Below are 72,089 nucleotides of genomic sequence, written 5' to 3' on the forward strand. Positions count from 1 at the left end.
CTGATGTATATGTTTCTTGAACTTCCATTACAGGGTGTGACGCTCTTGCATGTGCAGTATGTATTCTCATCTTTTATTTGTTATGTTATTGACCTGGCTACTGGTTTCCCCTTGATATTGCTTTCTTCTTCAGTTTGAGGCTTTGGCTTTTGGAAGCACTGCAATGTGTGGAAGAAGCACGTTCTGGTTTTGGGTTATCTCCGCTGTTCCATTTTATGGTGCAACATGGGAGCAGTAAGTTTCTTAATCTGGTAGTCATAACAACGCTGTTTTGATTTGCTTGCAATTGTATTGTTAAATAATACATGCATCAGTAGTAGCCACTGCGAACGAGCTAATTCAGTGGTTAAGTCAGTACTCATTCTCACGGTCATCTAAATTTGGAATTCGTTGTTATCCATGCACGTTCACAATGCACAACCATTTGATTGCTCCACTTAGCGACTGTCAAATTTAACAAATTCATGGTGCCAGGTTATCTGGTCATTTCTGCTGTGAAGGAAATAACAATCCCATATTCCCGCATTGTCTCGGTAACATACACCAGAGTGGTTAAAGTAGTATCCTACCATTAAATAAATAATTGAATGGGCCCAGAAAACAGTATTATTAGTGAATTCTCACTGTTTAAGTTATATGTATTCATAGCAACCTATTGGAGGTCATGTTAATTTACTGATAGTGCTGCCACTGGTCCAGCTATTTCACGAACACCCTTATCCTTCCAGTGGTAAATGGACCAACAGAAGGTCTCATGCTGATCTATGTGGCCCACTGTTTTACATTTCTTGTGGGTACGTGCTCTAATCACCATAAATTTCTATTTTTCTATTATGTCTTGCTTTGTTTCAGATCCGATATGAATTGCTTCAATGTTCGATGTGGCAAAATAAAAATGTATGTAATAAGCAAGTGCTTCTGAATTAAAATGCAATAGACTGGTTAGATATGTTACGGTTGCTAATGACACCCATCATTACTTTCCTTCAAATGATTAAAAAAATACCATTAATTGGAAAAATAGTTTTCTTATCGAATATCAAAGGCCTGAATATAATAGCTGAGCACTTGATAATACGTTTTCTGACAGTGGTCTACTTCCTTTTGTTTTGCCTATGCTAATGGCTAGTATTTCTCTATGTTGTATTCAACTAGAGCTCCAGGAAGATGATAGTGTAATTGGTTTTACAGTTAAGGCGACACATTTTTTACATTGTTATTGCTACTCCAAAGCCTTCGACTTATTTTTACATTGTTTTTGCTACTCCAAAGCCTAACTGATACTATATCTCCGTAACAAGTGAGCTTAAATGAAAAATGGGCTTTAATACGCCCCTTATGAACTTCAAGAGATGTTTAGCTCGCTGTTCGTTTTCAAACTACAAAACTACTTCTACCCATTGCAACTGAGTTTTGCTTTGCAGAAACTTTCAACCAACATCACACCTCTTAGCTGCGCAAAGCATATTGATAGGCTTCTGCAAGCTTTGTAACTCCCACTTCCTCAGGCCATATTTGTTTGACACTCAATAAATAATTATCTCCCTTCTTGGCCGATGTATATTGACAGGTTATTGACTACTTACAATTTTATGCTCAAACATTGCCGCCTTAATCATTTAATTTATGAAGTTTCTCTTAGAACACCATTGAGTACTTTGGTGGTGTAATTACTCTCTCAGACTTTCGGTTTTCCTTCTTATCATGCTCGTCAACTTCCTTCTATTGTTGAAGTGAGTTTAAGATAAAAAACCATGTTCCATATCTACTACAAAAACTTAGATGCTTTTTTCTGTGTAAAGAAACCTTCAGTCTCTCCAGTCTGTGACAACTCTTGAATGGTATTCCTTATCAGCAATATTGTGTAGCTATAATGCCATATGCTGACTAGTCTTTCTTACCAAGCTTACAGTATGTCAAATTTGTTATAAAGATTAGGCAATAAGCGTGTCAAAGGGGAATCAGATTTGGAAAATGACAGGTTGTCAGTTACAGTTAAGTTATCAAATGAGAAAGATAAGGAAGAACTGACCACATAGAAGTGTATCCATAAAATGTGAACATTAACTATTCAGTTCCTCGGGCTCATAACCAATTTACCTGTCACAGTATTCTGATTTTGCTTTCTATAATTCTTGTGCTATCCCAGGCTTGCCACTTACCAACATCGTGCTCCAAAAGCATTCTTGATGCTCCTGGGTCACAGTCTAGTTTTAAAACTTTGTTACCATGTAACATTTCGTGGCTTATTTTATTTTTCAGGTGCTGAATGGTGGGCTCAACAATTTGGGATGTCTATACCTTTTCTGAGTTGGATACCTTTTATTTATGGTAAGGCTGTTCTCTATATAGCTTACGGCCTGTTAACAACTGATTCCCCACTGGATATGGAACAACAAAGTTTTGATATCATGCCATGCATATCATGTAGTTGCGTGGTGTATTTGGCTTTGCTTAAACTGTGTGTGCCGTTGTGCTTACTAAAATGAAATACTTAATACTGATGCCTTGTGTCGAGCTATTGTAATTACCTTTTGGATGAAAGGATTGTTAACTTCTCTAATTATATCTAATCCTTTATAGCGTCTACATTTATGGATTTGGTAATTAAAATTTGCTTTGGACTCCTATTACCTGTTTATGCCAGAAATCCCGACATACCGAGTTGTCTTGTTCTTGATGATTGCTTTTGCTGTTATACCAACTATTACATTCAAGTAAGTGGCCTTCTGTAGTGTTAACCTATGCAAATTTTTTCTATTTTCTTTTTGGTTCTTTGTTTTCTTTCTTGGGTGTGTTTGGCTATTTGCATCTGAAGCACTTTCTTATGCTACTCTGCAGTGTTTACAATGTCTATAAAGTCGTTCAAGCGAGAAAAGGGAGCATGTTTCTGGCATTAGCGATGGTAATTTATTTCTTGCTTAATATATGTCTATTAGTTTACCTGTTGCTAAATTGTTGCATCTATTTCTTTCCAGCTTTATCCATTCGTTGTACTTCTTGGAGGAGTTCTGATCTGGTATGATATACAATTTCTCTCCTGTTCTGCTTGTTTATTTTTGTAAATCACTTTACTACACCTGATTTTCTGTGCAGGGATTATTTGTCTCCATCTGACATCATGACGAATTATCCACACTTGGTTATAATAGGAACTGGACTTGCATTTGGATTCCTTGTGGTGAGATACTTGGTAGCTATGTCATTAATCAGTGGTAGTTTTTTGCATCATTTTTTAACTTTAATGGTAATTATGGTACTCTACCCATTATATGAGATCCTCAAAGTTTTCTATTTTTGACATTGCCATACTAGATGTTCTGAAAGGAAGGCTAGAAAAGGAACTGTTATGATTGACATTCTTCTGCTTCCTATGTCCATCCATGTCGCCTGTCTGTTATCCTATCTAAGAAGTCTAGTACAAGCGAGCTGAGCTCCTAAACAAATTAAAGAAGAGCTGATGCGAAAAGTTCTTTTCTATACATTGAACCATGTATCAAGGTGTCCATGAATGATGAGTAGAATAGGGACTCTGTTGTTGTACAATTGACAAACTACCCTTAGATTTACAAACATCAGTTGATTTAGTTGGGAGCAGGCTTGAAATCCAGATAATATTTTATTCTAAAGTAGACATTAATTATTTCCTACATTAATTTGATTATTGTTCTTAACTTCCCTAGCTTAGTTGCTTTTGCTCTTTTTTTTTCCTTGGACTAACGAGTTCTTTGGGATGAATTAACATAATTATACCAATTAGTTTCCTTTCCTTTTCTATCAAGATTTTTTAGGCCCTTCTTATTGGTAGATAAATACAGAGGATTTTAGTGGTTCTAGCTCTCTTGATTTGTTAAATCTTAATAGGAAATGTCTGCTTTTGCAGGGCAGGATGATTCTGGCTCACTTGTGTGATGAACCTAAGGGCTTAAAAACTGGAATGTGCATGGTATGTCGTAATATCCTCTCAAATAGTTCTGAAAGTGGATTCTGTGTTCTTCCTGTCTATATATCATCCAGAGTTTTTATAAGATGATTATGATCAAGTATTGTGGGAACCACACTGGGGAGATTGTTACATGATATACTACTACCAAGCACCAATAACATGTATGTCACGGGATGCCATTGCTAAAAGAATATCAAAATTCTAAAAAATGAAGATCCAGTTAGAGCTAAAGTTTTGCCCAACAATTAATTTTCACTTCCGTCCAACTGGTTCTTTTTTATCTTCATAGTTCTTCATCTAGATTCTAGAAAACTTGTAGTGGGACTACTCCATTTCTTTCCAGAGGGTCATGAAGTCAACACCTGGCTAGCACAAAAAGTATGCAACACCATGATTTCTCCCACCCCGAAAGGATCTGTTGAAGTTGTAACTTGAAAACAGAGAGGGAACAAAGTCCTTTCAGTCCTATATTTGCACTGGCAATATCTCCTCGATTTGTTACTATAATCAAGGTTATGTTTGGTGCTCGGAAATAGAATATGATAACTAGATATCACATTTCAAATGATGTTTGGTACACTGGAATGCATCGGGAATCACATCCCCAGTGGAATAGGATTCCCTCAAGGAGGGGACGTCCCAAACCCAAGAGGTGGGTGGGTTTCCGATTTCCTTCCCTTTTGAATTGTAAACCAAATAATCCACTGACAAAACGATCTCTAGCAATCCTATTTCTGACCAAACTAAGCAATTAGTAAGGTATTATGATTACTGTCGACTAGTGGGGCTCACATTACTGGATTGTTATTCTAGGTAATCACATTCCTTTGCTGCACGCTAAACATGTCCTAGAAGGAGAGATGCCTTTTAATGAACTTGAATGTTGGAAGCAATTTGGTTTTCCAAAATCTTACAATTGTTATAACTTCGAAGGAGAATAAGAAAATTAGACTCGTGATCAGTTGTCATTGAAGTAACAGACTAACAGGATCCTGATTTTCTGTTTTTCTTGTGAACAGTCACTACTGTATCTCCCTTTTGGTATTGCAAATGCGCTCACTGCCAGGCTCAATGATGGGTATGTTGACTATGTTCGTATTGATTCATTAATGACTATCAACTATATACAGAAAATCAATGCTGCTTATCTTTTTTTTCCCCTTTCAATTTGATTTACTGCATTATGATTTTTGTTACCAATTATTCTGCAGTGTTCCTTTAGTTGATGAGAGTTTGGTACTCCTTGGCTACTGTTTCTTCACAGGTAGAAATGAATTCCCCGGTTAATTACAGTTGTGATCTACATTTTTCTCTATGTCCCATCTTTTCTAGAATATAGGTGTAGTTGCATATCCTGCTAGTACTCAATACAGTGGTAGAAAATTTCGAAAGACAAACTGATATCTGTTGTTCACTTTTGTAATACCTCTTTCTAAACCTTTTTCATCTTGATTTGTTTGTTGTCTAGTATCGTTGTACCTTCACTTCGCGACATCAGTCATCCATGAAATCACTACTGCACTGGGAATCTACTGCTTCAGGTGAAATTTTGTTTATTTAATCCTCACAAAATAGGGGAAAAACGTCTAAAATCTAGTTTCCTAGTAACCCTTTTTCAAGATTGCCTCAACAAAAGCATACATCTTTTTTATTTCTCTAATCCCTTATGAATTATTAGCTTTGAATGAGATTGGTCAAAACCTATATATGTACCCACTGTGTCGACCTCCCTTGGTGTCTTACCCTCATGATAAAACTACAGTAGCTAAATCGGGCTGTCATAGGTTTTTTCTTACCAAGATGCCTTGTATGGTGATTAGTAATTTCTCGTCAAGACCGTTCTCTTGGTTTTCAAGTTGTACGAGGATGAGGGTCTTGAATGATATAAACTGCTTTGTTTTCAACTTTATTTTCATACAAATTGCAGGATAACAAGGAAAGAAGCTTGAAGACAGTGATAGGTGTTGGGTGGCACAATTCGGCTATGTTTCTCCCAGATAGATGTATTTATTATGTCTTTGATCAAATCAGCCAAAATCTTCTGTCCTTGTTGTGTCTCTATCTCTATGGAGATTTTGGATTGCCCTTAATTCATACATATTTACTGATTTGGGTTAACAACCTGACTAGTTGCTGGGTTAAGTTATTGTCATCCAAAATTGTCCAACGTTCTAGTGCACTAAATTAGTCGTCGTGTTGTAATCAATTGTTTTTCCTTTCTTTTAACAATCTAATGTAGTGTAGTTTGTTTTCTTTTTCCGTCCAGTTGTATGTAGTTCATCTGACCCTGTTAGAGAATGAAATAGTGATTGCAAGATAGAACAATGTTTAGTCCAGGTTTTAGATTCGCACTTGGAAGGATTCATCAATCTAGGTTCCCTCATTTCCCGTATGGAGAAATTTATACTCCATGGGTTGAGGTCCCGGTGCATCAATCATAGTAGTTTGAGTCCGGAAGTAGCCTCCACTCGACTGCCGTAGCCCCCAACGCTAAGGTAATGAGGAGCCACCATCGGTACTAGTCCAGGAGGTCAATACTAACGAGAGTCCCACAGCTCGCTAGTTCGTTAGGTATAACGTGTTTCGGTCAGCTTTAAAGGCCAAACCAACCCAGTCACTTCGCATGAGCCCTGTGGAGTCAAGGTACGAAGAACTTGACCGGAAGAGGTTCACTAGTTTTCCAAGAGTTGAGGAAGGCCTCGTTCCAGCAAGTGAATGGTGCTTGCTGCCTAGTACATCATGTTCCATCTCTGTATTCTGGAAGTCTACATTTTTTTCTCTCCTAATTTCTCGTCGCAGGTACCTCCACAATCATCGTCTTCTTTTCTTTCTCCTCTTTCAACGACGAGGGTTACTTTAGCCAAGAAAACCTATCTGGTTTAGGACAAAAGCTTTATTACATGTAGAGAGAAATGGTGGCGGTGTGAAGAGAAGAGGAAAAAGTTCGTTATTTTTCATTTTTAATGGAAGGACACTGACAATAGCAATCTGCCAACAATTGGTCTGTGACCAACTTGAAGAGAAGAGGGTTTTGGATGGAATCAACAACTTTTCTTTCCACCCAAGTTGTGGATGCTCGGGAGAATAGTTTGGACGTCCGAAAGACCACAAAAAAATGCATTCTGAAGCCTGAATTGTCTGCTCAAATAGAGACCCAATTCAGACTTCGAGACAGATTTCAAATTTTACTTAGAAAAAGACAAACACTGCCTACGCCTATTCACCGAAAGAAAGAAGATTAGCCCAAGAAAGACGTTAGACCTAATATTTCTAGTTTTCTACATCATTAAGTGAAAACAATTTTCCTTCCCAATGGCTCCACAAGTTCATTAAACTGCTTCAACGAAGAAAAAAAACTATTAGAGATAATCTAAGAGAGAAAAACTTATTACTTGCAAGTTGCATGAGAAAGAAAATAACAAGCTTACTTGGTAGGAAAAAGGCCAAGTGATGACTTAAGTTTTGGAAATTAAACTAAATAATTAAAAAACAACCTTTTCTAGAATTCTATGGAATTTAGTAAATTTGGTGAGGATAATGTGAATGAATTTGTGTATTCAAAATGCACCCAAAAATGTAGAAACTAGGATGTTAAGTTTTGTGATGGTTAGTCATAAATCTTTCTTTTCTACTTAAAAGTTATAATTTCTTCTTCCCAAATAAGAAAGTTCAATGCAGCCAGCACAACTGTCTTTGCAACTCACAAGAAATGCAACTACCTTCCCAACCAACTGTTAAGTTGGAGCATAATTTTTGGATTAAATCCCAACTAACTAACCTTTAAAAGCCCAAATGAGGTCAAACGGATCTGGCATTCGAAGGAAGCTATGAACGAGGATATAGAGTTGTTTCTGTAGTTTGTTTGCTCTTTTGTTTTTTCTTCTTTCTTTCAACAAAAAAAAAAAAACCTTTAAAAGCCAAAAGAAAACTTTGTTTCAGAAAATAGTTACATTTTCTTTCCAAAAATCAAAGATAATGGCAATAAAAAAGATGGAGATGCAGGGGATCGAACCCTGTACCTCTCGCATGCAAAGCGAGCGCTCTACCATTTGAGCTACATCCCCATTTGTGGTTAGTCTCGTATGTTACCTATAATAAACAATCTGTAAGAAAAAAGGGATTAGATTTATAATGTAGAAGTTTCACTCTGTTCATTTTTTGGGTTTTGGAAGGAAACCCTATCTATAGTAAGTGACTTATTTATTAATGTAGATTGCAATCTGTAATTACTTTAGAAACCAAGGAAATTCCAGATGTATTTTCTCTTTGTCTAAAACATTGCAGAATACTTGTTGCTTTCTTGGAGCGAAATTAAACAACTTTGAGTCACAACCTAAAATGCCAGAAAATGTCAAGAAAGATGAAAAGAAACAAAACGAAGAAAAAGAGAGAGAGAGGATGAAAGAAAAAAAGAGAGAAGAGGGGTGGAACATGCGCCCAACCCTAATCGTGCACGTTCTCTCTCTGACTCTCTTGATTGCTGAAAGAGTTCTTAAGGTGTTTTGGTTCTTGAGTATTCCCTCTATTACTTAAAAGCAAGCACAATGTGTAGAGATTGGGTACCCAATCCAAAATTAATATGTTATCACCTGTGTGATGATAGAAATCAGAAAAAGATAAGATTTCATTAATCGATTGAATTTCATAATGGTTCTATCAAAGAGAATGAGCTTATATAAGCATTTACATATTCGGTTATAGAGATAGATGGAATAACAGATTCTGTTAATCCCAACAACCACTAACTACCAAGTTTGTTATTCTTCTAAAGGCACCTCCATTACTTATACCTTTTCTCACTTACACCTTAGTTACACCTTCTTCTTCACTTATGTTGACACTTAGATTACACTCATACTTGTGTTCATTGTCATGCCCCCTCAAGATGATGGGGCGATCAGAACCATTAGCTTGCCTCTAAGATTGAGAAACAAGTCCTTAGCAAGACCTTTTGTAAACAAATCAGCAGGCTGTTCTAATGATGGAATATACCTGATTTCAAGTCGACCAGAAGCCACCAAGTCCCTAACAAAATGATAATCTACTTCAATATGTTTTGTCCTAGCATGACAAATAAGATTTGCAGCAATATTCTTTGCTCCTAGATTATCACAGTATAAAACCATTGGAAGAGACACCTTTTGATGGAGCTCCACAAGAAGAAATGATATCCAGAGTAATTCAGCAGAGGTGATGGAGAGAGCTTTGTATTCAGCTTCTGTGGAGGACTTTGCAACAGTTGGTTGCTTCTTAGAGCACCAAGACACTAATGATTGATCAGGCACAATACAAAAACCACTTGTTGATCTCCTTGAATCAGGGCACCCAGCCCAATCAGAATCTGAATAACCTCTTAGATTAGTAATGTCTCCTGGTGTGATAGTAATCCCACAGTCAATTGTCCCTTTGACATATCTTAAAATCTTCTTCATGAGCTGAATATGAGATGTTCTTGGTGCTTGCATAAACTGAGCTGCATAATTCACAGCATAAGCCAAGTCAGGTCTGGTCATGGTGAGATATTGAAGACCCCCAACTATACTTCTATAGAAGGTTGGATCAGAAATGAGATCACCATCAGACTTGGACAATCTATTTCCACCAGGAACTGGAGTACAACTAGGCTTGGAGTCCAGCAAGGCAGCTTTTTCAAGTAATCTTAGAGCATATTCTTTTGGGTGAGGAAAAGAGCAGAAGAGTTAGCTCGAGATACTTCAATCCCCAAGAAAAAATGGAGAGGACCCAAGTCCTTCATAGCAAACTCTTTACTTAGAGTAAGCACAAGAGAATGCATAATAGCACTATTACTCCCAGTTAGAATGATATCATCAACATATAGGAGTAAGACCATCATAGCAGAATCTGTGAGTTGGACAAACATTGAATGGTCATGAGCACTTCTCTTAAAACCCAAAGTGAGAAGAAAAGAGCCAAACCTCTGAAACCAAGCTCTTGGAGCCTGTTTCAAACCATAAAGACTTTTATGAAGATGACACACATATGAGGGATATTCCAAATCAACAAATCGTTGAGGCTGAGTCATAAAAAACTTCTCTTGGAGTACTCCATGCAAGAAAGCATTGGATACATCCAACTGCTGGATATTCCACCCATTTGAAATAGCTACATTAAGAACTGTTCTTATAGTAGCAGCTTTCACTACTGGACTAAATGTCTCAGAGTAGTCCAAACCATCTTTTTGGTGATAACCCTTTGCCACAAGTCTGGCTTTATACCTCTCCACAGAGCCATCAGACTTATATTTTACTTTAAAAACCCACTTACAACCTAAGAGATTCATAGATGGATCAGGTGGAACTAGTGACCAAGTTTCATTCTTTTTCAAAGCTTGAAATTCTTCCTTCATAGCATTAACCCATTTAGGATTAGAAGAAGCTTCTTTGAAAGTTGAAGGTTCTTTATGTTTGAGTAACAAGGTCAGATAGGTCTGAGATAAAGGGTGAGTAATGGTAAAATGAGAAACATAATCTGGAATGCATTTAGGTTTGGATATGCCATTCCTTAGTCGAGTTACCATTCTATGACTTGGCTCAGGATCAGTAGCTTCATTCATTGATGTGCTAGCTTGAGGAGAGTGTTCAGGTATAGAAAAATTATCAAGCATTGGAGTTATAGGGGTAATAGGTGTAATAGGTAGGTGCAATGTGATAGGTGAGGATTCAGAATTAGAATCAGATTGAGCTATTTCAATAAAGGGAAAAGTGGTCTCCTCAAAAATAACATTCCTAGATATATGAATTTTATGAGATTCCAAGTCAAAACACTTATAACCCTTATGAGAAGAGCTATATCCAATGAATACACACTTAGAGGATTTAGGACTTAGCTTATCTTGTCTAATAGCACCTCAGTGAGGATAACATAAGCATCCAAAAGTCTTTAATAGAGAGTAATCAGGTGTTTTGTGAAATAATACCTCATAAGGGGACTTGCTATGAAGAATTCTAGTTGGAAGCCTATTAATGGTGAACACAGCAGCTGAAAAAGCTTCAAACCATAAATTCTTTGGAGAATGAGATTGAAAAAGGATAGAATTCCCCATCTCAGTGATCTATCTATTTCTCCTCTCAGCCCTTCCATTTTGCTGAGGAGTATAGGGACAGGAACTTCTAAATAAGATTCCACATTGATCCAAGTACTGTTTGAACTCCCCTTTGGACAACTCCAATGCACCATCACTTTGAAAATACTTTATAGAAGTATTGAATAAGTTCTTATGTGAGGTTTTGAATAATTTGAAGTACTTGAGACTATCAGACTTGTATTTCAGAGGATATATCCACAAAAACCTACTGAAATCATCTAAAAATAGTATGAAGTACTTATCTCCATTAAGAGTCACATGAGGAGAAGGACCCCAAATGTCACAATGTATCAAATACAAAGGAGATTCAGTATAGCTATCAGATATAGGAAATGGTAGCAATTTACTTTTAGCAATAGAACATGGATGGCATAAACTCTTAGATGGCTTATCTAGCACAGAGATCAGTTTATTTCTTGAGAGAAGATGAATAATAGCATCTGATGTGTGACCTAGTCTAGTATGCCAAATAGAGTATGGTGCAGCTAGAGACACAGCATAGCCTTGATGATTATGATCTTTTTGTATACCAAAAACAATAGGATATAAGTGATTCCTAACTGATCCCTCATTGAGAATGTCTTCAGACCATAAGTCTTTTATTTGATAACCCCAAGGTGTAAAAGTCATAGAACATTGGTTGTCATATGTAAATTTTGAGATAGAAAGTAAGTTCCTTTTGAGTTTAGGAACATATAGCACATTGAACAAGTCAAAATTATAGGATGGAGTATGAAGTTGAGCATTACCTGTAGCAGCAATAGGAATTGAAAGACCATTTCCAATCATGACAGAATCAGATCCCTTATGCTCTTGTTGTTCAATAATGGTAGTAGGATCATTTGTCATATGGCTGGTGGCTCCAGTATCAGCCAACCAGACTCTCTCAGTGATGGTATTATGAACTTCATTTGTTGTATTTTCATGTGAAGGGACTATGACTACCATATTTGCCTCTTCACAATTGAATTCATCTGAATTATAGTCAAAATTTGACTCATACAATTCCTCATCTGTTGGAGAGTAAGCTCCCATTTTCTCATTTTTACTTTCATCTATACCTTCATAAAGATGGATACCAGCAAAATTTCCTTTGATAGGTATAAATTGTTGTGGAAACCTCTTTTGAGGTTGATTTTGATCATTTTTACTTTGTGGATTCTTTATAGAATCATCAGGAGCATATATATAGCGACATTTGGAAGCAAAATGTCCCCATCTTTTGCATATGCCACAAGGAACAGTACTAAAATCAAAATCAGAAGCTGATTCTCCTAGATTTTGATTAGAAGAAGAAGAAGGTCCTCTATAAGAATTAGAAGGTGACTTTCCTTGATCTACTTGATAGGAATTCCTATAATTTTGATGTGATTGAGAAGATCTATTTGGATTAAAAGACGTAAACAGCTCTAGATGGAAGATTTTTTACAAAATAAGCAGAACTTTCATCCTCTTGAGTTTGAGTTTTCATCCATTGTTCATGATGGATTAGACGAGTTCTAAGTTCAGAGAAAGTTATAGGTGTTTCTCTATTATGAATAGCTATAACAAAAGATCGATAATCTTTTCCAAGACCTTTGAGAACAATTCGACTAAGTTCCTTATCAGATAATCTGTCATTAACAGCAATTAAAGAGTCAGATAATACCTTGATCTTTCGAAGATACTCAGTTGTAGAAGAATCGCCTTTCTTAATGGTTTGAATTTGCTCACGAAGTGAGGCAATCTTTGCCTCATACTCTTCAACATAATTTTGCTCAAGATAGCTCCAAATCTCTCTAGAAGTTTGAAGTCCAAGAACATCCGAAGAGATAGAGTGAGTGAATGTTGCTTTCATACAGGATTTGACAAAATTGTCTGTTTTCCTCCATTGAAGATAAAGAGGATTAGGAATTTCATGATTATTCTCTATAATTGACTTGACTGGAGGAACAATTGAGCCATCAACGAAACCAAAAAGATCAGTACTGATTAGAATTGCTTCGAATTGATCCTTCCATATTAGAAAATTCGATCCATCAAGCTTCTCCGAGACAAAACTTGCTATGTTAGCTATGGAGGTATTTGGTGAAGAAAGATTTGGTGATGAAACTGAATGTGATGATTGTGAAGCCATTAGAGATTAATGAGAATGAACTTCGATTTCTAGTGAGAGAAAGTGATTCGAAGAAGAAGAAGCAGAGAAAAAAAAATCATAGGCTCTTATACCATGATAGAAATCAGAGAAAGATAAGATTTCATTAATCGATTGAATTTCATAATGGTTTTATCAAAGAGAATGAGCTTATATAAGCATATACATATTCCGTTATAGAGAGAGAATGGAATAACAAATTCTGTTAATCCCAACAACCACTAACTACCAAGTTTGTTATTCTTCTAAAGGCACCTCCATTACTTATACCTTTTCTCACTTACACCTTAGTTACACCTTCTTCTTCACTTATGTTGACACTTAGATTACACTCATACTTGTGTTCATTGTCATGTGATGTACATCTGTGGGATTTTGATATCAACTTTCAACTACGAAAATATATTGAACAAGCCTTCTGCGTATTGCAAGCTCGTTTTGCTATTATCCGAAGACCGGCACATTTTAGGGATTTAAAAGCACTAGGTAATATATGTATTTTAATGCATAATATGATAATGGAAAAAAAATACTTAATTTCACAAAGATCACTTCCAAAGAGTGGTAGGACACACAAATTTAGTTTCCAAATCTAGGTGGAATTTATTTTCTAATCTGCGTACCAGATACTAATTTCTAATCTAGGTATGGAGTAGGACCAGTAGGTTTAGGTTTGTGACCTCTTCTATCATTTTTCTTTCTTTACCCCCTTCTATTTTGTTGTAATATCTATGTAAAGTACGTGTTTACTTCTGCTACGATACATCGACTATATATATATTTTTGTTGTAACCTCTCATTAATATAAATATGGAGGTAAATAGCTTGCCTCACATACAACCTAATTTTAGTACTTGTTTACTTCTGCTACGATATGTCGACTATATATGTTTCCAATTTAAACCCATCACAATTAAACCATCAGACTTCATAACATTCTTAACCAAAACAACACTAGAGAAAGAAGACACACAAGACAAACAGAATTCATACAAACACAAATGAAGGATACCCAATATCTTGAGTTGGTGTGTAGAAAAACACAATCTAACTAAAGAAATAAGGCCATCTCTTCTTAACTTGTCCATGACAAAACAAAGACCATAACATAAAAGTTTGATTATTAAAAGTGATTTGCTTCGAAAAGATGAGGAGAAAGGATTTAGTTCTTCATGAGCTTGTTCTCTGATTTATATTAGTCATTGAGCTCATCATAACACGAGTTTCTGCGTGCCTTCAATCAGGATAAGTCCGTCGCCTCTGCCACATAACAACAAAGAAAACCCAATATCATTGTTATCGTTCGCGTGTTATATATATATTTATACATATATGTTAGTAGTTTAAGATGATACCTTCACCATGATAAGATGCATGAAGCTTAGGTGCCATATCTGATATGGTCTGGCCGCTTTGCCCCGTCCCTACACTACCCTTTGTATCATTAATCCAGACACTTTCGAACACCTCTTCACTTCCATTATTTTCATGCTCAATGCAATGCACTATCTTTTCCTCCAATTTTAAGTTGTCCAGCTTCAAACAACTTTGGTTAATTAGAGAATCAATTTTGTTTCTTTTCATATCTATATCTGATGACATTTCTTCCCCACAAGACCTTTTCTTAGACTTCATTTGTTTTCCTTTATTCCCCAACCATTTCAATGTTACCTTCTTTTCGTCCGCCAAATCTTGAGTCTGAAAACAATCAATGTGGGACTACTTAATGCTTCGTTTAGTTCGTTCTTTTGTATGTAAATGAGTAGTTATTGATTTTAGTTTATATACCTTCTCTATGAGATCCAAAGAACGAAGAATACTCTCGATGTCAAGTAAGCGCTCAACCTTCTTAGTATCATTACCTACAAAGATTGATAAAATCAACATTGGATGAATTTTAATTGTAGGTTTTCTGTTACTTTCAATCTTTAATCAATATTCTATAAGAGAGATAAGCTGATAAGATGTTTACGTTCGTCCTCGTCAAGCAATATATTCTTCGCCTGCTCAAGCGAGAACGTCATTTCAGCTATCTGAAAGAGAAATAAGGAAGCTTTAGAAAGAGTAAAATTAAAGAGAAACATGAAGAAGTAAAAGTTTGAAACTATATTAGCAAGATAGATTAACAAAGTTTCAAGTAGCTTACATCGAAGAAGATTAGAAGTCTGACAAAATCCTTTGTAAGATCATCAATAGAACTTCTTCCTCTCATGCCTAATGAAGATATATATAAGAAAGAAATAAGGTTAAAGCAAAGTACGACTGGACGAACAATTACTATACACAATCTTTCTCCAATTCGTTGGCTTTATGGATTTCGAATGACTTCAAAGATGGAAAGGTTTGATTACATATTAGGCTTGACTGGGCATATATATCGACGTGTTCCCGTCGTATGTTAATGAATTATATATACTTTTCCTAGAGATTTCCTATTAAATGGTCATGGTGTTGAATTTCGACAAAAATGAAGTGGATGATGTGCTAAATAACCTAACAATTAAGCCTACTAGTTAAACAAATCACTACTTAAGAATGTTTTACCAAGATCTAGGTTTCTTGTTGAACATATGCTCAAAACTGAGCGGTCCGGATGATCAAGACTTGTCTAATTCCGGTTACACCCAACTCATCTCAAAGTTGATCTAGGGATTAATTAGCAAGCTAGTATAGTGGGTTAATTACTGCATGAAATATCAGTTAATGGATTGCTTTTCTCTCTGCAAAATTTTTATATATTGGAAAAATTTAAGAAAAATAAGGAAGAGAAAGATACCATCTTGAGAGAATTGTGGTTGATTTTTCTCTCTATCACCTTCTACTACCTGAAAAGATTAAGTGATTATTTAGCTTATATATATAAAAAAAAACAGCTTTAAACCCTATATTATAGTCATCTAATCAAATATCCAAGTTTCAACAAAATAAAAATAAAAATAAATCAAATATCCAAGCCCTAAATATAATTTAAACTTTGTTTAAAAACTCCACATCCAAGATTTACAATGCTTGCCCTGGTAGCCAAAAGTACTTGGTCTCTCCTCCCATATGGAAGGCACCAAGTTTAGAATCCAGTATCCCTTCAACTAAAATTTAGTGTTGAAGAGTTCGCTAAACCTTTGTTTTTCGTTAACAGTAAGATCTAAACTCTAGTCTCCAAACCTTATTATACTTACTCTTAAATTAGCAAAGTGATGTACTTCGAGGAGGCCAAAGGTAGGCCCTCCCATGACTGCTTCCTAATTGAACAAATGTCAAAAACAAGTTAGGGTAAAAATTTCTTTTTCCAAATTCTAAACATCATCTTTCTATCACATACACATATGAGTGGTAGATTACCTTTTGATTGTCTAAGGTATGTTGCATTCCTTTATAACCATTCCAACAATAAAGATCTATATCTTTCCAAGAAACCACCTTTAGAACTCAAAAAAGTATTAGAAATTTTGATCTATAATAGAAAGCAAACAAAAATGAAAACTAGATAGTTCCTTCTTTTTGGGAGAAAGCTTACTCCAATGCCTTCTAAGATATTAAGAATATCCTTGGTCCTCTGTGTATGAATATATTTGATTCCTAACATCTCAGAAGAATTTATAAAGAACAATCAATAATGAGAAATCATGCATTGAAATTGAACTCACATAAAGCAAGAATAAAAAACAAGAATTTTTTTTAGAAACAATAAGATTCTAACTCTGGTCTCTTCAATAAAGAGACGCATGCTTTCACCTAAGATAGTGTTTGTTTTTATCATTGTCTGGATCGTCTACTCAATTGACCCAAAATCGACCTAAAGTAGTCATTTGGACAAGACAAACATCACAAGTTGGGCAAAAACAATCATTCTGAAATCTTATTCAAGTTAGTTCAGTTGACCTCGAGTCAAATTTCAAATTTGACTTAGAAAAAAACAAACATTACCAGCTTAGTTTCACTAAAAGAAATAAGATTAGAAAATGATAGAAGATGCTACAAAAGTAGACCTATCCCCGACCTAAATAGGAATCAACTTGTAGCCTCTTCAAAATGAAGACAGTTGATTTTGTATAGGTCTAGAATAGGATTTAACTTGTAGCCTCTTCTAGCATTACTCATAAGATAAGCCCAAGAAAGATGATAAATATTACCTAATGTTTCTGTTAAATCATCTACTGAAAAGAATTTGCCTTCACAACCATCCCACAAGTTCATCAACCTGCTTCAACAAAAAAGACAATTAGAGATAATCTAAGAGAGTGGAACTTGCTAGAAACAGAAATTAACAAGCTTACTTGATAACAAAAAGCCCAAGTGCTGACTTGAGTTTTCTACCATAAACTGAATAATTATCCATATTTTCTCTTTCTGATTTCTCAATTCTTACTCTTTTGTTCATGAAGGAGAAGAAGAAGAACTGAAACAAGGATCATTTAAATAAAGGTTTTTTTAGGAGTTTATGGAATGAATAAATATGGAAAATTTTGTGAGGAAAATGTGAATGTTTTTTCTTGATATACAACTAATTACCATTATTTATCATTAATTAATTACTTTGTTTGTACAAAACATATAAATGGTGTCTGGTAAACAAGCTGAGACAGTTAAGGCTTTCAATTGTTAAGTCATAAATTTTTTTTCCATTATTAATCAATAATTGTTTTTTCTAATTTTAACAAATAAAAATATTTTTACCTACCTGCTCAAAATTTGAATGTTATTTTGTAAAAATTGATGATGGCGTAACATGTGAATTCTTCATATCCAACTAATTGCCATTGAATAGTTACCTTGTTTGTAAAATGAATATGGAAATGATGTCAATTGTCATATTTTAAGTTGCGATCGGGAACATGTATCTCACACGAGTAAGTCGTACTAACAAAAAAAGGTCAATTTCACGTAGTTAGTTGTGTGCATTTGCCCAAAATTAAATATTTTAGTTAAAAGTGGAAACTGTTTTGCTTATTTACTTTTCTATGTTGAAAGAGAGACTTAAAGTTTGATCAATGATCAAGAAGAATTGTGTTTTATAACAAAATGAACACTAATATCCCAAAACTAAAAATCAATGGAGATGCAGGGGATCGAACCCTGTACCTCTCGCATGCAAAGCGAGCGCTCTACCATTTGAGCTACATCCCCATCTTGTCAATTAACTTCTATATTCATATATTACTTGGCTGTGAAAACGGTCTGGAAATTCGCGACTCGAAAATGACCGCCCAGACTGCGAAAGTTCATGGGTAGAATAAGCCTAAGCCGGGCTTACCCGTTCCGTAAAGGCGGCCACTAGTGGGCGGAACATAGGCAGAGCCCTTCACCCGACTTCCGCCCTGGAAAACTCGGAAAATAAAAGCCCACGACCATAGCCTGAGAGCGCGCCCAATATCTTTATCACCCCTCTGACTTTTTAGAGTGACCCTCAGTCTCATTCATCAGATTTAGTCATTTAGGGTTAGGTCTTACAAGGCATATATATAAACCCGTTATGAACCTAAATCTTCATTACTCATCCTAGGGTTTTTTTTTTGTTCTGATTTTTGCTTTCTGAAGAGACTACTACCCTTGCTTTCTCTGTCTAGATGAAGATCAAAATAAAGAGTTCTGAAGAGACAGAGAAAGACGGATAGAAGACGGTCTAGATGAAGAACAAAACTACCCTTGCTTTCTCCGAACCTTTATTTTCTTGTAGGGTGTATCATCTACGTTTTTTTTATGGAAGCTGGTATTTACAGAGCAATTTTGTTATTTATAGATTCATATAGGGACTAAAATAGAATTTTTGTTAAAGTCAAATTAAAAAATAAATGTCTTCTTCCATCTCCCAACCCTACCCCCATCCACCACAAACACTATTCATGGAAGAAATTAGTTTGATGAAGCTTCATTAATAGAGGAATTTAATATTTCAAAAAGCTTCATTGTTTGAGTTTGAAGTTCAAGAATCTCCATTCAGGGAGGAGCTTTAATATTCAAGAGTTATCAAGAATCATTGGACTTATAGTAATAATATTTTGAGTGAAGACATATTTTTAGAGGTAAGATAAATAAAAAGTTATACTGATTTTTCTCAAGAAAACTCAGATCTAAGTTATAATCAAAGTTTTCATTTTTGTCAACATCGAAAATTTCGACCAATTGATGATGGTTTGAACGATGAAATTTTCAGCCACACTTTTATCCGAAATTTTGGGTCAATGATGTCAATTTTCTCAAAAGAATCCGGTGGAACCCGCCGTTTTTTTCTTTCTTTTTTGCATTTTATATAATTAGATTTTTTATTTTAGAGAAAATATGAATGCTTACAACTCATTTGTCTTTTTTTTTTGTTGAAACTCATTTGTTAATTATCTACAAACATTTTCACTTGTTACATACTTACATGTCCCAAAACATGGGGAATTGTTTGAAATTAGCTAGAAAATTAAACAAAAAGTTAAAATGAACCACAGACAATAAAAGAAAAATTGAAGTATATAAGACATGACCCTCAAAATTTCATCTCCCTACACACTTTAAAAGGGCAAAAGAAAGATGAATAATACAAGAATAAAGACTTCATAATGCAACAAAAAAATGCATTACAAAAAAAGATTTTATTCGCGACGGTTTTAAACCGACGTGAATAATGAAATGACGTCGCTAGTTCCTTTACTTGCAGAATAAATCCCGCCTCTACAAATGGTGTCGGCAATACCTTTACCGACGGATGCGAGGGTTTTTATAACACCGTCATTGATTATTGACCTACCGGCATTGTTTTTGTAGAAAATCGTCGTTAATTTTCAATATTTCTGATCGAATTTCCTGTATTTTAATCGTTACAAAAGTATAGACCTACTAAATTATTCATCAAAACACACTAAAGACATTAAAAATCCAAATTCATTCAACCAAATGCATTTTAACTAGTTTAAAACAAACGTATCTTAAAATGTTAAACATGGAAAAGACACAGAAATGTGTTCCAAGACGTCAAACATATACAGAAAATATTTACTTTAGTGTCTAATACTTGATGCCATAAATCTTCACTCAAAGTATTCCTTGTCCTATTAAAACTCCAAGTATATCCTGCATAGAAAAGTTAATCGACGTGTGAATGCTAAAATAAACAAAAATGATGCAAATTATATAAACGTCTAATACCGTTGGAAAAAAAAAAGAGACTTGGAGATACATAAATAAACGTTAACAACATATAAGTGGATCATAAGGCAGACCTGAAGGTTGTAAACAGCATTATAAAAGGATTGCAGAGTTCTTAAGGTGTTTTGGTTCTTTAGTATTCTCTCTATTACTTAAGAGCAAGCCTAATGCGTAGAGATTGGGCTCCCAACCCAAAATTAAAATGTTATCACGTGTGTGATGTACATATGTGGGATTTTGATATCGACTTTCAACTACAAAAAAGATGTTGAACGAGCCTTTGGTGTATTGCAAGCTCGTCTTGCTATTATCTGAAGACCGACACATTTTCGGAATTTAAAGGCACTGGGATATCACAAAGGTATGTATTATAATACATAACATGATAATCGAAAATGAAGGATTTAATTTTGAAATCAAAAGATCACTTCTAAATAGTTGTAGGACTCCAAACCAGGAATCCTACACGTTCGAGAATAAGATAACGACACAAATTCAATTTCCCTATCTAGGTGGAGTTTAGTTTCTAATCTGCGTACCAGATATTAATTTCTAATCTAGGTATGGAGGAGGTCTAGGTTTGTGACCTCTTCTATCATTTTTCTTTCTTTACCCCCTTCTATTTTGATGTAATATCTTATGTAAAGTACTTGTATACTTCTGCTACGATATATCGACTATATATAGTTTTGTTGTAACCTCTTATTAATGTAAATATATATGGAGTGATGGAGGTAAATAGTTTGCCTCGCCTACAACCTAATTTTAGTACTTGTTTACCTCTGCTACGACATATATCAACTATATATATTTCCAATTTAAACCCATCACAACTAAACCATCAAATTTCATAACATTCTTAACCAAACAACACTAGAGAAAGAAGACACACAAGACAAACAGAATTCATACAAATATTAATGAAGGATACCCAATATCTATAGTTGGTGTAGAGAAAAACCCAATCCAACTAAAGAAATAAGGCCATCTCTTCTTAACTTGTCCATGACAAAACAAAAGGCACTAAACAAAAACCATAACAAAACAAAGACCATAACATAAAAGTTTGGTTATTTAAAGTGATTTGGAAAGATGAGGAGAAAGGATTTAGTTCTTCATGAACTTGTTCTCTGATTTATATTAGTCATTGAGCTCATCATAGCTCGAGTTTCTTTGTGCCTTCAATCAGGATAAGTCCATCGCCTCTGCCACATAACAACAACAAAAACCCAATATCATTGTCATCGTTCGCGTGTTATATATATATATACATACATGTTAGTAGTTTAAGATGATACCTTCACCATGATAAGATGCATGAAGCTTAGGTGCCATATCTGATACGGTCTGGCCGCTTTGCCCCGTCCCTACACTACCCTTTGTATCATTAATCCAGACACTTTCGCACACCTCCTTTTCACTTCCATTATTTTCCTGTTCAGTGCAATGCACTATCTTTTCTTCCAATTTCAACTTTTCCAGCTTCAAACAACTTCGGTTAATTATAGAATCAATTTTGTTTCTTTTCATATCTATATCTGATGACATTTCTTCCCCACAAGACCTTTTCTTAGACTTCATTTGTTTTCCTTTAATCCCCAACCATTTCAATGTTACCTTCTTTTCGTCCGCCAAATCTTGAGTCTGAAAACAATCAATGTGGGACTACTTAATTAATGCTTCGTTTAGTTCGTTCTTTTCTATGTAATTGAGTAGTTATTGATTTTAGTTTATATACCTTCTCTATGAGATCCAAAGAACGAAGAATACTCTCGATGTCATGTAAGCGTTCAACCTTCTTAGTATCATTACCTACAAAGATTGATAAAATCAACAATGGTTGAATTTTGATTGTAGGTTTTCTGTTACTTTCAATCTTCAATCAATATTCTATAAAAAGAGATAAGGTATTTACGTTCATCCTCGTCAAGCAATATATTCTTCGCCTGGTCAAGCGTTAACGTCATTTCAGATATCTGAAAGAGAAGTAAAGAAGCTTTAGAAAGAGTACAATAAAAGAGAAACATGAAGAAGTAAAAGTTTGAAACTATATTAACAAGATAGATTAACAAAGTTTCAAGTAGCTTACATGAAAGAAGATTAGAAGTCTGACAAAATCCTTTGTAAGATCATTAATAGACCTTCTTCCTGTCATGCCTAATGAAGATACATAAGAAAGAAATAAGGGTAAAGCAAAGTACGACTCGAGGAACAATTAATATACACAATCTTTCTCCAATTCGTTCGCTTTATGGATGTGTTCATTTCGAATGACTTCAAAGATGGAAAGGTTTGATTACATATTAGGCCTGACTGCGCATATATATATCGACGTGTTCCACATCATGCGTTAATGAATTATATATAGTTTTCCTAGAGATTTCCTATTATATGCTCATATTGGTGAATTTCGACAAAAAGGAAGAACATTAGCTACTTCCTCTTCCAAGTGCTTTCATAATCAATAATGAAGTGGATAGCCAACAACTGGTAGCCCAGTTATCGAGCTTATCACATCTTCGAGATGTATCAATGCCTTGTAACGACTAACACAGAACGTAGTCGATTTCTCAAAAAAATAATGAAGTGGATAATGCTAAATAACCTTACTAATTAGACAAATCACTACTTAAAGAACGTTTTACCGAGATCTATGCCGTTCTTGTTGAACATATGCCCAAAATGAGCGGTCCGGATGATCAAGACTTTTCTAACTAGATGACTGAATTGCTAAATTAAATTTGTATAGTGGGTTAATTAGTGCATGAAATATCATTCAATGGATTGCTTTTCTCTCTATAAAATTTAAGAGACAAAAGGAAGAGAAATATACCATCTTGAGAGGATTGTGCCTGATTATTCTCTCTGTCATTCTCTACTACCTGAAAAGATTAATAGATTAAGTGATTATTTTGCTTAAATTTTCATATCAAGATGTACTTGAATAGTTATATGATTACGAAGATTATATCAAAAATTCACCTCTAAACTCTAAATTCCAGTCATCTAATCAAATATCCAAGCCCTAAATATCTATTTATATTTTAAACTTTGTTTAAACACTCCACATCCAAGATTTACAATTCTTGCCCGGGTAGCCAAAAGTACTTGGTCTCTCCTCCCATATGGAAGGCGCCAAGTTTTGAATTCAGTATCCTTTCAACTAAAATTTAGAGTTGAGGGGGCCGTAAACCTTGTTTTTCTTTAACAGTAAGATTCAAACTCTAGTTTCCACGGTGGGGGGACATATATTTGTCATCCAACTAAAGTGAGCTTCACACGTAAACCGAGTTGCAATCTGCACGCAATTCTACAAAACTCTATTATACTTACTCTTAAATTAGCAAAGTGATGTACTTCGATGCGGCTAATGGTGGGCCCTCCAATGACTGCTTTCTAAAAACAAATATCAAAACAGAAGTTAGGGTAAAAATTTCTTTTTCCGAACTCTAAACATCATCTTTCAATCACATACACATGTGAGAGCTAGATTACCCTTTGATTGTTTAAGGTATGATGCATTCCTTTATAACCATTCCAACAATAAAGATGTGTATCTTTCCAAGAAACCACCTTTAGGACTCAAAAAAGTATTAGAAATTTTGATCTATAATAGAAAGAAAACAAAAATGAAAACTAGATAGTTCCTTCTTTTGGGAGAAAGCTTACTCCAATGCCTTCTAAGATATTAAGAATATCATTGGCCCTCCATATATGAACACATTTGATTCCTGACATCTCAGAAGAATTTATAAAGAACAATCAATAATGAGAAATCATGCATTGAAATTGAACTCATAGAAAGCAAGGAAACAAAAGAAGAATTTTGTTCTAGAAACAACAAAATTCTAACTCTTGTCTCTTCAATAAAGAGACACATGCTATCTCCTAAGATAGTGTTTGTTTTTTTTTATCATTGCATGAATAGTCTCCTCAATTGACCCAAAATCCACCTAAAGTAGTCATTTGGACAAGACAAACGTGACAAGTTAAATCTGCCTCAAGTTAGTTCAGTTGACCTCGAGTCAGATTTCAAATTTTACTTTAAAAAACAAACACTACTCAGCTTAGGTTCACTAAAAGAAATAAGATTACAAAAATGACAGAAGAAGCTACAAAAGTAGACCTATCCCAAACCTAAATAGAAATCAACTGTCCATCAAGAGTGAAAAAAGTTTATCACGAGAAAGAGAAAGTTGACTCGAAAATGAAGACAGTTGATTTTGTATAGGTCGGATTTAACTTATAGCCTCTTCTATCATTACTCATAAGAAAAGCTCAATAAATTAAGATGATAATTAGTACGTAATGTTTCGGCTAAATCATCTAGTGAAAAGAATTTGCCTTCACAACCATCCCACAACTTCATCAAACTGTTTCAACAAAAAAAAAAAGAAAGACTATTAGACATAATCTAAGAGAGTGGAACTTGCTACTTGCTAAGAGAAATTAACAAGCTTACCGGATAACAAAAAGCCCAAGTGCTGACTTGAGTTTTCTAATATAAACTGAATCTTTAGCCATATTATCTCTTTCTGGTTTCCCAATTCTTACTCTTCTGTTCATGAAGGAGGAGGAAGAACTGAAACAGACATCATTTAAATAAAGTTTTTTTTTTAGGATTTTATGGAATGAATAAATTACGAAAACTTTGTGAGGAAAATGTGAATATGTGTTCTTGATATACAACTAATTACCATTAATTATCATTAATTACTCTCTCCGTCCCATTTTGTTTGTAGTTTTGGGAAATTGAACTTATTAAGGAATGTTATTTATTGTGGACAATTATAAAGACTTTTCCTAAACTACCCTCATTTAATATAGAGTATTTCATTAAATATAACATTGGTAGATCGTAGAACCAATTAGAACCTTTGAATAGTATTCAGACTAAAGGGTAGTCTTGAAAGTTTCATCATTTTAAGAATTAAATGAATGTTATAAAAGGAAAGTGAATAAACATTTTGGGACACCCATAAAAAGAAGAGGGGTTGGGCCATTGGTCCAAAAAGGGGGCCAAAATGAAAATCCCACCCAAAGTTGCCTAAAAATGTAAGGGAGGTCCAATGTGTCAGTTTGGGGGGTCAAAATTACGTAAAGGGCCCTTAGAAAATAAAGTATTTACCGTTCATGCCATCGAAAATTACAAAATTGCCATCGAAAATTCTCGGGAAACGATTTTTTTTCTGAAAAATAATCTGACAACCCGTCCATCAGAATCTGTACTGTTCAGAAAATTACGGAACAGCCACCGAAAAATTCCCGGAAAACGAAAATTTTTTCGGAAAATTATTTTATTTACTGAAATTTTTATTCTGTACTAGACATTTTTGCTGGGCGGGAATTTGAAATTTCGTAAAAAATTTGGGCGGGAATTTGAAATTTCGTTTGAAAATTTCAAAACTTCGAAAAAAAAAATTTGTGACCGGGAAATTATTTTATTTACTGGAAAAATTTTTCTGTACTAGACACTTTTGCTGGGCGGGAATTTAAAATTTTCAAAAAAAATTTGAAAATTTGCCCGGGAATTTGAAATTTCGTTTGAAAATTTCAAAATTTCGAAAAAAAGATTTCGTTTGAAAATTTCAAAAAAATTTGAAAATTGGAATCTTTTGTGTACGAAAAATTATTTTATTTACCGGGAAGAGATGGTTTGTTGGGCGGGAATTTGAAATTTCGTTTCAAATTTTGAAACTTTGAATTTTTCGTGTACTGGTAAATTATTTTATTTACCAGTCATTTTTTTTTCTAGGAAAACGTCAGCATGTCTTGTCCAAGGGCAAGAGGGGAATAAAAAAAACTGACATTTGGACCTGCAACTAATTTTTGGGCAAGAGTGGATTTTTTTTGGGTTTACCCCCCAGATTTTGGATTGTTGACTCAAAAATCCTAAAAAGAATAACAATCAAACAAAATGGGACGGAGGGAGTAATTACTTTGTTTGCACAAAAGATAGAAATGGTGTCTTGTAAACCAGCTGAGACAGTTATTTCTTTCGATTGTTAAGTCATAAAAAATTTCCATTTTTAATCGAAATTGTTTTTTTCTAATTTTAACAAATAAAAGTTCAATTAACCTAAATATTTTGCCTACCCGTTCAAAATTCAAATGTTTTTCAGTTAAAAGTAGAAACTGATGATGGCCTAACATGTGAATTCTTAATTCTTAATATCCAACTAATTATCATTAAATAGTTGCTTTTCTTTTTTTTGTTAGTACAAGATTAAATAGTTACTTTGTTCCTAAAATGAACATGGAAATGATGTCAATTGTCATATTTTAAGTTGCCATGGTGATATTAAAAAAAAGGTCCATTTCATCTAGTTAGTTGTGTGCGGCTCAAAATTCAAATATTTTAGTTAAAAGTGGAAATTGTTTAGCAAATTTACTTTTCTATGTTTAACTCTTTCTAGTAGTCCAAAGAAATTAGTTTATAATCCTTCTTGAAGACTTTCCACTTTTAACTCTTTCTAGTAGTCCATCCTCAACTTGTCAAAGCGAGCCGGACCATGTTTAACTCTTGTCAAAGAGATTAGTTTATAATCAATTCTCAAATATGGGAATGGTAGAGCGCTCGCTTTGCACTACTGGAAAGAAATTAGTTTATAATCTTCTGGGGCAGCTCTAATTATGGGGCATAACTCTGTCACAAAATTTTCGAAACCACATCGTTAATGCTTGGAAAACTTTTTTTTGATTTAATTTTTTTGACATTAGTTCATTTTGTTATCAAGAAGAATTGTAGTTCAACACAAAAAAAATTTGTGTTTTATAACAAAATGAACTAATGTCCCAAAACTAAAACCACATGGAGATGCAGGGGATCGAACCCTGTACCTCTCGCATGCAAAGCGAGCGCTCTACCATTTGAGCTACATCCCCAACTTGTCATATAATCTCTGTATTCACATATTCTACGAAGTCTGGGAAAATGGTCCGCAAAACTCAAGACTCGAAGGTGACCATCCGGACCATGAAAGTTCAGCGGGAAGAATAAGCCCGAGCCGGGCTTACCCGGTCCGTAAAGGCGGGTACTAGTGGACATGACATAGGCATAGCCCTTCAACCGACTTCCCTACCTGAAAAATCTAGAAAATAAATATCCGCGACCATAGCCCGAGAGCTCGCCCAATATTTTCATCACCCCTCTGACTTTTTAGAGTGACCCTCTGTCTCATCCATCAAATTTAGGGTTAAGTCTTACAGGCCATATAGTTCTAACTTTTGCTTTTTGAAGAGATTACCCTTGTTTTCTCTGTCTAGATGAAGATAAAAAAAGAGAGTTCTGAAGAGACAGATAAAGATGGATAAAAAGACGGTACATGAATGGTCTAGATGAAGAACAAAACTACCCTTGCTTTATCTGAATCTTTATTTTTTCGGAGTGTGTTTTATTTACATAAGTAAAACTTTGTCATTTATAGATCATACAATTCTTGTTAAAGTCAAACTAAAAATAAATGTCTTTTTCCATCTCCAAACCCTACTACCACCATCCACTACAATCATCCACCACAAACATGGAGAAATTTAATATTCCAAAAAGCTTCAATGTTTGAGTTTGTAGTTCAATAATCTTCATTAACGGAGGTTTAATATTCAAGAGTTATCAAGAATCATTGGACTCATAGTAATAATATTTTGAGTGAAGACATGTTTTTAGACGTAAGATAAAAACAAATTGTAGTGATTCTTCTCAAGAAAACTCAGATCTAAGGTAAAATCAAAATTTTTAGTTTTGTCAGCGACTTAAAATTTCGGCCAATTGATGGTTTGAACGATGAAATTATTCGGCTACACTTTTATCCAAAATTTTGGGTCAATAATGTCATTTTTCACCAAAGAATTTGGTGGAACCCGTCGTTTTTTTCTTTCTTGCATTATATATAATTAGATTTTAAAGTTTAGAGAAAATATGAAACACTTACAACTCATTTGTAAATAATCTACAAACGCTTTCACTTATTACATGTCCCAAAAAATAAGGAATTGTGTGAAATTAACTAGAAAATAAAAAAATTAAAAACAACCACAGACAACAAAAAAAAGTGAAGCATAGAAGATACAACTCTAAAATTTCATCTCCATACACAATTTAATAGGGCAAAAGAAAGATGAATAACAAAAGAATAAAGATTTCGTAATGTATTAATATCATCTTTGGATAAAAAGGAACAAAAAAAAATATATGGTAAAAATAGCAACAAAAAAAATGGGAAGTGTGGCAGCGAAAATATTTTCTTGTTACAATCTTTCCATATATTCCGTAGGAGCAAACATCCTCTAACAAAGGTGGAAAAATGTGGCTCGGTATTTCTTGTTACTAAAAATGTTGTCAGTTAACTTTAGCTTGCCATTTTTCTTCTTTCAACTTTTATCTATTCTTTCCAAACATTTTACGCTCTTATTTCTTTCTCTCTCCTCATTACTTTCTCCAACAATTGAAAAGAAACTTGATTAGTGGATGAGGGGTCAATTGACTCTGTATTCTTTCTCTTTTTATGTTATCTAATTTTTAGGGTCGGCGGTATTTTAGAGCAGGAAAAGCTCTCTACAGAGCAAATTTGTTATTTACAAATCACTTAAGGACTAAAATAAAAAAATTTAAGGGACCAAATTGATATTAAGTGATACATTTTATTATAAATCAAGAGAATATCTTATTCTTCTTCATCTTCAAGCTCCACCACCAATACCCTACCACCACCAGCACTGTTAGAAAAATTTAGTAATACAACAAATTAATATAGGGATTGAAGAGACTTGAAACGTGTATTTAAATACACTTTCCTTAAAGCAATATTTGCTCCCTCTCCACTTGAGATTACTTATAGGTTATGAGCAAATTGCCTCCCAAGATATGACAAGCCTTATGTAAATCTGCACAAAGTAATATGTGAAGATTTACTTAAGGAGCACAAGAACAATCAAGATTTGGCTAAGAGTTTATTATAGAATAAAAACATATTTCTGATTTTCTAAGTGAAGTGTTCTCTTGTTAATTCTCTTATTTATAAAGAATGAGACAACTTTTATGAAAGTTTGCAACCTTTCATAAAAGTAGTTAAAGTTGTAGAGATACATCTTCTTAATTTGAAATAAAACTTATAATTCAAATACAAAAACTAGTAGACATATATTTAAAATTCAAATGTTATTTTCAAACTAAAGTATATTCAAATTAAATTAACTTTACAAAACAAATTGTTCATATTTTTCAACAATCCCCCACTTGAACAATTTTATTAGAAACCTACTTAGCCAAATATATTTAGGTAGTATTAATGCATAAAATATGGTATCTTTCGATTTGAACCATACCTTAGTGTAAGTGCACAAAGTTCTATCGAAATCCCAGGTAGCTTGTAGCTTTGAACCAGTTATTCCTTATGATAAAACCGGTTACACCACACACACAATACATTTGTTCTTCTGCTCCACACAATTCTCGCTTAGCACTTTTATGGCCATGTGCTTCTTGGTTTCATGAACTATCCTTAGACAAACTCTAATCTAATGAGAGGCGGCACCACCTCTAAGTTCACATAGTTGAAGTTCTTTCAGTATCTTTGCTACTTTAGAGATACTTGTCATTATCGACTGAACTTCATTAAGAGTATTAAACTCAAACTCACTTCGTAGCAACCAACACTTTTCATCTTTTAATGGGGTTATATATAAATTAAAGTGTTGAACTAGTCACTTATCAATAACTTGTTGTTACCCATTGAACCTAAGACTAGTTATTTCCTAGTATTAGGTTGGGTTGCCATCATTGGTGACTTTTAATGTAAGAGTTTCAACCCCATCCCACTAGATGTTGATTTTACCATATCTCTTGGTAGAGGTTTGGTAAAAGGATCCGCTAGATTTTGATTTGATCTCACAAATGTAATCGAAATAATTCCATCTTGAATTAATTGTTTTACATACTCGTGTCGTAGACTAATATGTCTAGACTTGCCACTATATACTCCACTATATGCACGTGCTAATGTGGCTTGACTATCACAAAAAATTGAAACGGGTGGAATTGGTTTTTTAATGAATGGAATCTCAATGAGTAGGTCTCTTAACCACTCAGCTTCTTTTCTCGTTGCCGCTAATGCTATGAATTCGGATTCCATAGTAGAATGAGTTATACAAGTTTGTTTCTTGGATCCCCAAGAAATTGCTCCACCACCAAAAGTAAATATCCAACCCGTGGTTGATTTTTTATCATCTCCACTAGATATCCAACTTGCGTCTGAATATCCTTCCAAAATTTCAGGAAATTTTGAATATTGAAGGTTTAAAGCTTTAGTCTTTTTAAGATAACCTAAAACTTTTTTGATTGCTTCCCAATGTGAAATACCTGGGTTACTTGTATATCTACTTAATTTACTTACTGCATATGCTATATCCGGTCTTGTGCATTGTGTCGCATACATAAGACTTCCGATAACACTTGCATACTCAAGTTGAGCAACCGCTCTTTCACTATTTTGAATTAATTTGATACTTGGATCAAATGGGGTATTAGTCTCTTTTATATTAAGATGACTAAATTTGTTAAGTACTTTTTCAATATAATGAGATTGACATAAAGAATAACCCCCACTATTTTTCTTAATTTTTATACCCAAGATAGTGTCAACTTCTCCAAGATCTTTCATTTTAAAAGTAGAAGACAAAAATGTCTTAGTTTCTAGAATGCCTTCTAGTTTATTACAGATTAGTAACATATCATCAACATACAAACAAATAATAATTGTATATCTATCACAAGTTTTGAAATACAAACATTTATCCGCACTATTATGCTTAAAACCATTTAAAGTAATAACACTATCAAATTTATTATGCCATTGTTTAGGAGCTTGTTTTAAGCCATATAAGGATTTTTCAAGTTTGCATACTTTATTTTCATTTCCTTGAAGAATAAATCCTTCCGGTTGCTCCATATAGACTTCCTCATTAAGGTCTCCATTTAAGAATGCGGTTTTTACGTCCATTTGATGTACATGAAGGTTATGAATAGATGCAATAGCAAACATTAATCTAATGGAAGTAATTCTAGCTACGGGTGCATATGTGTCAAAATAATCTATTCCTTCTTTTTGTCGAAAACCCTTGGCTACTAATCTAGCCTTAAATGTTTGAAGTGTGCCATTGGTATGGTATTTCTTTTTAAATACCCATTTAGAACCAATTGCCTTTGAACCGGGTGGTAGATCAACTAATTTCCAAGTATGGTTTGACATAATTGAATCCATCTCATCATTTATAGCTTCCTTCCAAAACGCCGAATCTCTAGAAGCCATTGCTTCTTTGAAAGATTTAGGATCATCTCCAATTTCTAAATTGATTTGACTCACATTAATCACATTTTCTCTATTTCCTTCAACTAAATTGAAAGAAATTCTTTGAGAGTCATATTGATCCAAACCTAAATCTTTTTCTTTTCTTATTCTTTGACTTTTTCGAGGTTCATTCGGAAGTTCATGAATTTTTGAAGATATCTCATTTTGAGACTTATTTTGATGAACATCTATTTGACAATTATTATCACTAGATAACAAGTTCTCAAAAAATTCTACTTCTCTTGATTCAATTACAACATTAGACTCTAAATCCAAGAGTCTATAGGCCTTGCTATTTTGTGAATATCCAATAAACATGCACTTTATAGCCTTAGCCCCCAACTTAGTCCTTTTAGGATTAGTAGTTCTACAATACGCAAGACACCCCCACACTTTAAAATAGTTAATGTTTGGTTTTCTTCCTCTCCAAATTTCATATAGAGATATCTTAGTTTTCTTTGAAGGAATCCTATTTAAAATATGGCAAGCCGATAAAATTGCTTCCCCCCATAATGAAAATGATGACTTAGCATTTAATAACATAGCATTTACCATTTCAACAAAAGTACGATTTTTTCTTTCGGCTAAGCCATTTTGTTGAGGCGTAAAGGGTGCGGTGCATTGATGTATAATTCCATGTGTCTCACAAAATTTATTAAAATCATCACTAAAATATTCACCGCCTCTATCACTCCTAATTATCTTAATTTTCTTTTCTAATTGATTTTCTACTTCCGCCTTATAAATTTTAAAAGCATCAAAAGCATCACTTTTATTTTTTAACAAGTAAACATAAGTATACCTAGAACAATCATCTATAAAAGTAATGAAGTATCGTTTGCCTCCTCTAGTTAAAATTCCATTTAATTCACAAATGTCGGTATGTATTAAGTCTAAAAATTTTGATGTTCTAGTAACACTTTGAAATGGTTTCTTCACCATTTTAGACTTTATACATACTTCACATTTATTCAAGTTGCTAGTATCACATGATAATAAACCACATTTAACCATTCTTTTAATAGTACTCACACCAATATGTGCTAATCTATTATGCCATAAATTAAAAGAATCATGCATATAAGTAGAAGATATAATATTATTATTAATTTTATTTTCCATAGTACATAGTTTCACCATTCCATCACAAGAATAACCTTTCCCAACAAATACACCACTTTTAGACAAAATTAATTTGCCCGATTCATACACCGACTTTATTCCAGGTTTTCCCAATAAGTCACCACTTACTAGGTTTCTATTCATATCAGGAACATGAAGTACATTTGATAAAGTAATTTTCTTTCCCGATGTGAATACAAGTTCAACATTACCTTTACCAAGTACTTTAGAACGCACTTCATTTCCCATTTGAACTTCTTGACCATCATTTATTGAACCATAGGTTTTGAATACTGCTCTATCATATGATACATGAACCGTGGCACATGTATCATACCACCATCCTGGAACTTTTCCATGAATTGCATTGATTTCGCTTAAAACTGCAACAATCTCTTCATTTATTGCATTTGCCTCTTGCATTTGTTCCTTACGAAATTTACAATCTCGAGCATAATGTCCCACTTTTCCACACACAAAACAACCTTTAGGTTTCTTTATGGTTTGGAAAGCCTTTTTAAATTTTCCTTGAACCCTCTTCGGACTCGAAAATTTTTCTTTATTCTTCTTGGGATGATTTGATTTTTTTACCATGTTGGCTTTAGATATGCCAATATCATTCTCCACCTTGTTGTCTCTTGACCTTGATTCTTCTTCTATCCGAAGATGTTTTTGGATTTCCTCCAATGTAAAATCTTCGGATTTGTGAAGAATCCTATTCCTATAGTTTTTCCAACTTGGTGGTAATTTTGCTATAATTGCACCAACTTGAAAAGACTCAGGAATGTCAATTTTGACAACTCTCATTTTATTCACAATAATTTGTAATTCATGAATTTGGGGTAAAATAGGTTTATCATCAAACATCTTAAAATCAAAATATTTAGAAATAAGAAATTTTTTCGTACCTTCTTCTTCAGCCTTATATTTAAATTCTAGAGCATTCCAAATATCTTTGGCAGAACGAGTATCCGTATAGAGATCATACAATCGATCAGACAATGCATTTAAAATATGACCTCTACAAATAAGTTCATCTTCTTCTCTCTTCTTTCTTTCATCCTTTAATTCATTAGTATCTTCTTCGCTTGGTTCAGGAATTGATTTCAGTGTAGGATCAAGAATATAGAATACTTTCAAAGCAGTTAAAAGAAATTTCAGTTTGTCTTGTCAACGAGTAAAATTAGTACCATCAAAACGATCTAATTTCACCAAATCTTGATTCATCAATTTAATAGTTGCCATAGTAGTCTCGGTCTCCATCAAAATATTGCTTTAAGATTGTTAGAAAAATTTAGTAATACAACAAATTAATATAGGGATTGAAGAGACTTGAAACGTGTATTTAAATACACTTTCCTTAAAGCAATATTTGCTCCCTCTCCACTTGAGATTACTTATAGGTTATGAGCAAATTGCCTCCCAAGATATGACAAGCCTTATGTAAATCTGCACAAAGTAATATGTGAAGATTTACTTAAGGAGCACAAGAACAATCAAGATTTGGCTAAGAGTTTATTATAGAATAAAAACATATTTCTGATTTTCTAAGTGAAGTGTTCTCTTGTTAATTCTCTTATTTATAAAGAATGAGACAACTTTTATGAAAGTTTGCAACCTTTCATAAAAGTAGTTAAAGTTGTAGAGATACATCTTCTTAATTTGAAATAAAACTTATAATTCAAATACAAAAACTAGTAGACATATATTTAAAATTCAAATGTTATTTTCAAACTAAAGTATATATTTAAAATTCAAATGTTATTTTTTAACTTTACCAACCACGTACCACCATTAATCACCAAAGCTAAAACATCACTTATATAGGAAGTTTATTTTTGTTATAATAATAGATGAAGTTTCCCTTGATGAAGCTACATTAATGGAGGAGATTGGTGTTGAAGGAGCTCCATTTATGGAATGTTAACATTCATCAATCAACATACCAAGAATCCTTGACTCATATTACAACAGTGCAATATGTTTCTAGAAGAAAGATAAATGTAAAAAAAGACAATTTCTAGATCAAAAGCATTTTCTTTATCAACGAACAAAAATTTCGGTCAATAAATGTTTATAACGATGAAGAATATCGGTCAGAAAAACAAAAAGATAACATAATTTACGGCAACTAAAAGAAGATACATTTTCAGCAATATTAACAGAAAATTATCATCTTCTACTTTGTTGATGCAAGATTGATCGAAAATTACCATCTTCTGCATTGTTGATCAACCGAAAAAGAGATAATTAATTTTTCGGTAATATAGACGGAAATGTATCATCCTTTACAACGTTTATCAACCGAAAAATTATCATCTTACTTAAAAGATAAACTTAACCTCAAATATTACCTCTGATTTTCTCTCTTTGATCCATGAAATATGTAAAACAGGAACAACAAAAAGTTTTTAATCATACAAAGTAAATCTTGGTTCAAATTAAGAACAATTAACTTATCAACCAATCAAGAACAAAGAGTCAATTGTTTTCTTTACTAGTTACTGAATTTTATCTTGCTAGGGCAAGAGTAAAATCAGAAACGCCATGCAAGTGAAGATTGAGAGATAAAGAAGAAGAAAGATGGAAGAAGCAAATGAAGGTGAACGTCACCCACATTAAAAACTGGTGCTTATAGAGACTTCGGGTCAAAGGTCATTGACCCAAGTCAATAAATTTTTTGTATACTAACAGCCTTTTGGCCCGGTGTCTTTAGAAGCACCTTAGAAAAGAGTTCCAATTAATTTTTCTTCCAAACCCCTAGAAAAGAGTGCAGCATTCTCCAGCGACGGCAATGACACCGACACCTACCGGCGACGGCAACAGCACCAAAACTTACCGGCAACGGCACCCACCAAAAAATAAAAATAGCTAAGTTTAGGTTAATTTTTCCCCTTTACCAAATGGTGCAAGCGAGCAAAGCAGTAGTACTGTATAGTAGCATCCCAAGATAATAGTAATATTTTTTATTGGCACCTTACTTTGTGATCATAGCAAGCAAAATGAGGGGATTAAACATCTCGGGGGAGATTTTTTTAGGAGAGAGAGTGAGCGGCCTGACGTCACGTTGGCGATTCCCTTCTTCTCCTTTCTATCTCCAGATCCCCTTTCCAAAACCTAAACCTAATTAAAGCAGACAACGGCAAGAAGCACAATCACAATAAACAACCACCCTCAATTACTCTCGAGCTAGCATAAGACAACAAATCATTAAAACCTAAGCACGCTAAAGGGGGTTTTCCCAGGCTAGAAACAACCGGGATTGGAGGCACTTCAATTCAACTGGGGGCTCAAGATCGGACGGCAACAAATTCAAGATACGCTGACCATCAATACCAACACGTAAAGGTAATCCTTCACCACTTGTCTTGCTGGTTGTCGGTCGATCTTCTCCTTCTTGCTGGTTTTGTTTCTTTCTGTGGTCGTTTGGTATTTCCGGTTAGGTTAGCCGTCATTCATTCTGTCTTTCAAGTATGTCAATAGTCCACTTCACGTCTGAATAATAGATGATTCTGGGGGATAGTGGATTCCCGAGGTTCTGCATGGCGAATAATGATGGTATTTTGGGGTTTATATTTGTCTTCTTTGAGCTCCAGTTGATATATTTATACTCTCCAAAGAGGGACAAGCGGAGATACTATCATACTTACTATTATCTTCTTCCTCATCTCTGCGTGCAAATGGCTTCCCACTTCTCCATCTCCTCTCATGGTAAACTAACTCTACGATACACCAAACCATCTTCCAGACAGGAGCTGCAGCCGATAGATGCAGGATTTATAGCTAGATGGGTCTGCCCTTATGATGTAGGGCTATCGTTTATAAAGAAAATGTTGTATCCTCAATCGAAGTTCTTTAGAGATTGTGATTATCTTCCTTTAGAGGGGCCGGTAAACACCTTTCTGATCAAGCCAAAGAGTCAATTTGTCTTGGATGCTCTGAACTTTGGAAGGCCTTGGATCTTAAGAGGTATGATACTTGTACTTAAAGAGGTGGTGCTCCCTTTGAATGATACCACAGATGACTTGTACTTTGAGCCGATGAGATGTACTTTGTACAAAGTACCTCAGGCTTTACAGAACAAAGAAGATTTTGATTTCATCTTCAGCTGTATGGGTAAGATAATTAGTATTAAACCTAGAAATTTTGGAAGAGTAAACAACAATACAGTAAGAGTGCACTTTATGTATGACATTAGAGCTCCTCTTTTGGCTGTCATCAATCCGATCTTCTCGGATGGAGAACTAGAGATTAAGATAAGCTACCAGAAATTCCCTGGAGCCATCTGTCAGTTATGTAGGATCTTGGAACACCCTCTTAACAGTTGTCCAGTTGTGGTCAACTTGTCTGATGATGATATGGATTCTAACCCTGATAACATGGAGGAAGAAATGGGTGAGGAGAATCAATTTCAGCCAGAACCACTTCAACTTATTGCTCCTCCTCCCTCTCCAGTTAGTGGAATCATCCCTCCTCACCAGCTCTTTCAGGTTTCGGGCAAGAGAATCAGGAACAGTCCTATCAATGTGTCTGAAGACAATTCTAACTCTTCCAGAGAAGAGTCCATGGAAGGGGGGGCTTTGATCGAGAATTTGGAAGCAAGGAGGCTTTTGGAGGAATCTCTGGAGCTCAGTCGAAGTTTGAATATTCTAACCAATGCAGAAGATAGGGATGAAGCGACTCCCTCAGAATCATTCTCCCAGTAGTCTTTTGAGTCTGTTTTTACTTAGTTTTAGTTAGTAGTAGTGTTGTTGTTAGTCTTGTTTTGGTCGGTTGTTTTAGTGTCAGTTGTGCTTGGTGGTCGCATAGTTTTTCTTCTTCTTCTCTCGTCTGCTGCTGTCCTTCTAGGACTTTTGTGTGCTGCCTTATTTTGGTTTGAGGGGCTTGTGTAGCCCTATCTGGTCTGGCGGTTACAGCAGAGAGAGTGGTCGATTATGGTTACTTTGTTGTTTTTCTTGGTTTTTAAGTTGGTTGCCTATCTGTGTTACGGTCTATATATTTGAATGTTATATATTATGGTTAGTAGGTGTTATTTGTTGTTCTCTCTCTTCTTAGCTTTAAGATTTTAGCTGGTAGTTTTATTCATTTTGCCTTTGTTTTGTTCTATTCCGGGGCAGTTTTTTTTGTTTGGTGGGTTCTTAGTTGCCTCTACGTTTAGATCTCTTCTATTCTCAGTGCTGCCCACAGCTTCAGAGTGGTGGGCTTGGCTTTTGACCTTGTGGGCCTTCTCCTAGCTTCATTCTTGAGTTTTAAGGGCGAATCTTAGTCAGCCACAGTCTTAGGAGTGATAGTCTCTTGGGGGGATAGTCTGTTTAGTGGGCCTACTTTGCTAGGCTTGAGCAGTTCTTTGAGGAGAGGTGTGGTTAGATTTTCGATTTCGCGGTTCTCTCCTCTGGGTATCCTAGACAGGTGGTGCTGTTATTTGGTTGGGGGGCCCCGAGCTACTAACTGTTTCAGGGAGTGGCTTACACGCTTCATAGGTGGCCTGTGAGGTGGTGCCCCTAAATTAGCTGCTTAGCAGGGCTTCGGTTTTTGGGGTTAGGCCTCTAGTTTCCTTTTAGTTAGTGATCCCCTTCTTAGTGCCCTCTAGATTGTGCCAGTCTTTTGATGGAGCCTTCCATATTAGCTTGGAACGTTCGTGGGTGTGGAAATTTTGCGAATAGGAAACATTTAAGTGGGCTAATTAAAGAATTCAATCCAGATTTTCTCTTTCTGTCTGAAACTAAGTGTATCAATGTTAATATGGATAAACTTCTGAACCTGAATAGCACCTATGATAAGCATGTTATTGACCCGGTGAATAAAGCAGGTGGACTGGCTCTGTACTGGTCTCCCCAATATGAAATTAAGGTCATTTACTCTGACAACAACATGATTCATGTGCAGGGACATCTTTTAGACAAGGACAACAGTTTCTACATGACGGGCTTCTATGGAAGCCCCTATAGCACGGACAAATCTAAGCCTTGGGAGATTTTAGCCCATTTAGCTCCTAACCCCCAAAAACCTTGGATAGTTATAGGAGATTTAAACTGTGTGTTTGACCAGGCTGAGAAAATTGGAGGTAAAGCCATCCCTCATAGTGTTACGGATAGGAATAAGAAAACCATAAATTGAATGGGACTTCAGGACGTAGGTTTTGTGGGTTACCCGTTTACTTGGTCCAACAAACAATTTAATGGTAATCTGATTCAAGAGAGACTTGATAGGGCTTTAGTGAACTATACCTGGCTTATCAAATACCCTCACTCCAAGCTCACACATCTCTCTACTTTAGGCTCGGACCACAACCCCATCTTGCTCTCCACTCGTCCCAAGTCCTCTTTGGGTCGCAAACCCTTCAAATTCATTCGTACTTGGATGTCCCATCCTGACTGTGCTCAATTCATTAAATCAAACCGGACCGACTTGCCCGTTCAGATTCAAACCAAACTAAACTCCCTGGCAATCAAACTCTCTAAGTGGAATAAAGAGGTCTTTGGCCACATTGACAATAACATTAAAAGCCTCACTCAGAAACTTCAATTCATCCAGAACGCTGATCAGTTCAAGGATACTTTCAAGCAAATTGAGAATCTCCTCCTTCAACAGGAAAGCCTGTGGAAAGAAAAGTCGAGAATAGCAAACATAAATTTAGGGGATCGTAACACTCAGTATTTCCATGCGAAAGCCACTACGAGAAATCGTAAAAACCAAATCCATTCCATTAAACTAGCGGACAACACTTGGACTCAGGATGAAGCTCAAATTGCGAATGCTTTCGCTTCTCACCTCCAGAACATCTCGACTACTGCTGGCTCCTACTTGTCTCATAATATTACAGATTGCTTTACCCCTCAGATATCTCAAATATAAAACAACACCCTTACTGATATTCCGAGTTTAGAGGAGATTCGCAAAGCTACTTTCTCCTTGAAACCTGGAGCTGCCCAGGGCCAGATGGTTATCCTCCTCTGTTCTATCAAGCCAACTGGGAAACAATTAAGGAGGACCTTCTTCAGATGGTTTCTGTCTTCTTTCGCGACACCACTCTCCCTATGATGTCCAACCATACGCACATTTGTTTAATCCCTAAAACCAAAACTCCCCAAACTCCGGCTGATTACAGACCGATTAGTCTTTTAAACACCACTTACAAAATCCTCACTAAAATCCTGGCCAATAGACTCAAATCGACGCTGGATGAGATTATATCCCCTTTCCAAGCAGCTTATGTGCCGGGAAGGCAAATCACAGACAATATCATCATTAGCCAGGAGATCATTCACTCTTTTAAGAAAGTCAAAGGAGCGAAAAGCTACTTCGGACTCAAGCTGGATATGTCCAAGGCTTTCGATCGCATTGAATGGCATTATCTAGAGCAAATCATGCTTCTGATGGGCTTCGCCCCTAACTGGATCAGGCTTATTCAATCTTGTCTTAACTCCAGTTCCATGGCAGTTCTGATCAATGGTCGCCCTGGCCGTACTTTTAATGTTACCAGAGGCATTCGCCAAGGTGACCCGCTTTCGCCTTTCCTCTTCGCTATTGCGATGGAAGGCCTTAGCCGTCTTCTGGACAGTCGTAATGGTCAGTCCACCTTCATTGGTTTTCCCATCGCCAACTCTAACCTCTCTATAAATCACCTTCTTTTTGCTGACGACTGTATTATTTTCGGCCAAAACTCTCTGGAGAACATTCATAATCTCAAGATGATTCTGAAGAATTTCAGTGATGCTTCGGGTCAAATGATTAATTATTCGAAATCCAACATCTTCTTCTCCAAGAACTCTCATCCGAAATTTAAACGGATGATCATCCGTGAACTTAAGGTTTACCAATCCTCGAATGGTGATAAATATCTTGGCACTAATCTTTTCATCGGGAAAAACAAAAAATCTATCTTCCTTCCTCTCCTCAACCAAATCAAAAACAAACTTGCCAAATGGCAATCTAATCTTCTCTCGCAAGCTGGTCGCTCGGTAGTCATTTCAACTATCGCAGTGGCCGTTCCCCGATACCAAATGCAGTGTTTTGCGATTCCGAAAGGAATTAGCAACAGCATTGAGTCACTTCAAAGGACTTTCTGGTGGGGAAAATCCAAAACTTTCCATACTATTAACTGGTCGGCTATTTGTAAGCCTAAAAAGCTTGGTGGGCTTGGGTTACGTCTACCTCACCTTGATAACCAGGCCTTTCTTAATAAAATTATTTGGCGTATTAGTCATAACCCTAATGCGATTTGGGTTCGTGTGCTTAAAAGTAAATACTTCCCGGAGTCCCATAGACCCACTCCCCCGAAGACCACTCACTCTTGGCCCTGGAAATCTATTAACAAACATTATAATGCTGTGGCTGGTATTATATTTTGGGACATTAATACAGGTACAAAGGTAAATATTTGGAGCGATTATTGGATACCCAATCACCCACCTCCCATAATTAATCACGCGGGGGCTAATATTGAACGGGTAGCCCAACTTATTTCTAATAACACTTGGAATTTTCAGTTGTTGCAGCAATATTTTAATGATGACATATGTAATGCGATTCTCAGCATCAACCTTCAAAGCAATCAAGATGACATACCAAGATGGACATTAACCAAATCAGGTAACTTCTCAATTAAATCGATGTATTACTATTTAAGGACGGAAAGCATGAATCTTAGGCAGGATCAAATTGATTGGGGTTTTATCTGGAATTTGAATACTATACCTAGGGTAAAATTATTCCTATGGAAATGCTGTACTAATAGCCTACCAGTTAAAGAGAAAATAGGCAAATTCATTGGCAATCAGTTCCAATGTATTAACTGTGATGAATACGAAACTTTAGACCATGTGATGCTTCACTGTACTTTTGCTAAGGCAATTTGGTTCAACTATGGAGTGAGAACAAACCAGATTAGCTCGACTAATCAATGGATAAAACAATGGAAATCCCTTGAGGAAGATACTACTAACCATTACGCCAAAATTCTTTGGTTCATATGGAAAGCCAGATGTGAAAACTGTTTCAACACAAACAAACAGAACCCGCGACAAATTATAGATCGAATCAATAACGTATCTATTACTCCACTTAGGATTAAGATGGAGAACAATAACAATTGCAGGAAATTAACTGAGAAACAAAAATGGAGCCCTCCATCGACACCATATTTAAAGCTAAATGTTGACGCCTCGTTTACCAAAGCTACAGACCCAGCAGGAGTTGGATGTATTATCAGAGATGAGAATTCAAGATTTATTATAGCGGCAGCAACCTCAGTGCGCAGCCAGAACGCGGAAGAAAGCGAAGGACTCGCTATATTAACAGGGATGCAATGGGCCTTACACCTACACATTACCCATGCTCATATAGAAAGTGATAACCAGGCACTGATAAATTACATCAATGGACACAGTATAGTGCTACAATGGCAAACTTTAAAGACAATACAGCAGATCAAAACACTTATGAACAATTTTGACAAAATCATATTCACTTACATCTCCAGGGAAGGCAATGCTCCGGCCGATGCTATGGCGAAATGGGGAAGAAAGAATATAGTCAGAAAAGAATGGAATGATGTACCGTCTTTTATTTCGCATTTACTTTAGTTTTGGCTTGTAATACTCTTGTTGGTTTAATGCCATGTTTTCCTTTATCAAAAAAAAAAAAAAAAAGCAAAATGAGGGCTACCTCCATAAAAGTAAAGTGAAAATGGATAATCAGACGACATTATTTACACGAAACAAAGAAGAAGAATATCCCTTTCCTCTCCTCTTCTTAGGGGTGAGCAGCGGTCGGTTGCTGATCATTTAGAATCTGGCCGAAGCCGAACCAATCAATGACGGTTTGGCTAGATCACCGGCCGAATCCGAGCCGATCAAATTGCCAGCCGACTTCGTTCGGCCCGGTTCGGTTTGGTTCGATTGACTTCGGTTGGTCGGTCCGGCCGAACACAATAAACCAAATAAAACTTGAGAAAAATGAAATTATGGAAAATGATAATGTTTAACAATGTAATTCCAATCAAAACGTAAAAAGATAACGTATTAGGCACAAAATAACTAAAATCTTTCAACCACCATATATCTAAGTTCATTTGTCTTGTAACCGTCATAGACACATAAATAACTTAAAAAGATAAATTTCATGCACAAAGGTCAAACAAGTATATAAAACTTGAATAGTGGTGTATTAGTTTGATGGGAGATTGAGAGCTTTGATGTTAAGACTTCACACCTTACAGGAGGCGTCAAGAAGAATAGTTGAAAACTATATTAAATTAAGTTAGATTTTAACGTTTTCACTTAAGGACAAAACAATTAGAAACTTGTAATTCAATGGAACTCTTTATTCTATTAAAGGTTTCAATCCGTAGAATATTCGTTTGTTAATTTCCAATCCCTATTTACTATTTAGTTTCAACTTTTAAATACTTATTTTTAGTATTATTTCATACAATATATATATATATATATACACATGTATAATAAATATATGTAGTTTGGTCGGTTCGGTTTTGGCGGTTTTCAAAATCCCAAGCCGAAGCCAAACCAAACTTTGATCGGTTGATCGGTTTTTCAGCCGAGCCGAGCCGAATACTATTCGGTTCAGCCTAAAAACCATTCGGTCTGGTTCGGCCGAGTTCGGTCTGGTCGGTTCGGCCGAGTTCGGTCTGGTCGGTTCGGCCGACCGTTGCTCACCCCTAGCTCTTCTAAATCCTCTTCTTCTTTTCCTTCTCCTCTCCCTAATCATTAATTTTATTCAAACACTCTTCTTCTCTCTCTTTCTACTAGATCTACCATTCTTCTTCCTCTCTATATATTTCTAGAGAGAGAAAGTAGATAGAGATAGAGAGAAGCAGAGGTAAAGAACAATAATGGAATTACTTCAAAAACTTTTTCTAACAGTTGTTATTTCTCTAGGTTTGGCTTTCTTGATCGCCAAGATTGTTTCTTCTGGTAGTGGCAGCAGCGAAGAACATGATGCACTATTAAGATCAGATAAAAAATTGAAGAAGAAGAAGAAAGATATTAATGAATATGATGGAGTTGTGAGTAAAGAAGTGATCGGTTTGCTTAGAGAGAGAGTTTGAAATTGGGATTTCTGGTTGGTTTTGTGAGAGATGGATGGAGGGATTAGGGTTAACTGAGAAGGGACCAGTGCATACATTGTTGGTTGGTGTTAATAGAGAAAGAAGCGGTTGGGTCTGGTGCTAACAGAGATGGATGCTAACAGCCTTTTGACCCGATGCCTTTAGAAGCACCCTTATTTCTATTGGTAAAAAATGAAATCCTTATATGTACAATTCTACAACACATAAAATTTCTCTGTAAATGTCAAAATTGAGCTCTGTGAATCCATAGGGACCAATTTTTAGGCTAGACCTTGTTCATAAAAGTTAACGTCACATAAATAATACTCTATTGGTACAACAAAATGACGACAGTTATGGAGTAAAATATTTTTTTATTTTTATACAAATTTCAAACTTGTGGTTGTCTTGAGTAACTTATTTTTATTGCTGTACTCTAAAACGAATGCTCTAAATTTATTGTAAATGAATAGGGCAGTGTTGTTTATATGTTTTATCAATAGGATTAGTCATGAGAGAGTCTTGATAAAGGTTGTTTGGCTTCATTTATCAGTGACAATACACAGACCGAAAAGTTAAAGACAGAATTAGTCGGAAATGAACCCAACGACTCATATCAAGAGGTCGATATCTCACTTTTTACACACACAGTGTCGTAGTAATTGATGGGTTTTTCGGTTGATTTGAGACTCCTCCTTTTCAATCGGTCTATCATTTTTGTGTAGTAAATAAGCACATAGTTGCACATAGGTTCATTGGATACTTGGTTTAATTTTAGCAAAATTTTGAAGGGGCTATTTATTTCACTAAAGGCACCCCTTTCCTCTGCTATATAGCAATTCCTGGAGCCCCTATACAATTCCCCTCTGTTTTTGAAAATGCTTTGTTTATTAACAAACTAACTTAGCAGGACTACTATACAATAATCAATTGATTATTGAGAAAAACAAGATAAGGTTCTACTTCTATAGATAAGGGTCAAATGAGATGGATTCAATGTTCAATTATTAAAAGAAAAAGATAAGGTTCAATTAGATAAGGAGTAAAAAGGAAGAGTACGAATTGTTCTTATACTATTATGGGCATTATTTACCACCAACTAAATTCTAGTAGATTAAAAACCTCCCAAATTTGAGCTAACTAAAGTCAACACTTGGTTATTGTTAATAGTGTTGACATAAACTTCAAACTTTGGAGGTCAGAATTTCGGTTCTCATAGGAGGTGGAAAGGTATTGAATTTAAATTATTAAAAGTGTAAATAATGTAATTGTTGTAAGTCAATCCTACATTGGTAGTGAGATGGAGTGCGGTGCTCCTCAAGAGGTTAAGCACCCTTCCCTAGTGAGGCCTTTTAAAATCGTGAGGTCCAAGTGTGCCAAAACGGACAGTATCACTAGCAGCCCTGAAGGCTGTTCCGCACCATCCTACAATACGTTATCAATACGATTCGCTCTACTATGATGTGGTCTTGGGAGAGTGTGTTGCAAGTCAATCCCACATTGGTGGTGAGATGGAGTGTGGTGCTCCTCTTAAGAGGTTAAGCACCATTCTCTAGTGAGGCCTTTTAAAACCGTGAGGCCCAGGTGTGCCAAAACGCGCAGTATCACTAGCAGTCCAGAAGGCTGGTCCGCACCATCCTATAACAGTAATTAATCTGTCGAATTTAAGGCATCTTTCATGTAGTTGGGCTTTAAGCCTTTTTCATTTCTTGGTGATTATCGTACTTATCACATCTCCATGATGTATTAATGTCTTATATCGACTAACATAGATCGTAGCCAGTTTCTCAAAAAAATAAAATAATAGTCTTCCTACAAGATTTTAAGTATTTAGTGTTCTTTTCAAGACGATTGTTAGTGTTTATTTTAAGTAGTTGGCTCTCACTGATTTTAATTCCATTTAAACTTATCCAAGCAAATAAAACTAGCTTAGATTCTGACCAAAAAAAAACCGCCTAAAAGGTTTAGTATTTTAGGTTAGAGGGAGGTCAAGAGTTCGAGGCACGCTGACCATTTCAAAAATAAAAACCAAAATCACCCACAAAATTCAGTTAGGAATTATGATGCGGCAGATTAGTCATTCCAAAGAAGTTGAAAGTATTTCTTCACTTCATTAGCACTATTACTTCATTAATTAATGGTCACCAACCTCATCAAAACTACTCACTATAATAAATAATTCACACAATATAATAATACTATTCCATACAAGAACAACATTCAACATTTCACAACAACTAATCAAGAGTAGTTTGTTTCATCATTATTCACATGAATTTTAAAGTTGTAATCCCTTAGAGACACAAACACACACACACACATAGGAACTCAAATACTAACAAGGGTTCATTAATACTCCAATTAATTACTAAACAAATCTTTCATTTAGGTTCAGTGAAGAAACCATTAAGAGTAGGCATAATCTCTGGCGATTTGTTCCTAACAAACTTCCTTAATCCATGCTCTGCGTATTTCTCACCTTCAGCATGATTTTCCAGTACTCCAGCTGACCTATTTTCCTTATTCACTCTGCTTTTCCAAAAACAAAAACTCCTAATTAATTAGCCCCTAAACAATAATCATATATGGAAATCAAAACCCATAAGTTTGAAGTTGATTTAGATATGAAATTAGACATGGGTTGATTAATGGGTAGCTTTTAAAATACCCAATTGAAATTGTTCATGGATTCAAACAGAAAATACCCCAAATAGAAGGAAAAAAAAACTTAAATTTGTATAGATCTGTTGAAATCAGTCTATAATTAACACATGCATACATAGGTATAGAGAGAGAGGAATTTGTAGAGAGAGAGAGAGATTTGTAGAGAGAGAGAGGGGGGGGGGGGGGACCTGACTTCAGGGTTGATGGCGAGATTGCGAACTAATTGCAAACCACAGATACCGACGGCGACACCAACCGCTGCAAACAGTGGGTAGACCTACAAAAACCAACATGCAAATTAAACCACATGAGAATTTTTAGAGAGAGAAATTAGCAAGAGGAGGAAGCTAATAAATTGGGTTAAGATGAGGAAACAAACTTCGGGTCTCAACCATCGACTGGCCATAGCTAGGAATTGGGAAAGTTTTGTTTAGAGAGAGAAAGTGATAGAGAAAGGAAGAGTAATAAGAGTTGATAGAGAGAAAGAAAGAGAGTATTAATGAGAACCAATTAGTATATCAGGAAGAAGAGTGTATTTGTTGTGTGTATTTATACAAGGCTGTTTTCTTGGGCCAATTGGATAGACCCACAGTTTTGTCCCGGTTCATGATTATATTACTTTTACAATTTTCCATTGATTTCTTTCTCTCTTTCTTTTGTTTTTTTTTTCTTTTTGAAATTTTGAATAATTCTATATGGTTGTTCCTATATGTTATCTTCTCTCTTCTTTTTTCAGAAAATGAGGCCTAAAATCCAAAATTATTGTACGTAGCTAACTACATTATTTATATCTTTTTTCAATGAGATATCATTATTTATATCTTAATAATCGAGTTCAATAAATCATATAATTCTTCTCAAAAAAAATCATAGAATTCATTCCTCTCCTAATCGAACTTAGAACCTTTAGGATTTCGAAGTTTATGTTAACATTATCCACCACCTGACCTACCAAATATTGAATTTATCTCTCTCTCATCTTTTATAACATATTCAATCCACATATTACTCTTCTCTCTCATTTTTTTTTTCATTTTCTCATTGATATTTATATATATTAAGGTTTCTAAATAATTATATCCCACCATATTTGTTTTCTATTTCTACAGTTATAATTATATAAATGTAGATCGATGAATATAAATCACCTTTTATTTTCATTTATCGTGTATCTTCCTTTGTCTTTCAAAGTTTTACATAGACACTTTGGGTTATGGAGATCCTCAATGTAAAAGTGAAAACGATTTAGAAAAAAGAACAACGATAATAATAAATGAGAGAGAGGATAAGAGGATGATGTAAAGAGAATAAAGTAAAGATAATGAAGATGAAGAAGGATTTAAAATGGCGTATCTGAATATGCGGTAGAGAAGATGAAGAAAGGTGTAAGTTCAGTTATGCATTGCTCTCAACCCTCGAAATGTTTTGCATGTAATATGTCTCTTAAAATGTTCAAAAACTGGAACTAGGAAATCGTTTCTTTTCTTGACCAATAATTTTTTGAGTAATGCTAGAATAGACTACAAGTCAAAGTCTAATCCAGACGCGAAATCAACTGTTTCCATTTTCGAGTCAATTCTCTTTCTCTCTCTAAATAGACTTTTTTACTATCAATTGACGATTGATTCCTATTTAGGTGTTGGGGTAGGTTTAATTTTGTAGCATCTTCATCATCTTTATATTATATTCTACAGACAAACCCAATTCTAACTATTTTTTTTGTGTTTGAATCAGATTCGTCTGTAACTGGATATTCTTATTCAAATGGCACAAAATCAATCTAAATCAATCATTTAGACGAATCAGACATACAAAAATTTCTAGAAATATGACTTGAATCAACACGAACCTTAAGCCACGTTTTATATCTAACTTAGAAAAATACCAGTACATTATTCAAATTAAGGTGGAATCCAGTTTTTTTTTTTTTTTAAGAAAAGTACAATCAGGAACCACTGGAACTGGAATAATTAGCGGAATCTTGAAAAGAGTGTCAAGAACGTCGACACTCATTTTGTCTGCCCCATTTAGCTAAGATGTCCGCTTGACTATTGTTATGTCTGGTCGTATGCGTGAAGATGATACTTTCAAACTTGTCCTTGAGAGCGAGGATTTCGTCCATATGTTTCCCAGATTGTCATTGAATGGATGTGTTAGAGTTGTGGAGGTTCTGATAAGGTTTTGATTATCACTTTCGATCTGAATATATTGGATGCATAAGTCACATGCCTATTGCATTGCATATAGGATTGTTCGACATTCGCATTCTTCTGAATTTTGTCCTCTAGCGGTGTCCGTATGGCCGCTACAAAACTGGCTTGTTCATCAAACATTATACATCCAATACCTGTTGGTTCAATGAGGGAGGTGAATGATGCATCTACATTGATTTTGAGGTACGGTGCTGCTTACGGCGTCCAAGTCATCTGTTTTGCCTCGCTTGGTGTGGTTGTTTTCGTAGCATTAATTGTTGTCATGCCTTTGATTCTAGCCTGCATTGGGGATTGTTCCTGCAATGAAAAACATTTTTCACATCTAGCTCTCCAAATAAACCACATTATTCTAGCATATAAGTTAACTGTAATCGCTTCAAGATCGTTCCATTGTAGAATCCAGTCTCTAACATTGGTGATATTATCTGTCATAATATGAAAATGAAACCAAATAGATCTCGCATAACTCAAGGTAGTCTCTTCCTTAACAAAAAAAAAACTCAAGGTAGTCTAAAATATTGAAAGCTCACAAGTCTCAAAGGTGTCTTGTGCAAATTTTATGATGAGATGGTACCAAAAGAGGGCCTTTAACACTTGTAGGGATAGCTTTCTTAAATTACTCATAGCTGAAAAGTAAGTTTTAAAGGCGCCACGAAATGCACTTGACTTAGGCTGGCCGAAATTTATACACAAATTTTGGGCCATGCATTGCATGGGCCTGGTAAGTGAGGTGGGTGTGAAGAACAACAGTCTGGCCGAATTTATACACATTTTTTTACTATTCACACCACCCAAACCCATTTTTCTATTTACCGCCCCTACTTTTCCTCCAATTTTGGCCGGCTGACTCATTGAAATTTTCCACCTCACCAAAATCTCTCTCTCTCTCATATCTCTCTCTCTCTCTCATCTCTCTCTAGTGTTTCAGTTGAGAGGGTGAGAACTAGAAATGGTGTTGTCTCTTTTAGAGTTGAGATGGCGTGGTAACTGGTAATCGGTGAGATAGTCTGTGAAAATGAGGAAGAAGGTGGTTGTCGTCAGTTGGCTTGTGAAAATAAAAGACTTTGTTGTAGGAATCGAACAAGTGATGACTGTGATGTCGAAAGTGCATTGCATAACAAAAAGTATGAGCATTTAAAATTTCCCCAAGGCTAAACAATTTTGGGCTACTAAATTCTAAAATGGGACTGTACCCCGTAGTTGAGTTCGCACGGAGGTGTGGTATAAGGAAACAGTAGAACCCATGAGGAATCATATCTAGAAGAAGATTGGCCCATAAGGAGAATAAGAATCCTAGGTTGTGTTTAATATCTCACCTATTTCCATGAAATTATTTCTCTATATCAAACACAACCCTAATTTAGGTTTTAAAGAGAAAATGAATGAGATTTAGATGGATAAAATTTTAATTTGGCAAAAAAGATAGAAAGATTGTTCAGAGAATTTTTGAAATCCAAGAGACAGAATTCGCCTTCAACAAAAATATGGATTTTGTTTGATTTGTGCTGCTTCGCCTCATCGTCGTTTCAACCTCGTCGTCTCATTAGGGCGAAAGATTCGGTTGATTTTTTTAGTTACATTCAACCTTCTGCTTTACTAAAAGGCCAAATAAAATAATGATATGACTTAATTCTATCTTTAAGCACAAATGTGGTACTTTAATTAAGTTAATAAAAGAAGCAAAAAAAAAAAAGAGAAGATCTTTTGAAGATGAAATCAGCCACAGCAAAAATGATTCTAACTCAGATAGCATGAGAATTTGGTCAGTGTACCTGTCTCTCTTTCTAAACACTTTAGTTTATACTTGGTCAATTTTGGATAAGAATATTTGTTTAGTGGAAGATTATTGCTTTTAGAAGAGAATTTATTTGATAAACTATTTAATTTTTGAATCTAATAAAAAATTATATTAAGAGAATCTTATCTTGGAGAAACAACTTATATACTAGATTATAGTTGATGTACTAAACATTGTCAAATACTAAGTAAGCCTATATCATTCCATATCTTACATTTTTGTTGACGCGATATAAATAAAATAAAATAATTTTTTTTTTTGCTGAAAGATATAAATAAGATATATTAGCAATACAAAGATAATGTCCCTGATCAAACTATAGTTACGATAGATTCTTTGCAAACCAAATATTTGTAGTTTATGGGTTTTGTATTGTTGACTACTGTATTTTTTTTTCAGAATGGCATGTTTTCATGTCAACTGATAACGTTATACTCAATTATAAGTTTTATGCTCAAGTTAATTTTTTTGCGTATAAATGTCCAATACTATCAATTTACGTAACTAGTTGCAAATTTATAGTGTAGAATTCTTGGATTCCACCACCTTTTGGTGCAGCGGTTTGACACCCCTATTAAGTCCATGAGGTCGTGGAATCGAGTCTCGATGGAAGCAGTTCGCTATCAAGATTTATCTCATGTAATTTAAACAATATATATAGTAAATAACATAGTCGATTTCTCAAAAAAAAAAAAAAAAATCTTGAATTTCAAATTTGAAGAACTAAAGGTAAAGAGGAAAATAACTATTTATGCATTGGTATGAAGTCAATAAACTTCAAATATTGTGGAAAGAAAGAGAATAACCATAAAAGTAATAATATAAAATATATAAGACGAGAGAGTACTAACAGAAAACCATCGAAAACGGAGAAAACCCACTAATCACCTAATAGTTTAAAATCTAAAAAAAATCAAAATATAACGATACAGGCCATCCAAACAAATTGATTGCCGTATCAATGGTAGCTAGAATTCCAACTTAAATGTTTCAAGTTTAAACTATTTAATTACAGTATAATAGTCTGTCATTAACCATTTCCATGAAACATACAAGATGGATACTGTAAAGATTAGCTTGAATCATATTAATGGCGGAAGGATGAAGAAGATGATGAATTAGAAATGAAGAAGATGAAGATTATCAGAGAAGATAAAGAAAAGGCACAACTTTATTGATTGTGAAATCGATCAAATCAGATTACAACTACTTAACTCTATTTAAAGAGTTTAGAGAGAGAAAAACGATAGTTAGTTAGAGAGTTGTTAGATTAACAACTTCTTAACTAACTCTCTAACAACCATTTAGACTATAGGCAGACTTTTACATATTCTTAGGCACTCAATAGTATAACCAAGGCACCCACACTTTGTTTTAACAATTTTATTATCTTTACACTTTAGTAACACCATCATCATCATTAAGCTTCACTAACATGCCCCCTCAAACTGATGAACTAGTCAGAGACATCAGTTTGTCTCGAAGAGGAACAAAGAGAGTTCGAGCTAATCCTTTAGTAAGCAAGTCAGCTGGTTGCTCAGCAGTTGGAATGTGTTTGATGATAATAGAACCAGAAGCTACCAAATCTCGAACAAAATGGTAATCCACCTCAATGTGCTTTGTTCGAGCATGACAAATAGGATTTGCAGCAATATTTTTGGCACCAAGATTGTCACAATACAGAACAAAAGGCTTGGTAATTGATATTTTTAGCTCTGCAAGAACAAAAGAGATCCATTGCATTTCAGCAGCAGCTATAGATAAAGCTTTATATTCAGCCTCTGTGGATGACTTAGCAACAGTAGGTTGCTTCTTTGAGCACCATGAAACCAGAGAATTTCCTAGCACAATACAATAACCAGTGGTGGAGCGTCTTGTATCAGGGCATCCAGCCCAATCAGAATCTGAGTATCCCACCAAGTTTGTCAAATTGCCTTGAGTGATAGAAATCCCATAACCAACTGTACCCTTGACATATCTTAAGATTTTCTTAACCAATTGGAGATGTAGAAAGCTAGGATTCTGCATAAATTGGGCAGCATAGTTAACACCAAAAGAGATGTCAGGGCGTGTCATAGTTAGGTATTGAAGACCCCCAACTAATGTTCTATAGATGGTTGGATCAGAGAGAAGATCACCATCATACTTAGATAATCTATTGCCCCCTGAAACAGGTGTGATGCTAGGATTTGAATCCAATAGATTTGCCTTTTGTAGTAATTCAAGTGCATACTTTCTCTGAGTAAGAAGAAGCTCATTGAGAGAATTTCGATTCACTTCAATACCCAAGAAGAAATTGAGAGAACCAAGCTCTTTCATTGGGAATTCAGACTTTAGAGTGTTAATAAGAGAGGTCAAGTCAGAAGAGTGAGTACCTGTAAGGACTATATCATCAACATAGAGTAAGAGAATGATAATAGAAGAACCTTGATTTCTCACAAACATAGAGTGATCATGAGAGCTCTTTTTGAATCCCAAACTGTATAAAAATGAAGCAAATCTGGTAAACCAAGCTCTAGGAGCTTGTTTTAAGCCATAGAGACTCCTTTGAAGCTTACACACATAGGATGGAGTTTTAGTATCAATAAAACCAGGTGGTTGAGACATAAACACATCTTCTTCTAAGAGTCCATGAAGGAATGCATTTGAAACATCAAGTTGAAGGATGCTCCAATGATTTGAAACAGCAACTGTTAGCACAATTCTAATGGTAGTAGCTTTAACTACTGGACTGAAAGTCTCTGAATAATCTAGGCCATCCATTTGATGGAAACCTTTAGCCACTAATCTGGCTTTGTACCTCTCAACAGTACCATCAGCCTTATATTTGATTCTATAAACCCATTTGCAACCCAAAATGTTCATAGATGGTGAACTTGGAATCAAGACCCAAGTATGATTGTTAATTAAGGCATCATATTCATCCTGCATTGCTTTACACCAATTAGGATCTTTAGATGCTTGTTTGTATGTAGTAGGTTCAGCTGGTTGGTTAAGTAAAGCCACATATGTGAGAGGAAGAGGATGACAGCTGCTATAATGTGCTATGTGATCAGGGATAAACTTTGGTTTTAATATACCATCTCTTAGTCGAGTTCTCATAGGGTGAATAGACTGTGAGGAAACAATTTGTTGTGCAGGAGAGGGTGAAGTATGAATAGGTGAGGAGTTTTGAGCAGGACTTTGAAGTGGTGCAGGACTTTGAGCAGGTACACTATTTGGAGCAGGTGTAATACTTGGAGCAGGTACAGGACTAAACTGAATGTGGTGTGGTAGTTCTAGCATTTTGGAAGAAGGACCAGAAGATGTTTTAGAGTTTTGAAGTGATGAAAATGGAAAAACATTTTCATCAAACACAACATGTCTTGAGATTATTATCTTCCCACTTTCAATCTCTAAGCATTTATAACCTTTATGATGAAGGCTATAACCAACAAAAGCACAAGCAGCAGATTTTGGACAAAGCTTATTTGGTCTAGTATTACCCAAGTAAGGATAGCATAGACTTCCAAAGACTCTTAGCTGAGTATAGTCTGGTTGTTTTTGAAATAAGACCTCATGAGGACAAGAACCTTTTAGCAATTTAGTTGGTAATCTATTTATAATGAAGACAGCAGTAGAGAAAGCTTCATACCAGTATTCTTTTGGAAGATGAGATTGAAACAGTAAGGCATTTCCAACTTCTGTGATTTGTCTATTTCTTCTTTCAGCCTTGCCATTTTGTTGTGGTGTATAAGGGCAAGAGCTTCGAAATAGAATACCACTTTGATCAAGGAAAACTTTGAAGTCTCCTTTAGCTAATTCAGGAGCACCATCAGATTGAAAGTATTTGATTTGAGTATTTAGAAGATTTTCAGATAGAGCTTTAAAGTGCTTGAAACAAGAAATGCTATCTGATCTTGTCTTGAGTGGATAAACCCATAGATGTCTACTATAGTCATCAAGAAAGAGAATATAATACCTTTCTCCTCTTGATGATGAAATTGGTGCTGGTCCCCAAATATCTGAGTGAATTAAGTAGAGGGGAGTTGATGTATAACTTTGAGAATTAGCAAAAGGAAGTGATTTACTTTTAGATAGTTGACAATAATGACATAATCCAAGCTGAGGTTCAAAATGTAAGTCTATAACCTTGTTTCTGGCTAATAAGTGAAGTACAGAATCAGAAGTGTGGCCCAATCTACTGTGCCAGATAGAAGAAGAAGTACTTACTTCTGAAAGATGAGCTTCATGGGGTTTTTGAACTTCAAATGAGATAGGATATAGATCATTTATCACTGGTCCTTCACTAAAAACCTTATCAGACCAAATATCCAAAACTTTATAGCCCCAAGGTGAGAATTGAACCAAGCATTGATTGTCTCTTGTGAATTTTGAGATAGAGAGTAAGTTCCTTTTGATATTTGGAACAACTAACACATTTTTGAGATCAAATATATGATTATCAGTGGTAAGTTTGGTATCACCTGTACTAGAAATTGGTATACATGTTCCACTTCCAACCATGACTGAGTTGGAGCCTGAATAACTTCTTTCATTTGTGATAGAATTTGCATCATAGGTCATATGACTTGTAGCCCCTGTGTCAGCTAACCAAATTGCTGAAATAGATTCATTTTTCTCATTAACCACTGAAACCATTAGAGCTTCTTCATATTCATTTTTGTCCAGAGATTGATCAAATTGACCAAATTGAGCATCATATGCTTCTTCTTCACTTAGTTTCTCTTCTTCATGATAAAAGTGAGAATGAGAAGGATCCCCTTCTTCATATAGATGCAGACCAGCAAAGTTTGGTCTATCTTTTCTATGAAAATTCTTATTTATGCTATTATGAGGAATACTTGCACTATTATGATTATTATTTGGATTATTGCTATTGTAAAGTTTATAATTATCATCAGGAGCATACCTGTATCTGCACCTAGAAGCAGCATGGCCCCATTTTCTGCAAATTCCACAAGGAATGCTAGAAAAATCGAAATCATTTGCTCTTTCTCCTGGTTGAGAGCTCTTTTGAATGCTATTATTTGACTTTTGAATGCTATTATAATTGCTATACTGATTGCTGTTATAGTTATTGTACTTGTTGCTGTTTGAGAAATTTTGTTGCTCTTGATTTGCATAATACCTTTGTTGTTGAGGTTGTGAATACCTCAATTGATTTTGACCAACTTGATTTGGTTTTACTTGCTGTTTAAATTGTGTTTTCCTAGTTAAGTAAGCAGACTCATTTACTTCATCATTCTCTTGAGAACTTAACCATTGTTCATGATGAATGATTCGAGTTCTTAACTCAGGAAAGGATAATTTTGACTCTCTTTGATGTGTAGCAATAACAAATTGTTTAAACTCTTTTCCTAATCCTTTTAAAGCTATTCGACATAGCTCGGATTCAGGTACCTTATTACTCACAGCAGTCAAAGAATCAGAGATATTCTTTATCTTCCTTAAGTAATTACTAACAGATAGATCTCCTCTCTTGATATTTTGAAGTTGCTCCTTCAAAGAAGCAATCTTAGCTTCATACTCTTCAATGTACATCATTTCAAGGAATTTCCAAATTTCTCTGGCTGAATCAAGCCCTAAGACATCAGATGATACAGCTCGAGTGAAGGTAGCTTTCATACAAGCCTTGACAAAACTGTCTGTTTTTCTCCAAGTAAGATAAGATGGATTTAAAGTTTCTTCACCATTTTCAACTATAAATTTATTTGGTGATAAAATTGATCCATCAACATAACCTAAGAGATCAGTACTTAAGAGAATAGTCTCAAATTGATCTTTCCATAACAAATAGTTTGATCCATCTAGCTTTTCAGATATAAAATTTGATAAATTTGATATTGAAACATTAGTGTTTGAACTTGAATTTTGCAATGAAGAACTTGATGATTCCATTAGAGTATGAATGAGTAAGAGATAAGAACTTGAAGATTAGAACTTACTTGACTCGATTTCGTTGAATTGAAGATGAATTTGTTGTTTACACAAGCTCTGATACCATGTAAAGATTAGCTTGAATCATATTAATGGCGGAAGGATGAAGAAGATGATGAATTAGAAATGAAGAAGATGAAGATTATCAGAGAAGATAAAGAAAAGGCACAACTTTATTGATTGTGAAATCGATCAAATCAGATTACAACTACTTAACTCTATTTAAAGAGTTTAGAGAGAGAAAAACGATAGTTAGTTAGAGAGTTGTTAGATTAACAACTTCTTAACTAACTCTCTAACAACCATTTAGACTATAGGCAGACTTTTACATATTCTTAGGCACTCAATAGTATAACCAAGGCACCCACACTTTGTTTTAACAATTTTATTATCTTTACACTTTAGTAACACCATCATCATCATTAAGCTTCACTAACAGATACCACTATCAAACCTAGAATGCGATCCAATAAATTAAAGATTTCTAGTGGATCCCACTAAACGTGAATCCGTGTTTAATATGTATATAATCACATATGATAAGATATTAATTCAACTAAATTCCAACCATATCCATCTTTTCATCTCTCAATGTAAGCCAAATACAAAAAAGAAATCTATACTAAGCTGTGATATCTGCATGAGATTATATAAATATTAGATTATGTAATCAATATCGAACAATAAAATGTAAAGAAATCATTTTAAAACCATTTTGTATCTTCGCTCGACCTGTATTTTTTCTAAGAAAAAAAATTAAAACATTACATATTATCTTTTCATCTATAGAACACTCAAACTCATATACTTAATTTTCTCTACAACAAAAATTTATAGATAGTATCACATAAAATACACTAGAGATGGTTTGTCGTTATTATAGCATAATATGGAAGGCACTCAACATATTTGGTCCACGATAATCTTTGGATCTGCATGAGATTATATAAATATTAGATTATGTAATCAATATCGAACAATAAAATGTAAAGAAATCATTTTAAAACCATTTTGTATCTTCGCTCGACCTGTATTTTTTCTAAGAAAAAAAATTAAAACATTACATATTATCTTTTCATCTATAGAACACTCAAACTCATATACTTAATTTTCTCTACAACAAAAATTTATAGATAGTATCACATAAAATACACTAGAGATGGTTTGTCGTTATTATAGCATAATATGGAAGGCACTCAACATATTTGGTCCACGATAATCTTTGGTTCTAGTTATTATGTTTTCAAAATGTGCTAAAAATGAAGAATAGAAACTGTCTGATCAGTTGCATAGAAAAAAAACACACAAAAAGTAAGGCGTCACTGTAGGTCAGACTATCTATTTGCGAATTTGTTTAGCTAGAGCTGTGAGTGATAGCTCTTGCGTGTATTCCAAGTGAATCCACTTTTCGGGTGACATGGTATGACATGTTCACTCAATACATTAACAAAACTTTAACTACGCTACTCAGTTCCACAATAACCCCAATAAACAACTTCTTATTTGAAGATAAATTGAAGACTGCCTATCCCAAGTTCCAAACAATTGTCGGGATCGGTAGTCGGGCGGAATAGCATTTTCCATCGAACTAGTATTTTTTTTTTTTTTTTTTTTTTTTTTTTTGAAGTCCGTCGAACTAGTATTAAAAATGAGAATAAGTCAAGAATTGTGAGTCAAAGGGGCAAAAAGAAAAGGTCAAAATCAGAGGAGTTGTCTTCTAGAAAACCATAAATGTAGGGACCAATACCAGTGGCAGGAAGATGAAGAAGATCAATAGACCACCACCATTGACAAAACCAAGAAGAGGAAATTAGGTTTCATGTGCTGTCATAATCAAATCTTTTAAAACATTTTTTTAATGATGAAAGAAAAGTAACAAGTAAAGATGAAGAAGATTTTCTTTCCTTTTTGACTAGGACAAGATTATACACTGATTTATGATACTTCATTCTTGATATATCTAATCGAAATATAACATCAACATGTCTATGAGTATCTCTAGAAAGATCCAAGGTAGATTTTGTTCATGATGGGTCCCCACAATAGATTTGATTGAGACTTGAAAATCTTACGTCGATCTCCTTTTTGAACTTTGAAGTTTTCAGTGAAATCACATTGAAACTTCAACCTTGGTGGGAGAAGAAGACTGACTAATTGTACTTCTCACCAAGACACCAACTGGTCAAGCGGCTTATATACTCTGGAAAATGAAAATGGTGTTTTGACATTGATGTAGTGATAGTCCAATTTCGGTCTGTCTTACGTCTTAAAAATCATTTTTTATTTAAACTTTCAGTCTCAGCTTAACCTCAAAAATTTAGCTGTAACCTCAAACTCTCCTCAAATTTAAAATTCATGCATTTGAGAAATTGGTGTGTAATTTTTTTTAAAAAAATGAGTGAAAAACTCAAAAATCTAGATCCTAATAAGAAAAAAACCCACTCAAAAATAATAATGTCAAAAAAATCAATTTTTTTAACATTTTTCAAAATGTTCACAACATATGTAATTATGTTGTTAACAAGGCAACATATTTTTTTCATAATTCCATTTTTACCCTTATATGTTGACAACATATATCATTGTTTTGTTATAAAATGTTGACGATATCTATAATAATGTCCCGACTTATTATAAAATGTTGGCATCATATATAATTATGTTCTTAACAACATATATAATGTATTAGTTAAAATATTATTTGTTCGTTAACGGATTTGTTAAATACAAAGGATAATATGCATAACATTTTAATTTTTGTAAAGGACAAATAAAAAATGCTTTAGTCTTTATATTTATGTCGAAAGCAAAACAGAAAATGCGAAAACCATTTATTTTTTCACAAGACAAATCGAAAAATGTTGTAGCCAAAATGTTTGTGTTTGTTTGCCTATGTAAAATGCAAAAGAAAAAAATGCGAAATATTTTGGCAAAACAATGTCTAAGCAAAAACGAATTTGTTCAAAAATTTACAAATTGTTGAGACAAACTAAGATTTGTTCAGAAATTTACAAAATTGTCGAGAGCAAACCAAGAATTGTTCAGAAATGTTCAGAACGCTGATTTGGGCGGAAAATTTCATTTTGGAGGGTAAAATTGTATTTTTACCTACTGGGTTTTTTCCTCATTATTATTTAGTATTAGGCCTGATTCTCTTTAACTTCCCCATTTTGGGCCTTATAATTACCGGCCCTTCGTAAGTTTGCGAAAAATGTGTAATTTTATTTATGTATGGAACTAGGGCTGGGAATCGGGCGGGCGCGGACGGGCTCGGACAACAATGAGCCGGGCTCGGGCGGATCGGGCTCGAATAAGTCGAGCCCGTGGTAGGGAGTCGGGCGGATCGGGCCGGACCAAAAACACCATATTGGTGCCCGTAGCCCGGCTGCCCGAGCGGGTTCCAACGGGCTCGGGTCGGACGGGCTCGGGTTCTTTTATTATATCCAAAAAAATAAATTTATCTTTTACATATTTATATTTATTTTATATAAATAAATAAAATTTTATATAAAAACAAATAGTTACTCAATACCCAACCACTTTGTGTGAGGAAAGTGAAAGAGATACTTTAGGTAATTGAGAAGATAGATATAAATAACTCTTCTCCAAGTACTTTTTCTCTTGTCCCAAAGGTGTGGGACTAAAACATGATCCATCACAAAACAAGAATTGAAGATCACTTTTTTTGCCTCCATTCATCTATTTAGTCCCACACCTCTCATATCCTCTCATATTTTCATCTATTTATTCCCACACCTCTCTACTTCATTGTTCCAACATGTTAGGACTTGAATCACTCTCACCACCATCATCTTTCTTATTTTTCTATAAATCTTCAACCATATGCTATAATTCTAGGACAATAAGAGTTGGGATTAAATAGCTAGTTTTTTTTGTTGAACTAAGCTAGTTTTTTAGTGGAATATTATTATCTCTCACATTTTATGGTGATGTTTCCCTTCTACCTACCCTTTGTTTAAGAAATAAGACATTCTTTTTTTTCGAATAATTTACTTGGGAATAAAAATTAAAACCCTAGCTAGTATAATTCAATAGAAGTTCGCCTATTTGTCGGTTATCTCTAAAACAAATATATATATATGTCCTCTTTCTTGATCTATATATTAAAGATGAACAATTGAACAAGTCGATTTAATTTGGTGGGGAAGTTTTCCTTGGCTTTCTCTATAATACAAGTGGGGTGTGAGAGTTGGTTGTATTGTTTTTCAAGAAATAAAAAGGCCAAACTGCAGAAATTTCAGTCTTCAACACTAATACCTCAGTTCATCAAAATCAAAACAGTAGCTTCCAACAAGTTGCTTGCAGATGAAATCTAACTCTTCAAATTAAATAATTAAAACAAAGTATTTAACTAGTTCTCTCAGTAGAAAAATGATAAGCTTGTTGAGAGATCTATCCTTCAATTTGCTCTCTGAGCCTACGGATCGTGCTCCTTACTGTGACTGCTGCGGCAGTGTTCAAGGTGTAAGCACCACCAGCTTTAACTTTGCCGCAATCTTTGCATCCCCAAATTCCAACAGCCTTCCTCTTCACGGCATACTTGCCACAAAACTCGCAGAAGTATTTGGCATGTTGGGAGACTTCCATCTTCTTGATTTGCTTCCTCAATGAAGCACCATATCTGGTACCATATTTACCGACAATGCCAGCCTTCTTTGTTCTCTTAGTCATGGTAAGAAACGGACGGCTAGCTTAGGGTTTCTGGGAGAAGAGATACGTTCTGTCCTTTGAATTTCTGCCTCGAGTTGGTTGTATTGTTTATGATCGTGTGGATGGACTTTTCATTGGGTTTCTTTGTCTCTATCAATTCCTAATATATAAATTTGTTCACATTTTTCTTTATACTAAACTTGTTAAGTTTGGCGGGTGTTCCTTGTGGAGGAATAATCCCATGTCTAAATTTCCAATAACTATATGTATAGATGAATCCACATGGTATTTTTGCCATGGGAAAGACCATGTCATTTAGAGTTGTCATGTGGAACTCCTCAATTTCAACCTAATGCTCAGCTTAATTTAGATTGGGGGCTCAATGATTAACTGAGGTTTGAAATTAGGTACAGATGTAGTGATACTATCTTCTCACCAATTTTGAAATCAAGTACAAATGTAATGGTGCCATCTTCCTCCCAGTTTTGATCACATTCTCTTGCGGGTGAGACAAATGATGGTGGGGGAGTTGAGATAAAATAGACTTTGTATTGAGTGAACCTTATTTTCTATTTAATAAGAGTCTCAAATACATGTTCTAACTGTAAATAGGTGATGTGGGACTAATAAAATTAAGAGACTTTTGTTGTTTTCTTTGGAGACTTAGTCCCACATTGAACATCTAAAGAAGAATTCATATGGGGTTGTGATTATATGAATCAAACCACACTTCTTGGATTGCAAGCAAGTTAGACCTATTTAGTCCCACATTGTTGGGGGTGAAGATGAAGGAGAAAAGGAAATGGTTATATATAACCTCTTAAACACTCTACAATACAAGCCTCTTCAAGGCCAAAATTTATGTAAGTTCCATCTCTTAAGTCCCTCACTATTGGGTCAAAGATATGGGAGTAAGGCTCTTTGATGGCCAAAAGATTTTACCCCTTGGAGTAGTTTGAAACATAATCTTTATATGTTTGATCGGGCGGGTTTCGGGCATCACAACTCGGGCGGGTATATCGGGCGGGTTTCGGACATCGGAATTCGGGCGGGTATATCGGACGGGTATAACGGGCCGGGACTCGGATTTGAGGTTATGTCCGAATCCCGGCCCTATAAGCCCGATTCATCGGGCCGGGTTAGCCCGGCTCGGGTTGGCTGCGGGCAGCGGTCTCTAACGGTCTGGGCCGAACGGGCCGGACCCCGGGGTCTCGGACCGTTTTCCCAGCCCTATATGGAACTCATTGTAACATAATTACTCCTACTGTTTTTTCAAAGAGGCGGCCAAAATATTGGAAGACGTGTCCCGGGGTTATTGACGAGGTCTTGTCGTAAATTTAATACTATTGGATAGGATTGGATGAGTTTGGAATTGACGGCGCGGTCTTCGATTTGACTCAGCTGACATAGTATACGTGTTCAGAGGTCAACGTTTCTCATCTTGGGATCTTAATAATATTTGATTTTAATAATAATAATTAGTTGGTAGATATTGTAAGATACTTGCACGTGCCGCACATGCAAAAGTAAAGAATGAGATCTTTCAGACAATATCCAATCGTCCTTTATTGTACCACTTGTGATTTACTAGTAAATAGGATTCTATCTTGGAAAGTAATAGTCACCCACTACTCTCAAGTCTTAAGGGTCAAGTCTTACCCACCCACTTTGTTTCAGACTTCAAAGATTGGTGAATTGGGAGGAAGTGAGGGTCCATCAACTTCGTAGAAATGGAGTATCATTTTTGGATAGAGAAACAAAAGAAGATTTCAGACGGACTCTTCACGGGGCTTCTTGTAATTGAAGTTTCCAATCTTTCCAATCCACTTCTGAATTCTTCTCTAATTTTCGCTAATGGTTTTCTTATTTTTATTTTTTGTTATTATTCTCGAAACATATAGGTGAGCATTATTCTGGAAACACGTAGGTAACTAGTGTAAATTTCAACATTTTATTTTGTTTATGAACTGACTAGCAAAAAATTGTCATGTCACAATTTTAGTTGATTCTCTATTATAATATGTCTCCAGACAAAATTGAGAGAGAAAAATATAATTGTTTTCTTTTTTCAATGTTGCTCAACCACATATACGTTTCAGGATCTTGGTCGAGAAGAGGAACATAGTTGAAAAGATTACCACCCAATTATATTTTCAATTTGAGTTTTTTAACTGAATATACAATGGTTTCAACATTTTCTTTTCAAATTACGAATATTTTTACGGAAAGAGAACAAAATTTTTGGTGATATTTTTTTTGAGTTTGAGGCAAAATCAACCCGTTTTAACCAAATTTATCCGTAAAAAAGAAACCAAAATTTAAATTCATTGTCATCTTGGGAAGTTAGGTCACTTGCCTATTAACTCATAATTGATACGTTCTTTTAACCAATAGTAGAAAATGACCAATTTCTCACCATTAAGTATTCATATCTTATTGAAGTATTAATGTTATTGTAATGTATTTCGTAGTCACTCAAAAAACATCTACTTAACTAAAATTATGGAGTTACAACATTATATCTAGTTAATTATGGTCTAATTTGATTAGGTGTTTGTCTTTGCCCTTTAACTCAAAAAAGTTATCAAACTAGCTCTAAATTCAATCACCTAGAAACGGGTCTTTGCTACTTTACCAAGACATGTCAAACAAATACAAATTATGATTGCCGCCTTTGGTCATTCTTTTTAAACAACATATAAAATGAGATGAAATTCTATATACACACAATTGTATGAATATCTTTTATTTTTGACTGTCCGTAAATCTTTTAAACAGGCTTAAGTTAAATAAACCTGGTTATTTGTGCGACTTTAACGACTTATTTATCTAAGTTAGTTAATATTGTTTTTATAGTCTTAATATTACATGCCTAAAATCAAATCTACATTATCATACTCAAATAAATCTTAAATCAATCCAAATGAGTCAGTTAGATTTGTAAAAGCTAGGAGTCATACTTGACAAACAATTTGAAAATCTAATTCGAGTGGACCCAGATTTCGATGAGAATTTTTAGCTTTTGTGTTGATTCAACATGACTTTAATTATTGTTTTAAACTTAAAATTTTGTATTTTCAATAAGAACACATTGTGTATAAATTCATGTTTTTGTAGACAATTGTTATTTTCTAAGTCACAACAACTTCATAACTCATAAACTCCTAGGGTTGTTACCTTTCTACTTTTGATAGATGGTTGGACGGCTTATGTTACAAACATAAAAATTAGAATTAAGAGTATAAACTTTAACTCGTATTTTTAAGTTTTCAACCCTATCGTTGTAACTTTATCTTCTTATCTATCAACTCATGAATCATAAATAATACAATATTTATGGTGGTCTTATTTTCCTGGAGGTTGAAACTTTCCCTCATTTCCCATGTGCCCTACTATTGGTCTACCTTTTTTTTGTCTATAACCCTATCCTTATTTAAATCTTTCACGAAACAAAAACATAAGATGGTCCACTTGTTCTTAACTTATTTATGGTAAATATTATTTATTCTTATATTTTCATTGGAACAGATCTTTTATGGTTGATTTGAATATGCATATATACTTGTGACATCTTCATATATTATCTTGCTCAGGAATAATCAAGCTCGACTTAGAAAAGATTTGCAAGTTGATTTTCCATTTTAACTTTTATTTTGTGGACAAAAAATATATTACATAATATATTAATATTCAAATTATATTGGAAAATTGTAGATAAATCTTCTATAGCTAAGAATGTAATATGGATGATGTAATATGTTAAACATTCCATTTCATTGTTTTTGTCCTTCTTAATTATATGTCTAACCCACAAAGTTATTTCACGAGAAAATCTTATAATCTATTTTAAACTTGGTTTTGATAAACTTAATGACTACTAATAGAAGGCGAATAGCCAATAACTGGTAGTCCAGTTGGTTAGTGCATTGCTCTGTAATGTAGAGGTCCTAAGTTCGATCCCTAAAAGTACATATCCGGAAAATATTGAACTTGGATAATTATAGTATAAATAATGTAATAAATTTGTCAGGATACTCCACATAATTTAATATATTACATCCTTCTGATATATCAAGGCACGTAGTTGATCTCAAAAAAAGAAAACTAGAAGGTGAAGACAAGGCAAATTTCAAATCTACTAATGTGAAAACTTAATCTAAATATCAAGTTCGACGATCAAATCATGCATCGCTTAGTAATTTATCGAACCACTTTAGAAATTAGATGGTATATGTCAAATGTAAATACAACAAGGTCTACGAAATACTTGTTAAAGTAAATTATTTCATTAAACAACTACAGATATGAGTCGAATAATCGAGCTATTATACATTGTCCCTCACATATATGAAGGAACCGCAAAGATAACAAATATGCATACGGCTTTGGGACATCCGAAATAGTTTCCAGAAATAATAGTTTGGTCAATTAAGATTGATTTAGGGAGCAACCATACCTTTAGTCAAAAAATGCACTTGATTGTAATTTTCATTTTAACCTCACCTACACCACCACAACTTCCAAAGTTGGTGGTCGGTGCTCGAAAGTGGCGATGCTAGATGATCCAAAAAATGCTCATGAGTTGACTACAGTCAATAAGTCAAGAAAAGACCAAAAGTCCAACGGGTCAACCTGTATCAAGTCAATAGAGAGGTTGAATCCGAGTCGGTTAGGATCTCGATACTGAATCGTATCAAAGATCTCAGTCGGTGAGGATCTTAAGTATATATTAAACTTGGGTTGTAAGAGTCACGCAAGGAGGAAGCTTCTCCTAAAGAATCCACAAGATCGAAAACACGATATATCAATTATCCTTAAACTAAGTACATAACTTCTAAATATCAAAGATACGGGATAATCTGAAAAAAAAAAATCTAATTTCTTCAGACTACGAAATAGTAATTTCAATCCAGCACGGTGAATCTCGGTCGCCTCATTAACCCTGACTATCTAAAGTAGGTCAGGGAAGCCTCTAAAAGATAATCAAATCGTCTCAAAGCAGAAAGAACACAACGAGTAAGTCACAACTCCATAAACTCGGGTTCATCCAATAATCAATATTTTAATTACAACGACAATCTTACCGTCTTGAATGTTCGATAAATTTTCGAGTTCCTTGTAGGTTTTGTCCCCTAAATCGAGAGGAATAAAGCGGGAATTAACCTAAGAGTCTCAACGTTTAGACTGATTCTAAAAAGATAAATTTTGACATTAGCAATGATAAGAGGAAGTTGTGGTGGTGGTCGAAAGTCTTGGTGGTGATGGACAGAAGTTGTAGTGGTGATGGACAGAAGTTGTAGTGGTGAAAATGAAGTGAAAATTAGACGGTAAAATATAATTAAATTTACTTTCGCTAAAAATGTGGATAACCCCTAAGTCGATTTTGATTGACCTAAGTTAGTGTTATCCACTATTTTAGATGCCTAAAGCCGCAACCATAAACATACATAATAAATTTATGTCTTACCATATGGTAGCAAGAGGGGCCAATGACACACTAAGTTTCGTAAAGCTGCGACTTTGCGGCGTCGAGAAAAGTCTCTGGAAAATAATGACTTTGATCAATTAGATTTGGAGGGAACTTCTTATTTGAGTCAGAAAATTGACTTTTTTTGCTTTCTGCCCCCTAACATTCGTTTCCCTCTCTCTCTGTCTCTATCTATATCCCACTTTCCTTCTCGTTCTCGCCCTCTCTCTTGCTCGTTCTCTCTTTCTCTCTCTCTTTATATATATATATATATATCATATTCCTCCTCTCTATATTTCTCCATCCTACCACTCTCTCACTTTCTCCCTCATTTTTTCTTTTGTATTTATTTTTCTCTCTCCCACACACAATTTTGGCGAACGAAAATGTTTCCATCGTCAGAATCAGACCTAGAGGAGGGTTTCACAGGTTGCCAACCACAAAATGTTTCATATCAACCAACCACAAAAGTCTAAGACCCTCAAGGACTAGTTCTAGCAAGGGAACACTTCCCTTCGCCATACCTGTGAGAGAAATAGAGAATGAGTAGAAAAGAATGATACAAGAGATAAAGCAAGATAAAACTTCTTGATCGAAGAAGTCTTTATTATGGTCGGTGGCCAAAAATGGTAGGAGATAGTGGGAGAGAACGAGTAGATAGAGACATAGATATAAGGAGAAAGAAGATGATAAAAGGAGAAAGACAAAGAAAAGAAGGGAGAGAGAAGAGTTGGTAATGATAGTTGGTGGTCAAAACTGGTGGTGATGGTGGAACGTTGTGGTGGCGCAGTGGCGTGGCTGATTATTTGGAGGCCCGGTGCGAAGTTTTAATCGGGGCCCTTTATATCGCAATAAGCCAATAAAATATAGCATACACCCAAAACTATAAACATTAAATATAAATGCATCCATACAACAAATTAAACATATAATTACAGAATTTTCATTAACAATAGACATTAATTATTTTTGCTTAAAGATTAATAGAAAAACAAAAAAAAAACATTAATTTTGTAAAGAAAATTTTGAACCTAATAAATCAAAAGAGTGAAAGAGAAAGAAAGATAAGAGAAAGGAAATGAAGAAAATTTGAAACTAGGTCATCTAGAGTGCGGAACCAACTTGCTTACTTTTTTTTGTTAAGGAAACCAACTTGCTTACTAACTATTTAGAAGTTATTGGTTGGGGGGCCTACGAAATAATATCAAATAATATCATTGCCCTTAAAACATCATCGAAATGAGCTCCTCCTTGCCTCATAAAAGAAAAGAAAAAAAATGGCTTAGAGGTCTCGAACCCAGGACCTGTGTGTTCCTAAGCAAGGAACGGACCAACCGAGCCAAATCGATTTGATGTTACATGACCGCTGGCTTATGTTTAAACCTACTGCTATGTATTAACTTTTCAGAAAAGGGGCCCCTTGGGTGAGGGAGGCCCGGTGCGACCGCACCTCCTGCACCCCCTCACCCACGCCCCTGTGGTGGCGGTCGAAAGATGTGATAGAAGAGAAGCAAAGATAAAGATTAAAAGACAAAATACAACTTCTTGATTGACCAAGTCTTTATTATTCGAAGACTTCTGCAGATGAACCAATACCCATTGCCTTTGGTAGTCCTCCATCATCACATAGACCCGAACCAAATGAATATCCATTTTATGACCCGAATAACAATGAAATGTAAACAATAAACCAGACAAATATTTCCCTAGCACCCGGGAGCATACGATGTCAGTAATCCCACAAAATCCCAAAAGAAAAATAGCATCATGTTATAAAATAATGGAGGTTCCCCCAATCCCAACCCATATATATTTATGATATATGGTGGAATTGACAACACAATGAGAGAGAGATAGAGAGAGATCTATTTATTTCTAGAGAGAGAGAGAGAAAGTGGATTTGCGAATCAGAAGAAAGTTGATTTGAGAATCTCGAGTTGTTTAAAATAAAAGTAGATATCAGATTTTCTTTGACAGACCAAAAGATTGAGATATGATTATTACGAGACAACAGATATACTACTAGTACTACTACTACTATTAACTTTCAATAGTCTCTCTATATATAAATTTCATAACTTGGATCTTCATTTTCATCACTACCCATTATTCAAAATCACTTTAAATCCATTATTCAAAATCATATTTAGAAACCAGAGTTAATGGAGAAAGCTCAAGTTTTAATTCCTTCCCCTGTTCTTATTGATGATTCTCATCAACAACAAATTCATGTTCTTGCTGTTGATGATAGTCTTGTTGATCGAAAAGTTATTGAGAGATTACTCAAAATCTCTTCTTGTAAAGGTTAGTTCTTTGATTTTTTTCAACTTTGATTTTGTTTTTCTTCTTCTTCTTCTTTTTCTTCTCTGTTTACTCTGTTTTTCTGAATCTAACTTGGGTATTCATTTTCTCTTTCTATAGTTACTGCTGTTGACAGTGGATGGAGAGCTCTTCAATACCTTGGTCTTGATGGAGAAAAGAATCCAGCTGAATCAAATGTAAGCAAACAAAAAAAACCCTAAAAATCTTGATTAGTTATTGAAACAAGATCATTTTTTTCTGGGTATTCTTGTTCTGATAATTATCAAAACTTACAATTTTCAGGATTTAAAGGTAAATCTGATCATCACTGATTACTGGATGCCTGGAATGACTGGTTATGAACTTCTTAAGAAAATCAAGGTGCCATTTTTTTTTCATCTCTTTTCCATTAAAACTAGAAATTTTTCTCTTTTTTTTTTTCTTGAGATTTAAAGATTTGGGTTTTGATTTTGTTTGATTTTGAATAGGAATCTTCAACATTTAAGGAAATACCAGTTGTGATTATGTCATCTGAGAACGTTTTGCCTCGAATTAACAGGTAATTTCATTAACCCCTTTTGGATTAAATTGAGTTGTTTTGGGCCGTTGATTATTTGAATGTAATTGTTTTTTAGCCGTTGATTTGACTCTTAGGTTTTGGTTGATTTGAAATTTAGGTGTTTGGAGGAAGGAGCTGAGGATTTTATTGTGAAGCCAGTTAAATTGTCGGATGTTAAAAGGTTGAAAGATAACATTAAAAGGGAAGAGAAACGAGATGATGATGATGTTCATCACCATCATCATGATCATCACCATGATGATGATCATCATGATCAAGCAAGAGGGCAGAAAAGGAAGTTGAATGAGGTAGAAACCCAAGATGGACATTATGATGAGGATCATCATGATGATGGTGATACATTGGTGTCATTGCCATCATCATCACCATCTTCGTCACCGTTGGATTCTCGAAGGCAAAAGACCACAAATGAGACTGTTTAAGACGACATGGATTTAGGGTTTTGAGCTTTTGTGGGATGGGGATGGGGGGGTTATTTTGATATGGAACTTAGAGCCCAAGGATGGGCAAAGTATATATTTGAAATATTTGTTTCTTAATTTACATGACAATTGACACTATTCCAACCTTTGTTGTGAGAAGTTTGTTTAATATTTCTTTCTGGTTTTCCTTAATTTTCTCAAGCCAACTCTCACCTTGCTGTATCACTATAACAAATTTTGGAGCTGCTTTGGGCAACTAAAATATTCTAAGAGATTAAACAATTGGTCAACTAAATTGGATTTTAGGGTAACTTCATTTTGAGTCCAAAAATCTATTGAAAGTGGTAATGTTTGTTGTTTGAAGTAGTCCCAAGTGTTGGTGTTAGTAGTGGTAGTGTCGAAAGTAGTGGTGGTCTGAAGTAGTCATGAGTGGAGGTGATGGCAGTGTCGAAAGTGGTGGTGGTCTGAAGTAGTCATGAGTGGAGGTGGTGGCGGTGTCGGAAGTGGTGGTGGTCTGAAGTAGTCATGAGTGCAGGTGGTGGTAGTGTCGGAAGTGGTGGTGGTCATAGGTGAGGTAGAAGATGAAGTTTAGTGGGCAAGAAAAATACTAACAATTACTATTTTGGAACTAAGGTTGTCCTCTACGTCAAATCTAATTTAAAGTCTCTATTTCCCACTCTTTTTTAGATGCTTTAAAGCCGCAACCTAATTTATACCTGTAGTTCCGTCGGATAACTAATATTGAGTCCACTCCATCACAGTAACATGGTGTAAACTTTAATAGGACGTTCAGATTCTTTATCACCTTCTCTTTCAGGAAGAAATGGCAAAATATATGCGATTGTCCCGCTTTCGAAGTGGGAAGTTACTTCGGGCCAGCCAGCAAGGGCAACTTGTTCACCTTGAACATAAAGGTACGTGAATCTCATTTCTTCGCCTCGGTAGTAAAAGAAAAAAAAATTGTAACAGAAGTCTTCCCACAACAAGATCACTCAGTTGGAAGGACACCCAAAGTTACCGACCGAGAAAGAACAAAAAACACTGTTTTGAACTTTTATCTGGTAACACACGAGGTTTTACGCCAATTTCATGTCAAGAATTGGGTGGCTTTATTACTGCAGCGGCGAGAAATCGCTTACTCTATGATTGTCTAGCTTGATTATTTTGTGATGTTGGTTCCAAATCCACCAAATAATGGTGTCAATCGGACTGGCTTGGCCCAACAGGTATTGTCTAGCTTGATTATTTAACCTAACTGTGCGCCTCTGCTTTCTTAGTTACTCCTGGTGCCTATAAAATTACTTTATGGGCTGTTGGCTATGAGCGCTCACCGCTCAATATGTCTGGTAAATGAGAATGTTAGAAGCACCACACTCAGAAATTTACTCTTTCTCAATTGCAATCCCATATGAATAGTTCACCAATTTGATTCGTCTGAAGCCGGCTTGTTTTAATACGACTTGTCTGAATCTTAATCATCCAGTGTCTAACTTATTTCAATAAGCTGCACACTAGTCACGTTGGCTTCGTTTTACACACACACACACACACACGTGTATATATATATATATATATATATATATATATATATATATATATATATATATATATATATTTTTGGAAGTCGACTACGATCAACGTATGTCGTTACATATGACATTGAGACATCAAAGGTGTGATAAGCTCGATAACCGCCCACTCAAACTCTAAACAGAACCGGGCCTATAGCCCAACTACATTATTTATATCCTAATAATCCCAATTCAAATAAACTAAAGATTCCACCTTCTTTAGGATTCGGACCTGAGACCTCCAAGGCTTTCTGGAGTTTATGTCAACACCTTAGAACCACTTGAGCTAACAACTGTTGACATTTGAATATATATTACGTCGACCCAATAGTTCAAAAAACCAGTCCGAGTCAACTACTCATACAATTTGGATGCACAAGTCAAACAAAAATAATCACTATGAAATCAACTCAAATCAGACGACTCGGATATGAATTGGATAAGAAACAAACACTAGATGAGAAATAAGATAGACTCGAGTCACTCGAACTTGCCGGTTAACCACAATTGTAGTTTGTGAGATTTCCAAGATGCAGACTACTCATTAATGAAGAAGCTCCCCTCAGCCCCATGCCCCCATTTCAAGGTCGGTGGCACACTATGTCACACAT

The 72,089-nt window shown here is 34.9% G+C and overlaps 6 protein-coding genes and 3 non-coding genes across 10 annotated transcripts in view; 4 read left to right on the forward strand and 5 right to left on the reverse strand.

The window, feature by feature from the left end:
- Positions 1-6,199, forward strand: part of LOC147542901 (choline/ethanolaminephosphotransferase 1) — a 9,858-nt gene extending 3,659 nt beyond the window's left edge. For both annotated transcript variants that reach the window (XM_086673736.1, XM_086673735.1), the window contains exons 6-18: positions 34-56; positions 134-234; positions 700-794; positions 2,263-2,331; positions 2,648-2,717; positions 2,842-2,905; positions 2,979-3,019; positions 3,097-3,181; positions 3,884-3,946; positions 4,966-5,024; positions 5,158-5,210; positions 5,415-5,487; positions 5,874-6,199. In XM_086673736.1, the coding sequence (XP_086529862.1) occupies positions 34-56; positions 134-234; positions 700-794; positions 2,263-2,331; positions 2,648-2,717; positions 2,842-2,905; positions 2,979-3,019; positions 3,097-3,181; positions 3,884-3,946; positions 4,966-5,024; positions 5,158-5,210; positions 5,415-5,487; positions 5,874-5,895 (818 nt within the window). In that variant the 3' untranslated portion in view covers positions 5,896-6,199. The remainder of the gene's footprint in view (positions 1-33; positions 57-133; positions 235-699; positions 795-2,262; positions 2,332-2,647; positions 2,718-2,841; positions 2,906-2,978; positions 3,020-3,096; positions 3,182-3,883; positions 3,947-4,965; positions 5,025-5,157; positions 5,211-5,414; positions 5,488-5,873) is intronic.
- Positions 6,200-7,937: 1,738 nt separating this feature from the next.
- Positions 7,938-8,010, reverse strand: TRNAA-UGC (transfer RNA alanine (anticodon UGC)). Its single transcript has one exon. It is a non-coding gene; the product is annotated as a tRNA-Ala (tRNA).
- Positions 8,011-18,236: 10,226 nt separating this feature from the next.
- TRNAA-UGC (transfer RNA alanine (anticodon UGC)) lies at positions 18,237-18,309 on the reverse strand. Its single transcript has one exon. It is a non-coding gene; the product is annotated as a tRNA-Ala (tRNA).
- An 8,819-nt stretch (positions 18,310-27,128) lies between these two features.
- TRNAA-UGC (transfer RNA alanine (anticodon UGC)) lies at positions 27,129-27,201 on the reverse strand. The gene has a single exon. It is a non-coding gene; the product is annotated as a tRNA-Ala (tRNA).
- Positions 27,202-38,390: 11,189 nt separating this feature from the next.
- On the forward strand, positions 38,391-38,900 carry LOC147542905 (uncharacterized). Its single transcript, XM_086635355.1, has one exon. The coding sequence runs from the start codon at positions 38,391-38,393 to the stop codon at positions 38,898-38,900; it is 510 nt and encodes a 169-aa protein (XP_086491481.1).
- A 2,957-nt stretch (positions 38,901-41,857) lies between these two features.
- Positions 41,858-42,367, forward strand: LOC147542906 (uncharacterized). The gene has a single exon (XM_086635356.1). It carries the CDS (start codon positions 41,858-41,860, stop codon positions 42,365-42,367), a length of 510 nt encoding a protein of 169 aa, XP_086491482.1.
- Positions 42,368-46,030: 3,663 nt separating this feature from the next.
- LOC147542907 (uncharacterized) lies at positions 46,031-47,191 on the reverse strand. The gene is made up of 3 exons (XM_086634142.1): positions 46,895-47,191; positions 46,704-46,792; positions 46,031-46,380 (listed from the first exon to the last, which is right to left on the reverse strand). Exons 1-3 carry the CDS (start codon positions 46,919-46,921, stop codon positions 46,233-46,235), a joined length of 264 nt encoding a protein of 87 aa, XP_086490268.1. The 5' UTR covers positions 46,922-47,191; the 3' UTR covers positions 46,031-46,232.
- A 13,523-nt stretch (positions 47,192-60,714) lies between these two features.
- Positions 60,715-61,223, reverse strand: LOC147542908 (large ribosomal subunit protein eL43z). Its single transcript, XM_086637505.1, has one exon. The coding sequence runs from the start codon at positions 61,156-61,158 to the stop codon at positions 60,880-60,882; it is 279 nt and encodes a 92-aa protein (XP_086493631.1). The 5' UTR covers positions 61,159-61,223; the 3' UTR covers positions 60,715-60,879.
- A 7,186-nt stretch (positions 61,224-68,409) lies between these two features.
- On the forward strand, positions 68,410-70,051 carry LOC147542909 (two-component response regulator ARR5-like). Its single transcript, XM_086637624.1, has 5 exons — positions 68,410-68,908; positions 69,026-69,102; positions 69,209-69,286; positions 69,394-69,464; positions 69,583-70,051. Exons 1-5 carry the CDS (start codon positions 68,767-68,769, stop codon positions 69,905-69,907), a joined length of 693 nt encoding a protein of 230 aa, XP_086493750.1. The 5' UTR covers positions 68,410-68,766; the 3' UTR covers positions 69,908-70,051.
- The last annotated feature ends 2,038 nt before the right edge of the window (positions 70,052-72,089 follow it).

Source organism: Eschscholzia californica, unplaced genomic scaffold (assembly GCF_041429995.1).
Source record: "Eschscholzia californica isolate CP2 unplaced genomic scaffold, dmEscCali1.0.p SCAF_4, whole genome shotgun sequence".
Taxonomy (NCBI): Eukaryota; Viridiplantae; Streptophyta; class Magnoliopsida; order Ranunculales; family Papaveraceae; genus Eschscholzia; species Eschscholzia californica.

Excerpts from the sequence above, each read along its gene's own strand:
- LOC147542906 (XM_086635356.1), top strand. The coding sequence starts at position 41,858 with ATGGAGAACAATAACAATTGCAGGAAATTAACTGAGAAACAAAAATGG.
- LOC147542907 (XM_086634142.1), bottom strand. The coding sequence starts at position 46,921 with ATGGCCAGTCGATGGTTGAGACCCGAA. Across the intron at positions 46,793-46,894 it reads GTCGATGGTTGAGACCCGAA|GTCTACCCACTGTTTGCAGC; the intron begins GTTTGTTTCCTC and ends TGGTTTTTGTAG. Across the intron at positions 46,381-46,703 it reads GCCATCAACCCTGAAGTCAG|AGTGAATAAGGAAAATAGGT; the intron begins GTCCCCCCCCCC and ends TTGGAAAAGCAG.
- LOC147542909 (XM_086637624.1), top strand. The coding sequence starts at position 68,767 with ATGGAGAAAGCTCAAGTTTTAATTCCTTCCCCTGTTCTTATTGATGAT. Across the intron at positions 69,287-69,393 it reads AACTTCTTAAGAAAATCAAG|GAATCTTCAACATTTAAGGA; the intron begins GTGCCATTTTTT and ends GATTTTGAATAG. Across the intron at positions 69,465-69,582 it reads GTTTTGCCTCGAATTAACAG|GTGTTTGGAGGAAGGAGCTG; the intron begins GTAATTTCATTA and ends TTTGAAATTTAG.
- LOC147542905 (XM_086635355.1), top strand. The coding sequence starts at position 38,391 with ATGGAGCCTTCCATATTAGCTTGGAACGTTCGTGGGTGTGGAAATTTT.
- LOC147542908 (XM_086637505.1), bottom strand. The coding sequence starts at position 61,158 with ATGACTAAGAGAACAAAGAAGGCTGGCATTGTCGGTAAATATGGTACC.